Consider the following 72,089-nt stretch of genomic DNA (forward strand, 5'->3'; position numbering starts at 1 on the left):
TCTCCATGATCATCTTTAGAAATTTTTTCCACAAACCCACATCCTAAAACCATTGAAACATAAGATCCTTTTTGCCAAAATTGAAAAATAATTTGGTGAATTCGGAGAATACATACATACTTACATATTTACATAGTAGATGATTGCATGCTAACCCGGATGATCTGTAGCTTGACTTGAATGGTTTCCCACCACCATTTTTGGTCAAAAATTCCTCTAACATGGAGGAGTCTTCAGCTGCAGATAAGAGCTATTAATTTCTTTGTGAATTGAGAGATTCTAATGAGGAAAAATAAATAACAAACTTTTTAGGGATTTTTGGTGGTGGAGTTCTCATCTGTAGGTTGATTTGGAGAGAGGGAAGAAGAAAATAAGAAATAACAGAGAAAGACAGAGGAAAAATAGCTTAAACAAAAAAAAAAGATTATGATACAAAGAGATGAAAATACCCTTTGAAATATGATGGTTGGCAGTCTCCGGAGTTAATGGCTCCAGATACTTATGTTGGGTCGGGGTCAAAACCTCACGTACGAATGTGATGTTTTTTAAAATTGAGGTATTGAAGTTACTATTGAAAGGAACGTCGGCTACGGTTAGCATTTTTTTTCCCTACCCAAAAATAAAACATGCCAACTTCAACGCTGAAGCAACCCTCATTCTGACGCCGCTCCAATTGCCAGATTTGCCAGCCATCCACCGTCGCCGCTTCAGCCACTGACTGGCCATCGATCACCTCCGCGTTGATGTCCCCAGCTACCCCTAGCACCGATACACTCAATCTAGGCCACCAAGCTACAACAATCATGGTAGCTGATGCATGAGCACCACAGCCTGACAACACCAGTTGCCATCGATCATCTCTCGACCACCAATCCCATCGTACGATGCCGCTTGCAGGAATCAAGACCATGCCATCGCCAAGTCGAGCCGCATCCAACCCGCCTAAATACTGACAGCTTTCCTCCAAAATCCCAGATCCAAAATGCTTTGGGAATCCGCAATGAAAACCCACAGCATCAATAGCCCCGTCACCGAGACACCCTTCACCATCATGAGAGAGGAGTTTCCCTGCCCCAGCCGCCCATGTAGGCCTGATTGGAGATAAGGAAAGGCCCTCCACCTCTGCCGACCACAGCCTCTCAAGTGAGAGAGAAAAAGCCATAAATTGGGTTGTGGAGCCTTGAATAATCGTATCAGAGTCAAGTGCAAAAACCTTTGTTCGGTTGAGTTTTATTAAAACTCAAAAGGGTAAAACAATATGTATAAAATAATAAAAACTCTGTAATTTTTTTCTCTCTAGCGACTGCAGTCTTCTTCCAACCTAGGGTTTCATTCCCTTCATCTTAGTCTCGTCCGGCGGCTCCCGCGCAGAGCCGGGCCTTTGGTCTTGTCGAAATGCGGTGAGTGCAGTCGGGCGGGGAGTATTGAGTTTGTCAATGGAGTTGAGTGACTCTTGCAAGCTTGAGTTTCTCTGGGATCATCAGGATTGGGGTTTCCAGTGGAGGTCGGTGTTGGAATCTAGATTGTAGCTTTGAAGCTATGGAGGTCGCAGCACAGGTCCTATATGGCGGCGGCGTGAAGGAGGAGATCGACAGCTTGGGGTGCTGCAAATCCACATCTGGTGGGATTTGGGTTTGTGTTCGGTACGCCGGGTCTCGTTTGGACTTCTTGGAGCGTCATCGAGGTGGCAAAAAGATGGGGTATGCTTGGATGGGTGGTGGCGGTTGGGGCAGGGGTGGTGGTCGTGTTTGCAGCTGTGCAGCGTTTGCCCTAGCAGAGGAGGTGTTGTCTGGGCCTGAGATGGGCTGTTCCTTTTGGACCTTGGGCTGGCTTTTCTTTTGGGCTCAACTATTAGTTTATGGTTTATGTTTTTACTTTTCCAATAACTCCCTATTTTTGGGTAGATAGTGGGCTTCGGCCCAAGAAAGGCTGGCTAGGCTTAGTCAGCATAAGTCTGCACGATTATGGTTTCTTTTTACACCAAGTTAATGAATCTCCTGGAGTACCACAATTGAGTGCATTGACGAAGGGAGATCAAGATAGTTTTCTTAGTGTAAGCTGCGATTTGTAGTTGTGTAGGCACTTGAATATAAGTGAGCTTCATTGTACTAGTGGATGGTACCCGTATTCCCTTAACTGGTTGACCACTGATTTAGGGTACAAGCATATAAGGCTTATTTGTATGTGCCGTTCTGGCTTTGGGATTAAATGAAATCTCTATTACTCTGTCAAAAAAAAAATGTATAAAGTAATTAGCTATGTGTAAATAAAATTACTATTTTTTTTTGTTTTTTTTACAATTTCAAATTCTGATTTCCAGACTTTTGTTGGTTAAATAAATATAGGGTTAATGCTCATACACCCCAAATCTGGGAAAATACTTCTCATACACCCCAGTGTATTATTTTTGTTCCCTCTTACACAACTTTTTCTCACTTTCTTTCCTACCTACCCATCTTTTCAAAACTCCTACCATTAGTACCCTTTCATAGCAATTTTGGTCGAAATCTAGTTTGTCAGAGTCAGCATCTGCATATGTCTCTTTCATAAGTTTACTATACTATATATGTTGTTTTAGAAACGTGGTGGGCCCATCAGAGTTTGTTTCATTTGAATATATATATGAAGCTGACAGTCATCCTCTAATTCGAAAGGTAAACAGTACGATTTACTATTCATAATTTCAATTGTAGACAGACTTGAGTTAGTAGCTATATGCAAACATACTACTAAAGAACTGCAGAAAGAGAGAGAAAAACTGAGAAAATTAAAAACCTATCGGGACAACCTTGATAGAGAATCTCCCAATTACTGGGATATTATTTATAGACTACAGACTAGAATCTATAAAATAGAAGAAGAGATAGAAAATCTCCTATATGTTCTGGAAGAGGAACAAAAACCTCTGAATTATTTGAGCATTGGTTAGATCCGCACATCACTGGTATCAGAGCTTGTAAAAGGCTCAAAGGAGAACCCCTCCTTAATGGGGACAATGTCAGAATTGTTATTAGAGAAAATAAATTCTCTACTGAAATCTTCTGATGAGAAATATCAGAAGCTGTTACTAGAAGTGTCTAGATGTCAGTCGACTCTAGAAAAAATACCTGCTATAATCCACCAATTGGAAAGATTGGAAAACAAACTGGATTATATCAAAGATCTTCCAAAAACGGAAGAAGAAAAACTGACGAGTGTCAGCAGAAAAATCAAAGAACAGCAAAAAACGCTGGAATCTATACTGAAGGACAAGAAATTGCCTACAGTAAAAAAGAAGACTAATGTGTTCAAACCATTAGAAAAACCAGACACAAATCGTGTTCCTAGCATGATTTTTCTGGAACCATCTACTAGTCAGACTAGTATCCGGTATGAAAACCCGGAGAATACAGAAAAAAGAGAAATGAAGATGTTAAGCATCTTTGGAAAAAAGAAAGGAGTTCAACTCCTAAATTCTGAAGAATTTGAATACAATGAAATCGAGCATGAGGTAAAAAACTCCTCAATTCCAAAGCTAGATTTCAAACAGATCTACAGACGGGGAACATTTGACCTGATGGATAGCCATCATTTCAAAGTACTTGAATTCACAACCCCCTCAACAACAGGAGAAACAGATCTCTTGATGATCACCCCTGCTGAAGTTGCCAGAGCACAAGCAAAGCAGTACCAATTTATGCATATTGGAGCAGTCCAAGTCGGCATAAAACTGTTGGCAAGAGAAGGCATCAACTATTCAGTCCTATGTGTCTTGCAAGACAACAGATTGACAGACTTCCAAGCTAGTCTGTTGGGAACTCTAGAAGCATCACTATGCAACCAGGTAGCATATTTCAACTGCTTCCCCAACTTCTCAACCAGCTTGAAAGATGCAGCCCAATGTCTCAAACTGAGAGTCAAGACAGACGGGATCTCAATGAAAGAAGAAATGCAAGAATTGGCAATAGTATACAGAGTGTACTATAAACTGATGAGCACCACAGTAGAACCAAAGACAAGGATCTCCAACATCCCTGGTCTCACTACTGGATTTCTCACCAGCCAGAAGAACCATTCACAGCAGATTCATAAGGTTGCTTGGAATGAAGTGACTTTTCCTCTTGAATGGAAACTATCCGGTCCAAAAAGCTACCGGAAAGAGCAAAAGCAAAGATCTACGAGAGTAGAAGAACTGGAGAAATCAGCCTCAACTTCGACAATCACAGAAAAAGTGATGTCTGTCCTGAGAACATCAGGATAAACAGCAGTCTTCTGAGAAGAAGCTACAGCACCAGAAAAGCCGGTGTCAGTGGTACAAAACCCACTATTGAAGAGCCAATATCAGAAGAAGATCTGGAAGCTGATCTATGCAGACCAGTCCATATGCTCAGAGCTGAGAAGCTCTATGATCTATACAAAGAAGCTGAGAATTGTGAAAGTCCTGAACGATTAGAAAAACTAATCGAGGAGATGCAAGAATTCAAATGCAGAAAGACAAGAAAAGTCTTTCCTTACCAAGATGTTGAAATGGAAGAAGGAGGAAGCTCCAGAACTTTCATAAAAAAAGAAACAAGGGAAATGAAACTCCCAGTTCAGAAAGCCCCCACGGGTAAAAAAGGAGAAAGAAATTCTCAAAGATTCGTCCCCGAGGACAATCTGCCCAGAGTTCCTATCACCAACTATGGAATCTGGCTGAATCTAGACAAGAGTCTAGACAAAAGAAAAACCATTGACCAATGGGTGGACAGCCTGATGATGGCTTCTGCACTCACCCTTGGCAAATTTGAAGCACCAGATTTGCAGGTGTACTATGAAACTACTCTTACTGGAGTGGCAAAAAAGTACTATCTATCCTTCAAAGAAACTGCCAGAGGAAGAGACTGGCTTGAAGAGATAAAAAATTCAAAGTCTCCGTATGATTTTGCAGTACCCCTGTACGATCAGTTCTGTGGAGATCTCTCAAATCTGAGTGAGAAAGCCAAAGAAACGGCAAAGTCGAATATCTATGCGCTCAAGATCTATGACATGAGATATTTCGAAGAATACCTGAATGAATTTCAGGAATATTACTGTACAATTGGTGAACTAGAGAATACTGATCTAGTTAATCTGTTGCACAGAAAGCTCCCTGAACCATGGAGAACAGCTGTGAGAGAAAGCATAGCTGAGAAACCAATTGAAAGATTTTCAGTTGGAGGAATTGCCGACAGAATCCGGCAACTACTGAAGGAGCAATGCAAAGCCAATCTTAGAGCTAAGATGGCCAAGAAGCAACTCAAAGGAGTTGAAAACTTCTGTTATGGAATACTGGATATGCCCACAAACTGGGGATGCCATGACTCCAAATTCCACAGAAAAAAGAAAAAAGAAAAATATTACTCTAAAAAATTCAAAAAGAGTAATCAGAAGAAGAATTGGAGATTCAAGAAAAGCTCCAATTACAAGAAGCAACAGGATGAAGATCCAAAGAAGAAGTTCTTCAAGAAAAAGAAGAATACTCATCAGCAACCTAGCAAAAAAGCTTGCAGATGTTGGTTGTGTAAAGCTGAAGGGCACTATGCCAACGAATGCCCGGAAAAAGGCAACAGATCTACTAAAGCTCTCTTAGAAGAATATGAGCAAATAGTAGAGGTAGCAAATATGAAAGGCTACGAAATAGCCTATTCTGATGACGAAGACGCGGCAGGTTAGTCTACTCAGCCTGGTCTGAAGAAGAAGAAAGTTCATCAGAAGAGTCTGAGATTGATTATGAAGTAGAGTATTTCGAATCCAGACAAATGAATGTTTTGAAAGTCAAAAATTGGGAAGAAAGCAAGACAGAATCCTTCATGTCTTCTTATCAGGTGAACCCTGGTTCATTCGTTTGTGACTACTGCTTTTGTCACGAAAAGAATGGTCTCCCTATGTTCTGTGAAGAGTCTAAGAAGACTTATCACAAAGAATGTTTCATAGCTGAAGCAAGAAGAAAAACCAAGAATGGTCTTGTCAGCCAATGGGTTGAACAAGAATATGAAGAGTATTTCGCTGAGAAGAAGGCGAAAGAAGTTGAAACTCTGTTCCAGGAAACCATGGAACAAACAAAGAGAGTTGAAACGACGGTGTTCCAAGAAACAACCATGGAACCATCTTCCTCAGAAATAAAGGAAGAAATCATCGGTGAAGAAACAATCGATGAAGAAATTGAACTGGTTGAAATACCAGAAAATGAAGAACTGGTGAAACCACCAGAAAATGTTCATCTCTTAGAACGACAGGAGAATACTGACACATGGGATCTACTTGGCCAACCTTCCGGCAAGTTTGATTACAAGGTCAGATACGATCCTCCTTCCTGGTTCAATGATCCAGACAGCAAAGAGATAAGTCCTACAGATTGGGATGATGATGATAAATCACCCACTCAGGAAAATGTTCCAGAAGAATGCAAACCATTCATTCCTCAGGAACAAGCTCAAGAAAATGAGCTTCACCAATCGAAAGTCGTCTCTACAAGTAAGTACAGCAACTACATAGAGATCGGACTCAAGTTCCCTGATCACAGGAAATATCATCTACATGCTTTTGTAGATAATGGATCAGGTTTTACTGTTGCAAAGAGATTTGCAATTCCAGATGAACTCTGGAACGAAGACAAGAAAAAGTCAGCTACTGGTGTTACATTCGATGGAAGCCATCTCACCATGAAGAAAGTAGCAAAAAATGTTCATATCACCATTGGTGGCGGAACATTTATCATCCAGAATGTTTGGCAGTTTGAAGGCCAAGGATCTGATTTCTTGTTGGGAAATGATTTTATTCTCTAACAACGATTCATTCAGGATGAAGAAGCGATAGGCTTCAGGAAAGGAGAACGGGTGTTCTGGGCAGACCGCCTCACACTAGCATTCAGCGTAGTCGGTCCCGGTTTTACTACTCACTATCAGAGATCGCAACAGAATAGTGGTGATCTTACCCCCTACAAACCCAAATTTCAGCCCATACTCCAAATCAAACAACAAGAAGAACTGCTTGTTGAAGAATCTTCAGAAGAAGAAGAAGAAGCTAGTGAAAATGAAGAAGCTAGTTTCATCCATGAGCACAACCTCAAGCACTTTCAGAACAAGCTTGAGTCTCAGCAAATTCCCACTCTTGAGAAAATCAAGAAACTACTCGAACAGAATGTGGATACGAACCCGCAGAAGTTTTGGGAAAAAGACCCAGTGGTCTGTGAATTGAGATTGCATGACATGAACGCTATCTGGCATGTCAAAACTATTCCTCAGTACAAAGAGGAAGATAAAAAAGAATTCAGAAGTGATATTGAAGATCTCCTAAAAAAGAGATTGATTCAACCTTCCACTAGCCCTTATCATGCTCCAGCATTCTACGTGAGAAATCATGCAGAGAATCTACGAGGAAAAGCTAGAATGGTGATTGACTACAGAGATGTCAACAAGAAGACTGTCAAAGACGGATATCAGATCGCTCAAGTCAGAGTACTGATCAACCAGCTCAGAGGAGCCAAAGTCTTTTCGAAATTCGATGCAAAGTCGGGTTTCTGGCAAGTCAAGATGCATCCTGAGAGTGTGCCTCTCACTGCATTTGGAACACCACAAGGTCATTACGAGTGGCTGGTAATGCCTTTTGGTCTCAAGCAAGCTCCCTCAATATTCCAGAGAAAGATGGACAACATCTTCAAGCATGTAGCGGAGTTCTGCGTTGTCTACATAGATGACATCCTGGTCTTCTCCAAAAACAGAGAAGAACACATGAAGCACCTCCACGAGGTAACAAAGCTGATAGTTCAGCATGGAATTATCCTAGGTGAGAAGAAAATCTTCTTTATCCTTGATGAAGTTGATTTCCTAGGCATAAACATCAAGAATGGAGTCATAAAGCTCCAACCTCACATCCTTGAAAAGATCTGGAAGTTCCCAGACAAAATTCCTGATGCTAAGAGTCTAGAGAGATTCCTTGGTGTCATAAATTATGGGAGAGATTTCATCCCTAGAATCTCAGGGTTAACAGCAATGTTATCTCCCAAGACAAGTTCCAAAAGAAAATGGAACTTCACAGAAGATGATGAAAAGATCGTGAAGCAGATAAAAAATCTCTGCAAGAACCTCCCTCCTCTCCAACAACCAGAAGAGAATGATGAAATTATCCTCCAGACAGATGCGAGTGATAATTACTGGTCCGGTGTTGTCCTGGCGAGAGCGCCTGGAACTAACATTGAAAAGATCTGCAAATTTTGTAGTGGCAAGTTCAGCCCTGCAGAACTGAATTATCCCACAGGGGAAAAATAAATTTTAGCTGTCAAGAAAACGATTTTAAATTCTCCAGCTTATCTGGGAAAAACCTTTACTGTCCGCACCGATTGTACTAGAGTAAAGAATTTTAAAAATTTTAAACTTGACAAAGCTGCTGATAGAGGAAGATTAGCAAATTGGCAATTATTTCTTAACCAATATGATTATACAGTTGAATTAATTGCAGGTAACAAGAACTATCTTCCAGACGCATTGACCAGAGAATTGGCAATGTTCAGCCAAAGAGAAGACGACGAAGGTCGTAATCCCAGAAGCAGAAGGACTGGGAAAGAACAGGAACCTGAAGAGGATCCAAAAGAAACCAAGGAGAAAGTCCTTAAAAGGTTTCTGCTAAGCTCAAAAGGCTTGGCCTCAACTGATCAATCCCAGGGTAAAGGATTGGCTAGCCCGTCTCAAACGGCAGACGGTAAAGGCACATCAAGACCGTTGATGGCTGCTGCTTTGCCAAAAAGCAGACCAACTCCGAGTGGAGTTATAAATGTTTTTAATTATGAATTAAGAACTTTTGATACTCCTGTGTTCAGAACTGGCAGGAGACTAACTTATCACCAGAAGACAATCCTGGGTAATCTCTTATTTGCCTTTCAAGAAAGAAGCAGTGGATTAATGTTCCCAGCTCTGTTTGCATTAGCTGAAGAACTCTACGAGAATGGTAGACCACAAGGTGAAGAGCTTCATACACAGCAGAGTGCTGTAAGGAAAGAAAAACTATCCTTCCTTGAAAGTCCAGAAAGTGCTAAGGTCCCTATCATGGCACTCAATGAATCAGACTGGTATGAATTCCATAATCTGATAGGAAGGCACAATCCTGAAAACCTAGTTCCTCCAACCCTCTTTATTGTCTCAGGACCATATGTTGGAAGATACCTGGTAAATGTTCAGAGTGAACATCCTCAAGAACACAAGCTGTGGCTTGTTGAAAATGGTTTTGTCCATAATTTGTGGACTAAAACTAATGATGATCTAAGAGGCTTGCCGCCTATTATTGTCAACACGGTCAAGAACATCAGGAAAGACAACTGTATGCTTCGTCTGAAGTTCAGATCCACTCCTCCAGAATGGATTCAGAAGACAGATGGTGAAATTGAATATATTCCTCCATATCATTATGTGAGAATTATTCAAAAAAGATATCTTCAACCAGCCTGTGTAGCATACAACGGCCAACCAAATTCTAGTATCCCCTGGATGATGGCCATGGCTCTTGACTACATCAAAAAGATCATCTCTGAAGACAGCAACAACACATTCCTGGCAGCAGGAGAAAAGACAATTATCACTGCTTACGATCATCCTGACGTAATCAGCAGCGATATATTCCTATCTCTAACCAGAAAAGAGATAGACTCGACAATGGCATGCATGCGTTGGGTGGAAAAGCTTGAAAATGACAACCACTACAAGATGTATGTTGATACAGACGTCGAGGATAATGCAACAACAACTCGCATGGCCCAGACAGACAACAACTCCTTTGTCTTTGGCCACCATTCTGAAACGGACGAGAACATGTGAAGCTACAGGTGAAGAATCAGCACCAAAATAGCAACTGTAGAACTTTAGACTTTTCTAAAGCTACTTTTGCTTTTTCCTTTTCAAAAAGAAAAGGTTAAGTGAAAAACATTTCACTTTTTCCTTTTGCTTTTCCCTGACCAACCTCCACCAGCAGGAGCACTCAGAAAAGCAGGAGTCACGGAGTTGTTCTGTACATTTTGTATTTTGAATTCTAGTTTGAGTTCCGCTCCCTATATAAGGAGCTTTAGCTTCTCTTAGAAGGCATTCGAAGTTTAGATCAGAAAACTCCTCTGAAAAATAAAAGAGAATAGCAGTGTGCTTCCCTTCCTGTTTAGGTGTGAAGTAGTGTGCTTTCAGTACAAGTAAGTAGCTGGTCTCATTCTTATGGGTAGCTAAACAGCTTTTGCTGTTTACCTGAGAATGAGGCTCTGATTGTTTAAAAGTTTTATATGTATATTTGAATAAATAAATTCAGATGGATGTTCACCCACTTCTTTAAGTTATAAAATACTTATGTCATTATCTTTACATTTCGTAATCATCTTAATCATGCATAGATTACTATGTCTAAGTTTAACATTCGAATGCATGCATCTCATGGAAACTGAAGTTCTAAAACTTTACTGTTCAGCCAAAAGAATCAGTTTTAAAATGGAAAAAATTAGGACAAGCAGCAGTGATTCCGCCCTGTGAGTAGCCGTTTAGACAGGAAGTCGTTAGGCGAAATGTGGCATGTTGAAGGCTAGTCTTGTTTTTGTTTTGAAGTTTTTACTGTTCCTTTTTGTTGGATAGAACGGTAGAGGAATCTAAGGTCAACATAGGATACAAATGGTATTTGTTTGTTAAAACTATCCCTGTTAGTCTTTGTTTTTCATCTATAGTGAAATACCAAAGTGTTGGGCAGTTGGGAAAAATACCAAGGATTTTTGGGTATGCGGGAATTACCTCATAAATATATTAGACATGAAAATTAGACTGAATGGTTTCAAAAATGTTAGTAGTAAATCTTATTAAATATTGAATGTCCTGATGACTGTATTAAGTTAATACAGTTAAGAGATTTGCTGTATCTATTGTATGAACTTGCTTTGATACAATGGAGTGTAACACGTACAACCAAATGAAACGGCCGTCTATCAGGAAAACTAATCATCCAACACATTAATTATTTTGAAATCTTAACAAAGGTGCGCAATTTCAGCAAGTGATCCCACTGCCTACGGAAGACAGTAGTCTGATAAACTGCAAGTTTGGGGTCAGGACTTGAGTCAGCATCAACAATAAGGACAAGCTGATACAAGGTGGCATTCGAATACGGCGAATAATATTCATCCTTGTAGGTGCCTTTAGTCACCTTCCGAAAGAACAAGTCCGTCTTATATCGCTGGTTGTATTCGATAACTGCAAACTTTCCGATATCTGTCACAAGCGGGTCGCGGAGGTCTACAGGCTTCCACTCACCAGTCGGAGCAGAAGCGCCTGCGGCGAAGAGTGGATTAAGGAAGGTGAGGAGTGCGAGGAAGTAATGAGCACGCATCATGATCGATAATATTCCCGTGTTTGCTGCAGAAATCAATCTTGGTGCATGGTTTATAAGGCAAGCAATTAATGGGTTTGACTTTTGGGGGATACGCATTCTTGACAACCTGACGAAATTGGATTTAAAACAGAATATATGAAGAAAAGATTGAATCTTTTACCAATAAATGTGAAACATAAGCCCAGTAATTAAAAACAAGCTGTTTTTTATTTTATTATTATTATTATTTTGTTCATAATAACTGTTTAGATGATTTTTTTTTTGATAGGGAGTGAGATAGCAAGCCACCTCAGTTATATTAGCGAGTTAGTAACATACTCACCTAGTCAATATTTGAACTGAGGTCCACGAGAGTATCCTAGCAAAATCAGACTAATCTCCCGCCGCAGGCGCACGAACCCGAAGGCCCCTCAAACTTGCTGGCTACAAACTAGTGAGAGTTGTGACTCGAACTCTAGACATGGGGGTTCCTTCCATGCTAGGCAGCTCGACCAATCTTACCACACTAGGTGGTTACCATTTAGATGATTTTGCATTGCAACGTTGCTGCCTTTTATTTATTTTATTTTTTTTAAGAAGTAAAATCTATTAATATTAAAAAAAGTTACAATGTATTAGAATAATCAGTTATGGGCACAAGTACCATAAGTCTATAACACATATTCTTACTAAGATTTGTAATTACGTGTCCGTCACTGTAACATTTTAAGAAAATTTTGACCTATAAATATATGCGTGCTCACTATAACAAATATGGTGGCTTAATTGATAATATAAGTCGCAAAAGCATCTTTAGCAGACTCTCTATTTTGACTCTTAGCATATTTTGGAGAACATATTTAATTTTTTATCTATTTTAACAGCTGCACAAGACTCTTAAGTGGCTCTATATGATAATTTTTAGCTATTTCTCTCCTAAATATAGAGAGCGATATGAGGCTTTCTATAATTTAAAATATTCATTTTGAGTCATTTATGTAATTTATAAATACATTTAAACTATTTAATTTTTATTGAAGAATAATAAAAAATTAAAATTAGCTAAAATAGAGAGTAATGATGTAGACATATTTTGAAAATGCTAGCCAAAATGAATTTTTAGCTAGTTTGGCTAAAATTTGACTGAAAAATGACTAACATTGCTAAACATGGTCTAAAAAGGCACTCATATAAGTACGTAAGTTGTTATAACTTTTTTTTGTTTTTCCTTTTAGGGTTAATGCTCATACACCCCAAATCCGGGAAAATACTTCTCATACACCCCAGTGTATTATTTTTGTTCCCTCTTACACAACCTTCTTTCATTTTCTTTCCTACCTACCCATCTTTCAAAATCCCTACCATTAGTACCCTTTATCTCTTTCTCTAGCTTTTTCTTTTCGTCAGAGTCTGCATATGCATTTGTCTCTTTCAAGTTTTACTATCTATGTTGTTTTAGAAACGTGGTGGGCCCATCAGAGTTTGTTTTATTTGAATATATATATATATATATATATATATATGAAGTTGACAGTCATCCTCTAATTCGAAAGGTAAACAGTACAATTTACTATTCATAATTTCGATTGTAGACAGACTTGAACTGATTGCTATCTGCAAACACACTAGTAAAGCATTGCAAAAGGAAAGAGAAAAACTGAGAAAACTGAAAACCCATAGAGATAGCCTATGGACCCATGGAAATTATCCGGTCCAAAAAAGCTACCGGAAAGAGCAAAAGCGAAGATCTACGAGAGTAGTAGAACTGGAGAAATCAGCCTCAACTTCGATGATCACAGGAAAAGTGATGTCTGTCCTGAGAACATCAGGATAAACAACAGTCTTCTGAGAAGAAGCTACAACACCAGAGAAGCAGGTGTCAGTGGTACAAAACCCACTATTGAAGAGCCAATAACAGAAGAAGACTTGGAAGCTGATCTGAACAGACCAGTCCATATGCTCAGAGCTGAGAAGCTCTATGATCTTTATGAAGAAGCTGAGAATTGTGAAAGTCCTGAACGATTAGAAAAACTAATCGAAGAGATGAAAGAATTCAAATTCAGAAAGACGAGAAAAGTCTTTCCTTATCAAGATATTGAAATGGAAGATGGAGAGAGCTCCAGAACTTTCATAAAAAGAGAAAAAGGGGAAATAAAACTCCCAGTTCAGAAAGCCCCCACGGGTAAAAAAGGGGAAAGAAATTCCCAAAGGTTTGTCCCAGAGGACAATCTGCCAAGAGTTCCGATCACAAACTATGGCATTTGGTTGAATCTAGACAAGAGTCTAGACAAGAGAAAAACTCTTGACCAATGGGTAGATAGCCTGATGATGGCTTCTGCACTTACCCTTGGCAAATTTGAAGCACCAGATTTGCAGGTGTACTATGAAACTACTCTTACTAGAGTGGCAAAAAAGTACTACCTATCTTTCAAAGAAACAGCCAGAGGAAGAGAATGTCTTGAAGAAATCAAAAATTCAAAGTCTCCGTATGATTTTGCAGTACCCCTGTACGATCAGTTCTGTGGAGATCTTTCAAATCTGAGTGAAAAAGCCAAAGAAACGGCAAAGTTGAATATCTGTGCTCTCAAAATTTGTGACATGAGATATTTCGAAGAATACCTGAATGAGTTTCAGGAATACTACTGTACAATTGGTGAACTAGAGAATACTGATCTAGTTAATCTGTTGCACAGAAAGCTCCCTGAACTATGGAGAACAGCTGTGAGAGAAAGCATATCTGAGAAACCAATTAAAAGATTTTCAGTTGGAGGAATTGCCGATAGAATCCGGCAACTACTGAAGGAGCAATGCAAAGCCAATCTTAGAGCTAAGATGGCCAAGAAGCAACTCAAAGGAGTTGAAAATTTCTGTTATGGAATACTGGATATGCCCACAAACTGGGGATGCCATGAATCCAAGTTCCACAGAAAGAAGAAAAAAGAAAAATATTACTCTAAAAAATACAAAAAGAGTAATCAGAAGAAGAATTGGAAATTCAAGAGAAGTTCCAATTACAAGAAGCAACAGGATGAAGATCCAAAAAGGAAATTCTTCAAGAAAAAGAAGAATACTCATCAGCATAAACAACCTAGCAAGAAAGCTTGCAGATGTTGGTTGTGTAAAGCTGAAGGGCACTATGCCAATGAATGCCCGGAAAAGGGTAAAAGATCTACTAAAGCTCTTTTTGAAGAATATGAGCAAATAGTAAAGGTAGCAAACATGAAAGGCTACGAAATAGCCTATTCTGATGATGAAGATGATGACAGGTCAGTCTACTCTGCCTGGTCTGAAGAGGAAGAAACTTCATCAGAAGAGTCTGAGATAGATTCTGAAGTAGAGTACTTCGAATCCAGACAAATGAATGTTTTGAGAATCAAAAATTGGGAAGAAAGCAAGACAGAAGCTTTAATGTCTTCTTATAAGGTGAACCCTGGTACATTCGTTTGTGACTACTTCTTATGTCACGAAAAGAATGGTCTCCCAATGTTTTGTGAAGAGTCCAAGAAGACCTATCACAAAGAATGCTTCATAGCTGAAGCGAGAAGAAAAACCAAGAATGGTCTTGTCAGCCAATTGGTTGAGCAAGAATATGAAGAGTATTTCGCTGAGGAAAAAGCGAAAAAAGTTGAAACTCTGTTCCAGGAAACCATGGAACAAACAAAAGGAGTTGAAACTTTGTTCCAAGAAACAACCATGGAACCATCTTCCTCAGAAATAAAGGAAGAAATCATCGGTGAAGAAAGAATCGATGAAGATATTGAACTGGTTGAAATACCAGAAAATGAAGAAAAAGAAGAACTGGTGAAACCACCAGAAACTGTTCATCTCTTAGAACGACAGGAGATTACTGACACATGGGATCTACTTGGCCAACCATCCGGCAAGTTTGATTATAAAGTCAGATATGACCCTCCGTCATGGTTCAATGATCCAGAGATCAACGAGATAATTCCTACAGACTGGGATGATACAAAACCCTCTAGTTTTGATAAATCTCCCATTCAGGAAAATGTTCCAGAAGAATGTAAACCATTCATTCCTCAGGAACAAGCTCAAGAAAATGAGCTTCAACAATCGAAATTCGTCTCTACAAGTAGATACAGCAACTACATAGAGATTGGACTCAAGTTCCGTGATCACAGAAAATATCATCTACATGCCTTTGTAGATAATGGATCGGGATTTACTGTTGCAAAGAGATTTGCAATTCCAGATGAACTCTGGAATGAAGACAAGAAAAAGTGAGCTACTGGTGTTACATTTGATGGAAGCCATCTCACCATGAAGAAAGTAGCAAAAAATGTTCATATCACCATTTGTGGAGGAACATTTATCATCCAGAATGTTTGGCAATATGAAGGCCAAGGATCTGATTTCTTGTTGGGAAATGATTTTATTCTCCAACAACGATTCATTCAGGATGAAGAAGCGATAGGCTTCAGAAAAGGAGAACGGGTGTTCTGGGCAGACCGACTCACACAAGCAAAAAGTGTGGTAGGTCCCGGTTTTACTACTCAGTATCAGAGATCGCAACAGAATAGTGGTGATCTTACCCCCTATAAACCCAAATTTGAGCCCATACTCCAAATCAAGCAACAAGAAGAATTGCTTGTTGAAGAATCTTCTAAAGAAGAAGAAGAAGCAGAAGAAGGAACTAGTGAAGATGAAGAAGCTAGTTTCATCCATGAGCACAACCTCAAGCACTTTCAGAACAAGCTTGAGTCTCAGCAAATTCCCACTCTTGAAAAAATCAAGAAACTACTAGAGCAAAATGTGGATATAAATCCTCAGAAGTTTTGGGAAAAAGACCCAGTGGTCTGTGAATTGAGATTACATGACATGAACGCTATCTGCCATGTCAAAGCCATTCCTCAGTACAAAGAGGAAGATCAAAAAGAATTCAGAAGTGATATTGAAGATCTCCTGAAGAAGAGATTAATTCAACCTTCCACTAGCCCTCATCATGCTCCAGCATTCTACGTGAGAAATCATGCAGAGAAACTACGAGGAAAAGCTAGAATGGTGATTGACTACCGAGATGTCAACAAGAAGACTGTCAAAGAAAGTTATCAAATTGCTCAAGTACGAGTACTGATCAACCAGCTCAGAGGAGCCAAAGTCTTTTCGAAATTCGATGCAAAGTCGGGTTTCTGGTAGGTCAAGATGCATCCTGAGAGTATACCTCTCACTGCATTTGGAACACCACAAGGTCATTACGAGTGGCTGGTAATGCCTTTTGGTCTCAAGAAAGCTCCCTCAATCTTCCAAAGAAAGATGGACAACATCTTCAAGCATGTAGCGGAGTTCTGCGTCGTCTACATAGATGACATCCTGGTCTTCTCCAAAAACAGAGAAGAACACATGAAACACCTCCATGAGGTAGTAAAACTGATAGTTCAGCATGGAATTATCCTAGGTGAGAAGAAAATCTTCTTTATCCTTGATGAAGTTGATTTCCTAGGGATAAACATCAAGAATGGAGTCATAAAGCTCCAACCCCATATTCTTGAAAAGATCTGGAAGTTCCCAGATAAAATTCCTGATGCTAAGATTCTAGAGAGATTCCTTGGTGTCATAATTTATGGGTGAGATTTCATCCCTAAAATCTCAGGGTTAACAGCAATGTTATCTCCCAAGACAAGTTCCAAAAGAAAATGGAACTTCACAGAAGATGATGAAAAGATCGTGAAGCAGATAAAAAATCTCTGCAAAAACCTCCCTCCTCTTCAACAACCAGAAGAGAATGATGAAATTATCCTCCAGACAGATGCGAGTGATAATTACTGGTCCGGTGTTGTTCTGGCGAGAGCGCCTGGAACTAACATTGAAAAGATCTGCAAATTTTGTAGTGGCAAGTTCAGCCCTGCAGAACTAAATTATCCCACAGGGGAAAAAGAAATTTTAGCTGTCAAGAAAACGATTTTAAATTCTCCAGCTTATCTTGGAAAAACCTTTACTGTCCGCACCGATTGTGCTAGAGTAAAGAATTTTAAAATTTTTAAACTTGACAAAGCTGCTGATAGAGGAAGATTAGCAAACTGGTAATTATTTCTTAACCAATATGATTATACTGTTGAATTAATTGCAGGAAACAAGAACTATCTTCCAGACGCATTGACCAGAGAACTGGCGATGTTCAGCCAAAGAGAAGATGACGAAGGTCGTAATCCCAGAAGCAGAAGGACTGGGAAAGAACAGGAACCTGAAGAGGATCCTAAAGAAACCAAAGAAAAAATTATTAAAAGGTTTCTGCTAAGTCCAAAAGGCTTGGCCTCAACTGATCAATCCCAGGGTAAAGGATTGGCTAGCCCGTCTCAAACGGCAGACGGTAAAGGCACTTCAAGACCGTTGATGGCTGCTGCTTTGCCAAAAAGCAGACCAACTCCGAGTGGAGTTATAAATGTTTTTAATTATGAATTAAGAACTTTTGATACTCCTGTGTTCAGAACTGGCAGGATACTAGCTTATCACCAAAAGGCAATCCTGGATAATCTCTTATTTGCCTTTCAAGAAAGAAGCAGTGGTTTGATGTTCCCAGCTCTTTTCGCATTAGCTGAAGAACTCTACGAAAATGGTAAACCACAAGGTGAAGAGCTTCATACACAGCAGAGTGCTGTAAGAAAAGAAAAACTATCCTTCCTTGAAAGTCCAGAAAGTGCTAGGGTCCCTATCATGGCACTCAATGAATCAGACTGGCATGAATTCCATAGTCTGATAGGAAGGCACAATCCTGAAAACCTAGTTCCTCCAACTCTCTTCATCGTCGCAGGACCTTATGTTGGAAGATACCTGGTAAATGTTCAGAGTGAACATCCCCAAGAACACAAGCTTTGACTTGTTGAAAATGGTTTTGTCCATAATCTGTGGACTAAAACTAATGATGATCTAAGAGGCTTGCCGCCTATTATTGTCAATACAGTCAAGAACATCAGAAGAAAAGACTGTATGCTTCGTCTGAAGTTCAGATCCACTCCTCCAGAATGGATTTAGAAGACAAACGGTGAGGTTGAATATATTCCTCCATATCATTATGTGAGAATTATTCAAAGAAGATATCTTCAACCAGCCTGTGTAGCATACAATGGCCAACCAAATTCTAGCATCCCTTGGATGAAGGCCATGGCTCTTGACTACATCAAAAAGATCATCTCTGAAGATGTCAACAATACCTTCCTGGCAGCAGGAGAAAAGACAATCATCACTGCTTACGATCATCCTGACGTAGTCAGCAGTGACCTATTCCTATCTCTAACCAGAAAAGAGATAGACTCGACAATGGCATGCATGCGCTGGGTGGAAAAGCTGGAAAATGACAACCACCACAAGATGTATGTTGATACAGATGTCGAGGACAATGCAACAACAACTCGCATGGCCCAGGCAGACAACAACTCTTTTGTCTTTGGCCACCATTCTGAAACAGACGAGAACATGTGAAGCTACAGGTGAAGAATCAGCACCAAAATAGCAACTGTAGACTTTTAGACTTTTCTAAAGCTACTTTTGCTTTTTCCTTTTCAAAAAGAAAAGGGCAAGTGAAAAACATTTCACTTTTCACCTTTTGCATTTCCCTGGCCGACCTCCACCAGCAGGAGCACTCAGAAAAGCAGGAGTCACGGAGTTGTTCTGTACATTTTTGTATTTTGAATTCTAGTTTGAGTTCCGCTCCCTTTATAAGGAGCTTTAGCTTCTCTTAGAAGGCATTCGAAATTGGGATCAGAAAACCCCTCTGATAGTAAAAATATCAGAATAGCAGTGTGCTTCCCTTCCTGTCTAGGTGTGAAGTAGTGATCCTCCATTACAAGTAAGTATCTGGTCTCGTTCTTATGGATAACTAAGCAGCTTTTGCTGTTTTCCTGAGAATGAGGCTCTGATTGTTCAAAATCTGTATGTATATTTGAATAAATAAATTCAGATGGATGTTCACCCACTTCTTTAACATTATAGTCAGCATCATATTTCTATAAGCATAAATGTCATTATCTTTACATTTCGTGATCATCTTAGTCAGTCATGTTTTACTATTCAATGCATGCATCCCATGGAAATCCAAGGTTCTAAAGCTTTTTTGTTCATCTGAAAGAATCAGTTTTAAAAACAGAAAAAATTAGGACAAGCAGCAGTGATTCCGCCCTGTGAGTAGCCGCTCAGACAAGGAGTCGTTAGGCGAAATGTGGCATGTTGAAGGCTAGTCTTGTTTTTGTTTTTAATGTTTTAATTACTGTTCCTTTTGTTGAATAGAATTGTAGAAGAATCCAAAGGTCAACATAGGATACAAAAGGCATTTGTCTAGAAAAACCATCCCTGTTAGTACTTTTCTATCAACAACAGTGTCATACCAAAGTTTTGGGCAGTTGGGAAAAATACCAAGGCTTTTTGGGTATACGGGAAAAGACCCTTCCTTTTATTTGAAGAGGATCAAAGGAGTTCACTTCTACTCGCATGGTGATTCGAACCCAGGACCTCGATCCTAAATTTTTATAACTAGTTTTATGGTTTTTCGAAAATAGTTTTTCGAAAGATGACAATTAGCTTTTCAAAATATTATCATGAATGACAGTAACTTTTTTGGAGAAGGACAGTTATCATCTTCTAGATATCCACTACGCTCGTCCTTTCTTCCTATATGCTTTGAATATCGATGTACTGTCGATTGCCTGTTCCACCACTTCTCCGTTCTTTTCTAATACTGATCGTGAAGCACCTAGGTCGCTATGTTCGCATCCCCTGATTGATCATAATCGAAATGGTCTTGTACGATCTCATGTGCAGCCATATTCCATCATTAAGTTGGGTCTGAGCTAGGCACAAAAATATATATGTATTGAGACCAAAGCCTCCAGCCAGAGATTTTCCTCAACCTCTCCTGCTTCTTTCTCCAACTATAGCTCTGTTGACTGAGTCTCACGCGTTCCCCTCCAGCTTGATTCCCAATCACGCCCACTCTCTACTCCTCTGCCACCTCCTCTCTAGTGACCTATGAAATCCCTACTATGCCGATCTCATCGTCCTTTGCTGGGTTGTTTCCAAAAGGGCGGAGTTCGTGATCTCCAAAGTGGACATTGCATTGGCATGTTTATTAGGATCTCCCCCTTAGCACCATGTAAAGTGTTTTCAAGTGTTCTACCAACTACATAAAAATATTTTCAAGTGTTTTACCAACTATAAGTTCAAAACAGGCATTTAACATTTACTAAATGTGGTATATGCATTGCTAAAAAATAAGGATGAGGTTCAGTAACTAAATAGAGTCCTTGAGAGATGTGCAATAAATGAACCATATCCAACCACTAGTATTTGAGAGGTTTTTAGAGACTACATAGCCAATGCTTAAGTTGCGATGATGAATGAATTTTTTTTCTTCTTTTTTTTAAAAAAGAGGGTCAAAGGATTTCATTCATACACCCATGGTGACTCGAACCCAGGATCTTGATCTTAGATAGTGGGTACTCTAACCACTGAGATGATAAATGAATTGTTATCACTTAATCGCCTTACTTTAGATTCGAATTTGTAAAGTCTGTATTTTGATTGTAGAAACTAAAAAGAACAAGTGTGGAATTTTATATCTAAATTCTAACTTAATTTCATGTTGGAAGGAAAAATTCTTAAATTTTTTTTATCATTTAATATATTGTGATTTCCAGTTCTTTTGTTGGTTAAATAATAAATCAAACATAATTAGAAAACTTTAGATTAAATGCCACATTACTAAAAACAGTAGAGCCTTAGGATTTTAAGTGAGGCACGGAGGCGGAAATTTTCTTCCGAGTCTAATTTCTGGCACTGGTGAGCCTTCGTTGAGGGTAGTGAAAATGCTGGGTGCCAGTTCAGCGCTATGCAGTGGTGAAGATGATTGAAATGTCTTGCTGGGCTTGGTTTTAATCATAGATCTATAGTGCTCAGATTGAGGCGTGCGTTGAGGTCGCGTCAAGTCTAGATTATAGATTGAGTTTTGCAAATCGACTTTGGATATCTTGTTTGTTGCTTTTTCTCCGGTTGTTTCCTTGGTGCTAGACGTGATCATTGGTTTGCAAAACCAAATTGGTTTTGACTGGGAGCTAGTTTGAAGAGATGATGCTGTGCTGGAAGTAGAGATGTAGCCAAGAATTGAAAATGGGTTAGGCTAATTTTAGCTAGGAACGGATTCAGGATGTCAAGTTCGGATGGGCTAGAACAAAGCAAATTTTTTTCTTGTTAAAAGCATATAAATTTTAAAAAATGATTGAGTTTATTTTTAATACCTATGTGGTACACATTTTTATCGATTTACAATAATTGTACTAATTATAAATAAGTGAATTTAGAGAAATACATCTCATTTGCCATACTCAATCCTATCATGAAAAAGAATAGATAAAGCTAGAAATATTTTGATGTATAATTAGTAAGAATAAATAGACCTAGAAAACAAAAAGAAAATTAAAATAGTAAAAGAAGAAAGAAAGAAAAGGAAAAAAAAATGGAAGGAACCTATTCTATTGGTGATCGAGCCAATGAACTGAGCAGTGTTAAACCTAAGCTTTAACCAACTGGTCTGTGAGAAACTCATGTAAGTGTCATACATTTCATGGTATATAAACATTTGTGGAAAAAATTTGGGTTGGGCTGCAGCCCAAGTAGCCTTGTATGTGTATATGTCCCTGGTTGGAAGGGCCGACCGCTGGAAGTGGTAGCGACAAAATGGCAGAAGATGGTCTATGCTTCTACTAGGGTTGCTTATGTGTGGGTTTGGGCCTTTCGGCCGGGTCTCATGTATGGGCTATCTGGGCTGAATCCATGGGCTTCAAGGAGGATATCTTGCCGCCCTCACTTTTTACTTAGTGGATAGGGATGGTCGGGCCTAAAACTTGGACCTTCTTGGGCTTTTAGGTCGGTACATGGTTTTCAAATGCTTAGTTATTCGGATCAAGGGTTCTATTGGAGTTGGTAACTATGCTGAATGACGGGCACCTCAAGTGACTTATGGATGAGAAGATACTCCTTTTTGTTTGCTAGGAAGTGGTTTTTTATTGGTACCACAATTGCATGATTGGCTAATAGGAGGTAGCTGATGATTTTGCCCTAGAAAACATGGAGTTTGTTCTTTGTGCCATAAGTTCGCTGTTATAGCGAGCTCGAAACAAACTTGTAATGAATTTGCATTTACTTGATATATAGTGTTTTAGGGAATCGAAATTGGGAGAGAAATTGATGTGTAAGCATTGATAATAGGGGCATCTTTATATAGAGGATTACAAGAATAGAATCAGAGTCTTACAAGGAAACGTAATCATACAATTAATTGTATATCTACGAAGATATCTCCGAGAATATCTGTAAGACTAACCCTATTATAACTCAGATAAGTAACTAGAGTTTGGGCCAGACACACAATTATGATATACTTGAACAATTTAATGATTTTTGTCCTTTTCCTATTCAAGTACATGGTAGACTATAGCCATTTCCAATAGCTATTGAATCTAATGAAATCAATTCTGTTTTGAGCTAGCTACAGATTAACTGTATTGAGTTTGCATTTACTTGATAGAGTTCGAAATCCGTTTCGTATTCAAGTACATGGTAGACTCTAGCCCTTGCTAATGACTATTGAATCTAATGACAACAATTAAAAAAAAAATTCAAACATGAAAATTAAATTAAATGGTTTCACAATATTAGTAAATTTTTTTTTATTAAATATTCAATGTCCTCATGACTTTATTAAGAGAATTGCTATATACTATGTGTTTCTTGTGAGAATACGGGAACTAATTATGGTGCATGATGGAAAGAGAGTGACACAAGCATGTATAGTGGTTCATCTTGCCCTTGAGGCAAGGCTACGTCCACTTAGAGATTTCACTATGAGTGAGGCCAAGTAGCCTTTGTAGTATACAAGTGTGAAGATCATGGATCCCATCTTCTTCTAAGAAGGGGAGGACTTCCTTTTATAGCTAAAGGAAGTCCCATTCTATTTTACATTTCCAATGTGGGACACAATGCACATATTGCTTCTCTTGAAGCCTTTTGGAGAGCATGCAAGAGTGGCCTCCCGACTAGATACCGGCCGACCTCCACCATAGTGAGGTAGCTCGGGTGTCGGTCTACTGGAGGCATGTGGTAGGCGGGACTAACCATATAGAGGGGGCCACCTACGAGGTTGTTGCTTATGCTTGGTGGTATGTGATATAGGCGGTATGTACAAGTCCCCCAAGTCCCCGAGTAAGAGGCGGTTCTTGGTTGGAGAGTTTAAATATGATGCCACCAAGTATGAGTGACGACCCTGTTGAACGCCATACCCATACTAGTCCCCTAACTCCGTAAGGAAGAAGGGACTCATTTTTCGGGTCTTGTGAAGTTTCCATGACAGGTTGGTGCTATGGGACCCACCATCAAACTAGTACCTGCAATAAGATAAGAGTGTACAAAATAGCATGTTGATTGCACTAGCGCAATCTAAGTGACGTTTGAGTCAAATGCATCGAGGTACATAAATGTTTATATGAGATGCATGTTACACTTTGTGTGGATGCTTGTTATTGAGTGTTAATGCGACATATGAGTCTGAAATGTATGTGGTTATGATAGCATACAAAGCGCATATGATGCATAGATGTGTGATGAACATGATGACATATACATCATGATACGTATATGCTGTATGCATATGATGCACATGTGTTAGGACCGGGAGTGTTGTTACTCGCCGAGTCCCCTAAGTCACATAGTTAGTACTTAGGTTACGCTCGAGGATGCTCATGAGGCAGAACATAGAGCTCCGGTATCGAAGTAACTATTGGTCATACAAGCGAGACTATGCTGTGAGCATGATAGTCCCCCAAGTATAGGTTAAAGGAAGGAACTTTAACTTACGTAACCCGAACGTATAAGCAACAACTCTATTGTTTAGCGATCATGTGCGACGGGAGTGTAAGAGTTGAGTTCACTCATGTTGAGAGGGTGATAGGTAGTGTGAGTTTGTCCTATGGTCTTATTAATGGGATGTAAAAAGAATTTAATTGTTGCGATCAACAATAGGTGAAAAATTCAATATTTCCATTAATAGACCATAACACGAAACTCACACGTATCGTTAAGGCATGAGCGTGATGTTTGCAGATGCCCGGAAAGTATGAGAGCGAAGCTCATTGATATATAGTCTCGTTCGGGTACTACCTCCACTTGTGATAAGTGGTATGAATAAGTCCCCCAAGTGTATAGAACGCTCGGGATGTGAGAAGACTCAAAAGCAAGGGATTGGACCTTGGCTTAACCCCTGGGAGTACCTCACTTAGGGCGAGGATTTTAATGCAAGGGATTGGACCTTGGCTTAATGTAAGGGAGCAACCCTTTAGTTATCCCAGTGAGATACCTTGCTCGAGTAGAGGATTTATGAGGGCTTTGAGCCTCATTGACTCGATGGGGTCAAAATGGGGGCGTAAGCCTCGTTTACTCGGTGGGTAGAACGAGAGCTTGAGCCTTGTGTACCCGGTGGGGGTAGGTTGAGGGCTTGAGCCTCATGTACCCAGTTGGGTCACATAAGGGCTTGAGCCTTCTTAACCCCATGTGATTGAATGAGGGCCTGTAGGCCTCCTTTACCCGATAGCGTGGCCCCGGGTAGAATGAGAGATTGAGCCTTCTAACCCCGTTGGGGTACCTCACATGATTGAAGGAGTTTTATGCAAGGATTTGACCTTGGCTTACTCCTTGGGGGTATATCGCTAGGGACGAGGATTTTAAGTACCGCGTGTTACACGTGGTTTAGTGTCACACGTATATATGTAGTAATTTTAATTGAGGGACAATTAAATTAAGCATTAATACGTAGTCATAATATATATGATATCGAAATTATCAAATATCGTAGGCATGCTTAGATTATAGAAATCGTTATTTCAAGCATGTAAACCATTGCATTAGCTCAAATTTAAAAGTGTAAATGAGAATTTATCTTTTGCCGATTGCAGAAGTTGAAAATTGGGATTGACCCGAATACCAAATCATGTTGGAGTTGTCCAAGTATAACGCTCCATGTAATTGACAAATGATCGTCGATGGTTTGCTTGGCCTTGTACACACAAGAAGATGTCCGGTTTAGAGTGATTTTGCTTCTTCCAAAGGTAAAAGAAAATAAGTGAGTAGCAACTTCTATGATTTAATTGATGAATCATATATATCTTGCTTGTATGCTCTGATACAGTATGAGAGGCATTTTGACAATCTAAATCTATAGTATGAAGGATTAAATTGCCCATGTAATTACAGAAATGATTAATCTGACATGGGAAGATTAATATGAGAGTGCTTCAAAAAATTAATAGTCATGGTTGGTGCATGACGTAAATTGATCACAACTATTGCATGGCAATAGTAATCATGGGTAGGCATGGTAGGTAATTAACAATGTTCAAGTGATTTTGAAGAAGTAGAATATAAAAATAAAACAGACGTGCTTCTGTCATGTGTGGATAGAATGGCGAGACTACATATGAATAAAGTGGAACAGATGTGTTTTCTAAGTAGAGGCATGGTTGACACTTAACGTGTGTACCGGTCAGATAGTGGCCACGCATGAGGTTTGTGTCACATAATCATGCATAACACGTGCCCTGAAGGTGTTAATCATGCATGAATTATAGTCATATGTTCATGCAAGCATAGTGTTTGAATTGATCGCTGCATGTTATGGCCATACTGTGTCTGTTCATATTGCTAAAAGATGCCATATGTTTATGGATGTGTGAATTCAACTCTAATCAACTAGAATCTCGGTAATACTTGGCTAGTGAGCATGTAGTCGGTAATACTTGGCTAGTGAGCTTGTAGTGCTGGCAGCCGCTGGAGCTCATTTAGCTATGTGAATATAGTGCTGTTTGTGATGTGCATGGTTGCATGCATGCGACAGTTGTTGATATGAAACAACTGAGGTGTTTATCAGAGTATATTTGTGTGTGTCAAATATATCTAATGCTGCCAATAGTAACATATTCAATATGATATATAGAAAAGGAATTGAAGGAAGACTTAACTTCTCATCTTCAGGAAGTGGTTGACTTGCTGCTGCGAGACTTCCATTGGCATGAATGTGCCCGGGGAAGAGAGTGCAAGCTGCATCTTAGGTGACATCTGTTGGAGAGCCTTGGTCACTGAGTGATTATTAGATCGAGGTCAAGTGCTAGTTCGATTTTTCTTGTACGAGTTCTACCACTAAGAACAGACATCGGGCTTCATCAATTTCGAAAGCTACTGGATGCAACCGGTGAGCCTGCCGGGATTGCCGCTGGGAGGAAGAGTAATGCCACTGGAAGGTACTGCTGTGATGAGGTACCTGTAGCTGTTACGACTTCACCGAGAGCTGGGGAAGCTACCGGTGACAATCGGCTAAGATGGGTGTTAGGAGGGTGGGTGTCTTTCTCGGGTGCCGAGAGAGATTTTTTTTTTTTTTTTGGAATCGGTATCGGTGAGGCAGCAGGTACCCGTGGGGGTAGCTGGTACCGGTGATAGTTGACACGGTGGTCTGCTGGGACCGGTGAGGGCAGCAGGTACCGGTGATGGTTTTGTTACTGAGAAGTTGGGATTTTTCCTGGGTTTGAACCGAGGTGTGAAGATGATGCTGGTGAGGCTGTCATTTCTTAGGAGTTGGACAACCTGGGAGTTGAAACATGGGTGGGCTCCCGTACAGGAGTACCATGGTGATTGACATGCTTGGCCCAGTCGGGAGCTAACCGTGTCGGACCCGATAGCAAGAGTCGGTCGGGAACTAGTGGAGGGTGGTTTGCAGGTGAACCCGGGATCCGGAATTGCTGGTGCTGGGAGGTCAAAAGGTTTTTCTTCAGTGCTTGGAGAGCTTGAGCTAGTACCCGGACGAGAGTAAAACGGGAGCTCGTTGCCAACACCTTCAAGCAAAGATTCCGAGTCATCGAGACCTCTTGGATTAGTCACAGAGAAATTGCCGAGATTGTGGACTTGTGGCAGCGGAATCAAACTCTTGGCTAGTGTGCGTGAAGAGGCAGATGCGAGAAAAAAGGGTCCGGGTGCAGAGAGAGGATTTGAGGTGCCCAAATCAATCTGGGTACCTGTCTTGGTCTCTAATGTGAGAGAGTTCCCGGCGGCTGTGACTCGATCCACCAAAGTTGCTTCCGGGATGAGTTGAGCTAGGGAGTGGAGTTGAAAGTACTTGGAAGTGGGATGTGCACGTACTCGCTGACTCGTAGTACCAGCTGGCTCCTCGGAGGCTTGGGTGAGGTTGAGGGTGAGGGGTGTTCTGCATCTATCCATGTACCCGGTGACTCGTGGTACCTGTACATGACTCTTGCTCAAGATCGGAGGTTCATACTCATACCTAGGGACCCTCCTTCTAGCGCCAATGTTTCTGGTGAGAATACGGGAACTAAGTATGGAGCATGATGGAAAGAGAGTGACACAAGCATGTATAGTGGTTTACCTTGCCCTTGAGGCAAGGCTACGTCCACTTAGAGATTTCACTATGAGTGAGGCCAAGTAGCCTTTGTAGTATACAAGTGTGGGGATCATGGATCCCATCCTCTTTTAAGAAGGGGAAGACTTCCTTTTATAGCTAAAGAAAGTCCCATTCTATTTTACATTTTCGATCTGGGACATAATGCACATATTGCTTCTCTTGAAGCCTTTTGGAGAGCATGACAGAGTGGCCTCCCGACTAGATACCGTTCGACCTCCACCATAGCGAGGCAGCTCGGGTGTCGGTCTACTGGAGGAATGTCGTAGGGAAGACTAACCATGTAGCGGGGGCAACCTACGAGCACTACCACAAATATGGGCTAAAGATACCATTTAGCCCCCACGATTAGATTAATGGTGATAGCACCCAAAAAAGAACTCACCAATCTTGTTTTTTTTATCTGCGACTCACCAATAGTCTCATAAGTGTCATTGCAATTTAAAAAAAAAAATGAAGAAGGAAGATTTCAAAGTCACCAAACACAATTTTATTTAGATAAGTGGACTGACTACCAAAACAAGGGCAAAGCCCTGTCCTGAGAAACAAAAAAGAAAGCTGATATGAACTCGCTCTCCCCTTCTCCCTTCTCCCTTCTCATTCACCGGAAATTATGGTCTCCGACCGTCAGTTATTGTCACCGCTCAACCCATCTGCCGTGGTAACTAATGATCTACAAACTATACGCACGTGTTGGATCTCCCTTTACTCGATCAGCTATGATTGATAGTTCTGGATGTCGTCGTCGATTGGTAAGTCAATTTGCAAGTGGATCTAGTTATTTTTGCCTTTGCATGTTCGTTCTCTCTCAACTTGCCTTGGGTACAGTCTATTGTGGTGGCTCTCTATTCTATTGTTGTTGGAGTCAGCTTTTTTCATTCTCATCTATCAATCTACTTAGATTTAAATTGGGATTTTTCTAGGTTGGGTTTATTTTTTTCTCAAACTCATTGTTGTCTAATTTCATTTCAAATCTTAAACTCCTACGCTTTCTGCTCCGATTATTATCAGGATCGAAGAATAGGTTCACCAGTATTCTTCACTCTCTCTTAAAAAGTGGGTGTTTGTGTTGGGTTTTCTAAGAACATGAGAATTGCTACTGGGTCGTGAATAGGCAATTTCCATGCATGTTTCTATTCTTTATAGGTTGTTGGGTTTTTGGTTTAGACTCTCATAACTCTTATGAATTGCCAGAATTGGTATGGGTCTTTAGTTTCTTACTTTTTCGTTTTCCATCAGGGGAGCTGGTTCACTTTTAGTTTGTCATGTTTTTCCTCTTTTATTGACTCTGAAGCTATTTTAATTTATTCTATCTTTGTCTTTTATTAAGCTCTTGTCAATTTTTATGTTGATGGAGTGGTGGCTGTGGAGGAAGGCAATAGAGGTATGAACATATTCATGCCATTCTGGAACGATATCGTTTGCTGCTCTACCTGAAAAAGACACCAAATCTCTCAGCGCAGCCGTATTCTCTCCAGCAAGCTCTACTTTGACGTCCCGAGCTCCAAAGTAAAACCAGTGTCTACATTCGTTTGTGCTTTCAAGTTTACATTTTGGAATCTGAGAATTTCGCCAAATTTACATCTTGGCATTGAGAAGCTGTAAGTGATCGTAATTTAATCTTCTTCTTTTTGTTTCAATCGAATTTTTTGAATGGAATTGGTATTGACCTCAATACTGATATAAGCATCCGTTCGATTCAGCTAAATTTGGTCGGATATGTAGATTCTTGTCCATGGATGATGTTGTGGACAAGAATTGCATTGTAGAGCCAAGGGAAGTTGTAAAGGAAGATCTTGTGGTATATATTCATATGAATTTTGCTTTGTGATTTGTGTGTGGGTTCTTATGAGTAACTTGAAGCTAGATTTACTTACTATTGGTAACTTTGAGCATTTGCATACAGAAGCATACTTGAATAGTCTAAAGGAAAGTGCAAATGTGGCTATGATAATTAAGGTATTTAAATGGACTATGGCAATACATTCTTAGTCGTACTCATAACTTACAGCTTCAGGATAAGGATCAATGGTTTCTGATGATATTTGTTAGTTTCGAATTACGTTATGAAGATCATGACCTATTTGTTTCGTCTGCTTTGATTAAGGTACCTCATGTTGCCCTGTTTCCAAAGTGCCTTGTGCAGCAGAAAGTTCTCAGTCATCCATTTCACAACCAGGAAATTCGTCATCCATCTTGCATTTATTTTTTCTAGTGCTTTCTTCTACTAAAAAGGGAAGAAAAGAGAACAAGGATTTACTGTGATTGTATTATACTGCAGGTGGGGGAACCAACTTGGCTGCAAAGCTTGCAAAAGAGAGAGGATGGACCATCAATATGGGAGGACTAAATTTATCATTGTTGTGGGGGAAAAGGAGGTGGATTTTGTGCATATATCGATATTTCTCTTTGCATACATTTTGTGCAGGTGCGGTTAAACATACTCAAGGTACTAACTATTGCACATCAGATGAATAGATGCATTATAAGTTAAGTTTTGAATTTAGTACAAAAGCTAATTTTCACTCATTATCTGTATATGCAGGGTGATGATTATTAATCTTGATGCACATCAAGGAAATGGCCATGAAACAGATTTTGCCAATGACAATATGTTTACCTTTTTGTCCTCAGAACGTTGTTTGACTTGATCACCATCTCTTAATCTCTTACAAGTACTTAAATGCTATTTTTTTATAACATGTCAAGTCTATGTCCTAGATATGTACAACCCTGGAATATATCCATTTGTAAATTTTAAACCTCATCATCATGCAATGGGTATTCCCTAAGAAACTGCAGACTTTATTCCTTAATGCAATGGTGTGTGTTGAGATGCAAGTTGTTAATAGCTAAGTAGTTTGATTGCTGTTGGTAAGGACAGGCTTTTTTAGACATTGTGGTAGGGAGAAGGCAAACTTTCCCTACTGTCTCCTGTTATTGCCGTTTCACTACATATTTACTTGTTCTTTTTGATTGATCAACCTCAATCTATAGTGTTTCTTATTGAGGTTTTCAATTATGCTATTGGCCTCATCATCACTCATTTTCTTCCTTAATGGTCTCTTCTTTATGATTATGAAGCAAGGAGATTCATTGATCAGAGGGTTGAAGTAGCGGTGAGCCGGTGAGCCTTCATTATCCCATCATCATATCAGACTGTAGTTGCTTTATCCATGGCTTTCTGTAACATAATCCCTGTTTTTTTTTTTATAATTTAAACAGAGTGGCACTACAACAACCGAGTACTTGAGAAAGATGAAGCTCTTGAGGTATATACTTACAAGTCATGTGCTGCTGTTTTCTATTTGACAATCTTTAGCAATAGTTTTTCTTCTAGACACTCTGTAGCTGCGTAACTTATTTGATTAGAAGTACTTTCATGTGGACTCAAGAACCTGATATGAATGTTAGGTTGCTGCTCATAATTTTGCTCCTGAGTTGATGGTCTACAATACTGAAACTGATATTCTACATGGCGATCCTCTGGGCAGGTTGAAGGTAACATCTTTCTCTTGATCTTTTTCAGTCTTGGAGAATATCTCTTGCGGACATAGCTGTATGATCTATGAATTGCAAATGTGATCTATGTTTATGTTTCTTGCTTATGTAGTCATCCATGGAGGAGAAGAGGAAATTGCAGATATCATGCCTAGAATTAAGGCTGCCAATTTTCTTTTCCCACAAAGTGATTTGATATTTTGATAAGAATTATTGAGTTTGTATATTAATTTTAATTTTTTTTTGAATTTGAAATATTGCAGTCACCATTGCAATAAAAGTGTGTTTTTTGATGATGGGGCCCACAAATTGGAAGTCAATAAAAAAGTGATAATGCCTTTTTTAGTCTTTATCACGCCAGCAATGACAACCCTTCCTTAATTAGTGTCTAAGATGGTAACAATTGCCATTACACACCAATCATGGTTGTCTTTTACTTCAATCCACACCATTCACATTGGTGTTTATAGCTCAGTTTTGTTGGTTGTTGCTTATGCTTGGCGGTATGTGATATAGGCGGTATGTACACTATGTATCACTGTAGTTTCACCACGAAGCCTTGTTCTGTCTATTGTGAGGGAGAGAGTGGATATGTAATGGTATTTTTGGTATGAGTTTTATCAATGAAATTACCATTAATTAAAAAAAAAAAAAAACAGAGATTTTCTGTATATGTTCCAACTTAATTTGATATGATGGAAGGTGATCCAAGTGAAACATGCAGCCATCTATCACGAAAACTAATCATCCAACCGACGCATTAATTATTTTGAAATCTTAACAAAGGAGAGCAATTTCTTAAATCGATCCCAAGTCCTACGGAAGACGGTAGCCTGATATACTGCAAGTTTGGGGTTAGGAGTTTTGTCATAGCCTTGAACAGTAATGACAAGCTGATACAAGGTGGCATTCGAGTAAGACGAATATGCGACATCCTTGTAGGTGCCGTTAGTCACATTCTGAAAGAACAAATCCTTCTTATATTGATAGTTGTATTCGTAAACTGCAAACTTTCCGATATCTGTCACAAGCGGATCGTGGAGGTCTACAGGCTTCCACTGACCAGTCGGAGCAGAAGCACCTGCGGCGAAGAGAGGATAGAGGAGGGCGAGGAGTGCTAGGACGTAGTGAGCACGCATCATGATGATATGCAGAAATCAATCTTGGTGCATGGTTTATATTGCTGTGGTGGACGAAACCAGTAAGGCAAGCAATTAAACGGTTTGACTTTTGGTGAGATGCATTCCGAACAACGTACCTGACGAATTTGGTTCATTTTCCTTGACTTTCTGGGGTTATAAAAGTATATCTATGAAGAAAAGATTGAATCTTTTACTAATAAATGTGAAACATAAGCTGACTAATCAAAACCACGCTGCTTTTTTAATTTTATTTTTATAGAATAACCACGCGGATGATTTTGTTTCGCAACATTTGTTTTTTTTTTTTATCATGCGCAACATTTGTTGTTACTGTCTTTTTTTTCTCTCTATTTTTTCTGAAAAGGTAAAATCCATTAATATCTGAAAAGATTATAGTGCATTGGAATAATCAATCGTGGCTACAAGTCCACAACACCACGACACACATTCTTACTAAGATTTGTAATTACGAGTCTGCCACTATTAAGGACATCCATTAGCCAAACGAGCCAAACTCCTAACTAAATTTTAGGCCCAAAGCCGCAGACTTCAATAAAAGGTAACTAATCTCAAGTGTCATGATACAATGTTGTATAACTTTGTCCTTGTCCATACTACCAGTCCCATATTTCTAGCCAAAGTTGATTATGCGTACTTATACTTTATATCCTGATACATGGAGCTAGAACTAAAATCCTTTGCCACCCTGGACGGTGAGAACAAAAGAAATTAAGAAACAAATAAAGAAAGCACTACAAAAAAATCAGTCTTTCACGCTACACATTTGACGTGCGCCGTCAAAAAACTGTCATTTATGATGCACATCTCATGTGTGCTGTCGGAATGTGTTTATTTCGATCATTCACGGTGTGCATCTGATGTGTGCAGTAAATTTAGTCATTTATTAATGGCGTGCACAAATATGTGTGCCGTAAATGAGTTATTTTACTAGTTTTTTATGACATACTTTTCAAGCATGCCGTAAATGAGTAATGAGGTACTAATATTCTTTTTTTAATCAAAGTATATAATTTTTTTTATTGAAAAAACAAAAAATATATATATTTGATTTCAAAACCTCAACTCATTTACATTACGTTATGTTTTCTTTTCAAAGAAAACCTACTCTGAAAATTTCCAACACTCAAAGTTGATTTCGGAGCTCTCCGCCTCAACAAAGTCATCCACGACGGAGCTGCTCACTGCCTCAACAAAAAAACCACGCCCTCCGCATTGCAATTGATTTGCAGCTTAGGACAAATCGATCTGGAGCTCAACAAAAACCACCCTCGTTTCGTGCCATGGGGGTTCCGGTTTGCCTCCGGTAGAAGTATCCGTTCACCTCGTTTCTTTGAGCTCAGGACAAGTCTCTCTCTCTCTCTCTCTCTCTCTCTCGGTAATTTCGTCAAACACCTTTGCATCTTCGATTTCCTGCTTTCTTCTCACTTCCTGCATTTTGTTGATTCACATTTTCGTGTCTTAGCTCGTTTTGAATTTCCTATTGATTTTGCGGTTCGATTAGAGTTTGATTGTGTGGACTGATTGTGAGGGCCAAGAAATATTGGCTTCGTTTCTCAGGAAATAGCGAGTGACCTATGAATTTAACTTCTGGTGTTTTTCTTTCTATTCTAGAAAAGAAACGATAAGCTTCACAGCATTGAGCAAAATATAATTAGTTGGCTGTTTGTTCTTTTTGATTTGATTGGTATGCTGTTTATTCAGCTGGCTTTATTATTTTTGAGTTGATTGGTATGCTATTGATAGGAGCACAAAGTGTGACATTTTTAATATGTATTTTCCCTCATTTGGCTCAGTTATTCTCTTAAAATTACTAACTATAACATAGTTTCTGTTTTTAGGTCGGAAATGGAGAAAAGAGGCGAAAAAGAGCAGAAATGAGCGTAAATGAAGGATAAATAATTTTAGAAACTTTCCTCTTTCATTTTAGGAAATATTTCCCATTTCATTTTAGGGAACTTTCTTCCTTTGAACTTTCCTATTTCTGATTACTTGTTTTAAAGAGACTCCATCCCATTGACAACTCTTGAGTGATGAAATCAAGGAAACTTGAAGGATAAGAAGATTTGCATAAATCAGGAGGAATTTAAGGAGTTTTCATTCACACAAATTCTTCTTATTATGGGGAGATAAAAGGGGAGTTTTTATTTAATATTTATCCTAATTATCTTATTTCCTATTGATTATAACTCTAATTAAATTCTGATTTTTCTTGATTATAGGAGTTCATTATGGCACACCATTGGAAGAAGAAATTAGTGCAATTCAAATGAGAGGAATAAAGGATGTATCTAGTCACTATTCAAGGGAAAGAGAATGAGCTTTGCATGATTAACTCTAGACATATCCAAGAAATATACCATCAGTCATTAAAGGGAAAAGAGATCAGAAAATTCAAGACTCTGTCAAGAGAAAATCAAGGAAATTTGGAGGAGAAATCACATCTAGATGAATAACCATGATTGCATCACAAGAGAGGAGGATCCCTCTATAAATAGTAGCCATTCTTTACACCAAGACAATCACTTCTTGGCCTATCACTTCCTAACCAAAAAACTATTTCACAACTCTACCCAATTCACTCCTCAAACCTCCATCACCTACAAGACTGTGACCACCATCCTTCCATCAATCTACGACCATAGCAGAGACAAGTTCATCACTTTGTTGCCAAGCCACTAAGGAAAACGGTTCAAAGTGTAACTATGACTCTACTTATAATTTTTGTTTCAGTTTTATGTGTAAAGACTTGTGAATTATTTTGTGATTTACTAGTTTGGATTTGCGAGTTGTGTAATTGGAGACATGAATTTTTTAGAATACTTTTATTAATACTTTTGAGATTTTAAGTTTATTATTGAGTTAATTTCGAGAATTCTTTGATGATGCATGTTACAATCTTGTGCCATTTTACGTGCTTAGGTAATTTTCAGAGTTAGGTTAATAAGTTTGCATGCTAGAATAACGCTAAGTGTTCTTGTGTATTTGCTTAATTTACTAAGAGTGATTGTTATTTGTTAAGGCGCTAAGTTAAATAAATAGTAATTAGTTCTAAAGACTGGTAAAAATCATGTTTCAATGGTTAAACGATTTTAGAAATTACGTGTTAAGTTCTATGTGTAATGGTTAATTTGCATGTGTGAGTTGATTCGAGGGTTAGATAATACTACCAATTAAGAAAATTATGCTAAGTGTTTTAAAAAATTAGTAGTATTGGGCTTGGTAAGGACTTTTCCAATCCAAGCCCACATTAGAACGAATTAGATAAATGGATTGATCCCCTAAGGCTTTTCATTTGGGCTCTTATCTAGTCATTTAAGATGGGCACGTTTTTGTAGCATGTTGAAATGGATTTTCTGTTTTTACACAGTAATTCTCGAGTGGTAGTGGTCTAGGTTACGGAAGTCGATCATTGTAGATAGTTTTATTTGTTTTCTTTTTATTTTAAGTAGATTAGGAACCAAATTTCAAAACCCCCAATTTTATTCTTTTATTTGTTAATTGACCTTTTTGTGTAGGTGTACCCTACAATCCTCGGACTGAACGATCCCTGCTTATCCTATATTGACAACTACATTTTGCAGGGTTAAATTGTGAGGCTATTTCAGCCGCATTAGCTGTGTATTCAGCTGGTATTTGGATATTGAGAGTAGGATTGATGGGCCGTGTGAGTTTAATGCAAAGGCATATAACTGTTTGCTTATTGATACAAATCCCTCATTGACACAGTTCACGGTTGTAACTATTGCCTGACCAACTTTATGTATTTCTAAAACACAAACGCTAGTCAACCTTGTCAAGTTTATAGACCTGTTGATGTTTCTGGACAACATTTTGTCATACACCACTCATTTTTAAAACTTGAAGCTATTTATATCAAGGGCTAAATACGAATGACTACCCTGTGGTATAGGTCTAAAATCAATTTAGTCCCTGAACATTCAATTTCATCAAAAACACCCATGCATTATGAATTATCATCCAATAGGTCCTTCCGTCAAATGGAGTCGTTAAACTGTTGACTTGGCATGCCAAGTCAACTTTGGTGGGACCAACGTGAAAGGTAAAATACCACAATTAACCCTGGCTCTCTTTAAACCCAGCTTTCACCGAAAACCCCTGTTATGCGGCTTTCTTTCTTAACACAGTCCCAAATAAATAAATAAATTTGAGAAACCCAGAAACCTAACTCTGTTGCTTTGAAGTTTCGTGTCCACCTTCTAAAATGCTAAAACAGTAATATAAACTCCATGTATTCATACTTCCAGTACCAGACAATCCATAGTCACATTTTTCTTGGGTTTTAACAACCTTCATCTAATTCCAAGAGAACTTGTTTGATTGTAGATCATCTCTATCTTGTCTTGACAAACTGGGCTCTTGAAGCCTTCTTCTCCATCTTTTCCATCTTCTTACGAGTCTTTTCATCTATGCTTCCTTCTAATCCTCCTGACATAAATCCATGCCGTATATGCTACAATGAAGAAGGGGATGAAGGTGGATGAAATTCATGAGCTGAGTTTCATCGACAGAATTAGATACCATTGTGGAGATTACTTGATAAAGCTCATAGAGCTGAAGATCGGCATCTCACCGTGAATCTTATTAAACCCAAGATTCAGAAAGCTCAAATTCGGGTTCACCCGAAACGGAAAAGACCCGGTCATCGAATTTCCTTCAACATCAACGACCTCTAGGTTCTCCATGCCCCAAATTTCAACAGGAATTTCACCATCAAAACCATTAAAGGGCAAAGACAACACCTTTAGCTCAGTGAGCTTCCCAATCACAGAAGGGAACTTCCCTACCAACCTCCCTCTACCACCCACACAACTCTTCCTAATTCCCAATCCCTAAAACGGAAACTGACCAAAATCAATGCATGGAAAGGAGCTCGATTTCTATTTACCTCAGCCGCCGCCAGTAATGTTGAGCGAAATGACATGAAAATTCCTGTTGCACAAGACTCCAGACCACGAGCAGTGACTGGAATTGAACGAGCCCCAGCTCGAGAGAAACCCCTCCGAGTCCAAGACTGAGCCTTTGAGCTGAAGCAGCACCGATGAGTCCGTCTCCGCCGAAACGACGCCTCTCGTGGTTTCTCAATTTTTTTGTTTGTTTTGGGACTGTGTTAAGAAGAAAGCCTCATAAACAGGGGTTTTGGGTGAAAGATGGGTTTAAAGAGAGCCAGGGTTAATTTTGATATTTTACCTTTCATGTGGGTCCTACCAGAGTTGACTTGGCATGCCAAGTCAGCTGTTTAACGACTCCATTTGACAAAAGCAAGATGGAAGGACCTATTGGATGATAATTCATAATGCAGGGGTGTTTTTGATGAAATTGAATGTTCAGGGACTGAATTGATTTTAGACCTATACCACAGGGTAGTAATTCGTATTTAGCCCTTATATCAATTTCGTTCATAGTAGGAATGCTGGATAGTTGAAAGTTTCATAAGATGATGTCTTTGCTAAACCACTTCTGAAAAGTATAACCTTAAGTCCATATTGTTCAGACTTTAGAGAATTTCCTAGTCAGTCTAAGGAACCATAGAAGTTAATTCTCAAGCTAAGAGCTGTTTGACGAATGAGGTCAGGACTCAGGATACAAGTAATGTTGATATGTACAGGTTGCAATAGTTCTTGAGCTATAATATAGACTCACATTTGTTCTCTCAGTCATAGACAAGCCATCATGGAAAAAGAAAGGACCAAATATGAGTGGTTAAATTTAAAAATCCTAAATTCTAATTGAATGTAAAGGACATAAACTATAGATACTAAGTGAAAATATATTTTATTTTTTTCTTTTGTCTAGAAACACTGTTATCTATAAACAAGGAGCAAGGAAGTTCGTTGATAATGTCCAAACGAGTATGGGGAATCCATAAAGGATTCGCTGTCCTTGTAACAATTGTATAAGTTTCAAACACCACAACTTTAATGTAGTATATGACCACTTGATCTACTATGGGATAGATCCTTTCTATAGTAGGTGGACATGGCATGGGGATGAGCCAACATTACCGGATGAAAATGTTGAAATGCTTGAAACATATAGAATGTTTCAAGATGCACTTTTTGAAGATAATGATGCAATTTCTGAAGAAAATGATGTTAGGCACTTGGTTCTGACCCGCAAGGACTAGTTAGAGGGTTTGGGTTTGGTGCAATCCCTTCAAAAGTGGATGGTCAGACACATGTTGCTAGTAATGTCACTATGCTAGAGAACGCTCTTGTTGCTCAAACACAACAGGTGGACCGATTGACAGAGCTAGTGCAAGGCCTCGTTGCCCAGCTAGACAAAGGAGAGAATATCAATGTATATCTTCAGCATTAAGTTACTGTTTTCAGCTTTCAGTTTTGTTCATGCTATTTATCTCATTGAATTGGTCAAATAATAATTGTTTTGCTTGCTATTATTTAAGGAAAACACAAGTGTGCAACATTATGCTAATAATTGGATTGCACAGAGAAAATGAAAAGAGAATATGAACTGTTCTGGTGATATAGCACAAAGCAAGCAGAACGATGCAAGTGTTATAAGTTCTAATAGGGAGAGGGCAGTAGGGAGAAAATCAAAGAAAATACTTACGAAAAGGAGCCACATTGGGGAAATGGTAGACCGAAAAAGAGCCAAAAGACAAATGCAGCGGAAAAAGTGTACTTTCTAAATTGGTTTGCTAAAGAAGAAGAAGTCATTGCTACTATTGTCAAAAGATCCAGAAGCTTTGGTGCATCATGTTCCTCTAGGCCATGATTGTTGGAAAATTTCAGTGCACGAAGTTTTTCATGATATAGCTTTGTATCGACCGACAAGTGAGTTCAATAAGCTTGATGCATCTAGAGGAAGTGTAATCGCATGGCCTGTCAAATATATCAAGGTGAATTCGGTTGTCAATTGAGGTACATTAATACTCTCTAGTAATAATCCCAGCTGTGCTCAATTTTCATTTTTTTTTTTTGGCTTCGTGTTCTATTTTCTTGCTGGGAAATGAAAAAGAAAATATGAGGAGTTGATTGGCAATAAGAACATGGGTTTATTTTTGATTGAAAATTGTTGTTTATTTATGCCTGAAAATATAGTATGAGATGTTGTTATTCTCTATTTGAATGAATCTAATAGCCTTTAGTAAAGGTCGAACTTAATGACCCAAAGAGACTGATGCTTTGGAATTTCCAGTAGTTTAGCATCATTAGCATGGCTCTAGATGGTCTTACAAAATAGCTAGTGTAGCAGACTAGGTTCAAGGGTTCATTTGCCATGCTAGAAGGCGCATTTTGATGTTCCAGGGATCATGAAATTAATCCATTGTTATAAATCTTGCATCCCAAATTAAGATGAGAATGTGAAGTTGTTGTAGAGCTGCCCTTTTAAGTTGTTGGAAGAAATTTCTTGTTGAAAAGTAGGTTAAGATTATATGAGATCTTACTTCATAATAATGTCTCAATTTCAAAGACTTTTTGAAGTTCATAGATTTTTGGTTGCCCTTTTTACCTTCTAAGAGTAAACCATATGAATTCAGGCACCATTTAGTTTTGTCTTAAGATTTCCTTTGTTTGTCTTGTTTTTCTACGATTTCTTTCCTATAAATATTAAATGGTGTGTTATCCATTTAATACAGATTTGGTTGGATTGCAGTTTTCATTGTTGGCTAATAAGTAATTGTTGATGGATTCTTGACTGGTTGGATGATGTGAGGGATGCTCTCTATATAAGTTTAATTGTTACATATGTTTGCACCCAGGCGAAAAGATTGATGAAATTGACCAAGATGTTCACCAAATGCTCTCTATTATGTTTAATTGTTTTTTATTTGTGGTTGAATTGCCTTGTCAAGTTTCTTTTGCTACTTAAACTATTTGGCTATTATATGGCTTTGATAGCATTGAGTGTTACTTGGTAGCTTGCTTATCGATGGTACTCATGTATGTTTGTTGGCATTCTCAAATGATTAAGCATTTTTTTTGCTTGGTTCTTTTGCCTATGTGTGTAGGTTGGTTCTGTAGAAAATGATCCAGGTGGTGGAAGTGATGTTGAAACATCAGGACCTGTACATCCTCAAACCTTGAGACTGTGATCGAGCTGAACATTACAGAGCAAGGATGATATAGCTAGCATGTTTTATATTTGAATATTAGTTTAATTATACTATGATTTTATAATATGAAGTTGTTTAATTGACATAATTTACAACATGAATGCTTTCGTTTATTATCCTTGAATGAAGGGGTTTAATTAAAACATTGTCTATTAGAAGTGTGAATGAGGACATCTTTTAAGACACGCAAAAGGGTCTCTTACAAAACGCAAAATAGTCTTTTATGACACACAAAATGGTTTTTTACGACACGCAAAAATGTCTCTTTATGATGCATAAAATGGTCTTTTGCGACACGCAAAATAGTCTTTTATGGCACACAATCAAAGTTGTAAAACATCTTTCACGGCACACAAAAGAGTGTTTTACGACATACAAAAAATATTTTTTACAGCACACAAAATGTGTGCCACAAGGGAAATTTGTCTTTTACGACACGCTTCTTTGTGCTGTGAAGTTGTCTTTTACAACAGTTTTGCTGTAGTGAAGAAGAGCTAATTCATTTTACCTCGTTGAACTTTATGCCTAAAATCGTCTGTGCCCCTGAACTTTTAATTTAATCATATATGCCCGTATACTCTCTAATATGATCAGCATAATCATTAGTAAACTAATTCCTTAATTTCTTCATAAATTAGTGACACTGCATGCCACTTAGGGTCAATTTTAAGCCTTGATCATGTAAATAGTGTGTTTCTTGCATGATTAAAGGCTAAAAACTAGTTTGAATAGACAACAATATATGGATAAATTGATAGATTAGTGAAGGATTAGGCATAATTGATCAAATTGGAGTGTACAAGGGCACATGCGATCAAATTAGAAGTTTGGGGGCATAACTAATTTTAAGTGTAAAGTTCAGGGTGGTAAAATGATTAGGGCCTGGATAATACTTTGTAATATCTTTTCGTTTTTTAATTGACATAGACCCAAGTCCTGTATTAAAATAAAATGAGGATGATGCGTCGTGAATGGTCGGGATAGCTCAGCTGGTAGAGCAGAGGATTGAAAATCCTCGTGTCACCAGTTCAAATCTGGTTCCTGGCACATGAGTAATTTGTATGGGTATATATTCTACAAATTAATTGATATGGGTCGACACACATTATCAGTATTCTAGTTATAGATCATGATACATACTTATCCATCTAAGAGTCGGAGCTATACCCCATACTAATTTAATTAAGTTTTATGTATATAAAACGGGCAAAAGAAACGATGGGTATTGTGTATTAAAGTATACAAAGGAAACAAACTCCATTTTGTTTCCTCTTACTTTTTTTTATTTGTTCGCGTGACCACCAGTAAAAAAATGTTACTATAGCTCAAGAAAGAAATACTCTCTCTCTCTCTACTCCAAAGCAGTTAATACTCTTGCATATTCATAAAGTGCAAAGCCTGTATAATAAGAGGTCAATTAAAATAAAATAAAAAGAAGAAGAAGAAAGAAGAATTTGATGAAAATTCGTTGTTGTTAGGATTTTAAAGATGCTGTAGTTGTAGGTGTTTGAAGTAGAAGATGAGTTTTACTTTTTAAAATATTTTCCTTATTCTCCATTTCATGTCCATATATATATATATATATATATATATTTTTTTTTTCAAAGTTGGAAAAAATCCCAAAAATCTAAATATACCCTCATCGCTCCAAGAAAGTCGGAGCAGAAAACCTAGAGTAAACAACCCGTTCTCGTTTCGAATGCTCCGTCTAGCGGCGCGTCCTTGGGACGTCGTCGTCGGACTGGCAACTTGGTTTCGTGTGTCCACCAGCGACGGACAGCGGTATTGGGGCCGGCGTAAGAGGATTGGATCGACTATGTCGTGTATGGTGACGGTACAGCTAATAGAGGTGCACCTCTTTGACCATCTTTGATATGCTCATGGATGGTGAAGGCGAGTAGGGTTCGAGAGGAAGAGGGTTCCAAATGTTTGGGGGGAATGATCTCGGGTGCCAAGACGGGCTAGTGTTGCGTTTTTCCCTTGTGTGGGGTGTTGGATGTCTGATGGAGGTCGAGGTGATCGATCTAATCAAGGTCCTGGTTTCTGTTTGAGATCGGGATCCAGGGTGATATGGCTAGCCAAGTCAGTGGATGGCAGTGGTTCTGTGATGAGACATGATGTGGTGGTGGCTGTGATGAAGTTCTGGCAACATTGGTGGTGTGCCTCCGTGCGCGGCAAAGTTGCTAGGTCTAAGGGCTTTGGGGCCTGCCTTAGGCTGCTGGGCCTTCTCTGGTGGGCTGCTTTTTTATATAACATAAAGTACTTTACCTTTTATTTATGTTGTTTTGTTATTTTAATTAGACTTGGCTTTATGCTGGAAATAAGTCTCTACCGCATTGCGGTAGGGCAACGTTGGCTATGTCCTAGACTACACACCTTGTGTGTCTTGTTTGTGCTAGTTAGGCGACGAGTTCCTTGCTTTGCCAAATGGTCGCAACCTCCTAGTGTTAGGATGAAATTAAGTGTCACCGGATGTGTTTTCCGGTGGCAACATAATGTGAAAGCTGATCTTATTAGTATATTATGGCTTCGAGTAAACATTTACTTTCCGGTATGTCACCACCTTTGTAAAGCGAATGGAGTAGCCAAAAGTGCACTATTCGCTAATTGGTGCAGGATAGAATACATATTCTTAGTTGAGACTCTCGTTATTATCTCGAGATGTTCTTCTTATGCTTATTGTAATTTGGGATTTAGGTACTATGTCTCTCCAATGTATTCTGAAGTTTCATTAATGATCAAGGCTTAAGGGCAGCTTGGCTCTCTTTCAAAAAATTCACTACTACAAAAACTGCATCACACAACGGTGGAAATCTGTTGTGTGATGTGCACCATGTCTGTCGTCTATCTCGATGTTGTGTGATGAGTACACTCACACAACGGTGAAACACCGTTATCTGAATATCATAGACATAACGCATTGCTTATAACCGTTGCACCAGTTCTGCGCATGCCAATGCCAGAAATTGGATGCAGCGCATTTTCGATGGTGATCAGACAACAGAATTAAGTACACGCTGTTGTTGGTTAACTTCTCACACAACAGAAACATAACACTCAGACAACAGTAGTAAGTACCCACTGTTGTTGGTTAACTTATCACACAACAGAAAAATATGGCGACTGTTGTTGGTTGTTCCTTCACACAACAGGTATCATAAGTAATTGTTGTCTGTGTGAGGCTCAGTGTTGAATTCTTCACAAGTCATACAACATCTTATTTCTATACCGTTATGTGATTTAACATTGGACAACGGATATGTATTCGTTCTGTTGTGTGAGTTTTAATTGGACAACAGATATGTATTCGTTCTGTTGTGTGATTTTTAATGAGACAACAAAATTTGGTTGGTACCGTTGTGTGATTAAAATTGATTTGTTGTGTGATTAACGATATATACGTATTCATACAACGTAATGTTATTGACTGTTGTCTGATTATTTTCAATTCTTTACCTGAAATATTTCCACAAAAATAATGCACAATATATATGATTTACGCATTCAAATACTCTAATTCAACAATCTAATGTACCAAAAGAGGTAGCATTCATATATATATATATATCCATCCATTCCATAAAACCACATAAGGCATTGTAGCTAATTACATTGAAAGAAAGCAAAAGCTGATACAACATGTAAGTTCCAAAAACATGCACATATGCTGCATGTGAATATATGTATCAGCATATATATATAACTGAACAAACTGCCCTCGATCTCCTTCAACCAATTACTTGATGGCTCCTACATATATGACTTGACGACAAATTTTGCCCACTCATTCCGGATTACATCAATGTCCTCTTGGCTATACATGTAGTTGCTTCTCCTCTCCCACTGAAACAGTTTTAAGTTAACAACCCAACATTACCATACAGATCATTCAAACAAATAGAGAATATCAACTTTAGTAACACAAGTATATATATATATATATATATATACAGCTCATTCCTAGCGCGTACCTTACGAACAAACGATAGATCCTTATCTTCAATTATATCTCGCATGTATCTCATCACGAAGTAGCCACACTCCGTAGAGCTAGGTTGGGGAGGAATACCCTAAGCAAGGCAGATACATTTAACAACAAAAGAACATAATCAAAATCTGCAATAGTTTAAAAGGTAATTCAATTCCAACCTAGCTCAAACATACTTACCGCTAAATTCTTCCACAAAACTGAACTCCTGCCTTTCTTGCCTTTGTGTGCATTATACATAGCAATGGCACTAAAGAAAAAAACAAGCACATTATCACTTGCACACATGATTTTTCCCAACACCATGCAAACAGTGATGTATATATTGGTTCAAGTATAAATAAATTTTGGAGACTATAAACATGAATTTGAAATAAGCAGGTACTATATATATATGGAGACTAGCTATGACTTACGTATCAACAATTGATCTCCATTCTCCAGTGGGTAACCGCCTCTTCAACGGATCCATGAAATAGACAGTGTTTTCCTCCGGATTCACAACAGTAAGCATCCAATGATTACTACATATAATGAAATAATCAGATTTCTGTTCTCCACCCATGTTTATCAATACTTACACACAAATGCAAAGTTTTACGTATATAACAAAGAACCTTAATGAATCACTTACTCTGCGTTATAAGGCAGCAAGAAAATCTGGTTTGGTTTTGCCGTTAAAAGCCTATCCTTGATATGCTGGGACTGGGCATGACCATCCCCGTACCGGATTGCACCGATCATTGAAGGGTCAACAAAAGCAACCATATCCAGCATTTTATATCGAGTCAATAAATCAAGAAGGTACCTAACATTCCAATATATCAAGTTTGAATTCAGCAACAAGAAATTCACATCTATACATGTAAGGAAATAGCGTATATTACAAAGAATATAAACATCAGTTTCTATTTACCTCTGGTATACCACTATGCAGTTTCCAGTAACTTCCCTCATGCTAGCAATTCTTTCAACATCTGATCCTAGTATAAATGTCTTTCGTTGATACCCAAATACTTCAGACTCCATTTCGAACGTGATAGCACGCCCATCTTTAAATGCCTCTTCACCCCAATTGCAAAGTATCTTCAATGGAGCTGGCAAGGAAGGTGCTAAAGACTTTAAGCTAATTAGTACCTTAGCATTTTCGTCTTCTTCCAGTACCAATTTTTTTCTCTTCCTCTTCTCAGCTTTCTCCTTTGGAATTTCATTGCTTGGTTTATCTGCAAGCCACCTCACAATCTCGGGGATGTCACAACCTGGTTCACTGAGTTGACCAGCAACTTGCATAATTAGCAACATAACAGTTAATGTCTTATAATTAGCAATTTATATGAGGTAATGTAAAAACAAAAAAAAAGGGTGATTTAAGGTAAAGCTGATTGAACTACTGAAAACATTTACCCTGTCTTTCAACCAATCAGCAAATGTTTTGTTTTGCTTGTCCGTAAGCCACTTTTTATTATTTCCGAATCTTGGAAACTCATTCTTCAAATATTCCATGTGTTCACTGCAACAACGAACAAACAGGGTATAGTTAGTGAATATAGCGTCCACTTTACTTAAAATTTTAACATAAATCATAATATTAGATAGAGGGGCAGTAAATTACCTAAAGTAGCTTCTGATTTCATCTGTGTTTTGAAGCACACAGAGATGAGCTTGGTCAAACAACTTGCCATATACACTAACAACCGTAGCTCCTGAGGTCGGCTTGTCTTCTCTGTTTGGGGCAGCTGGGATGCCAACAGTATTATCATTGAAAAAAGTTTCTGCTATAAATTCAACCGCCTCTTCCGCAATGTAACACTCGGCAATACAACCTTCCGGCCGATTTCTATTGCGAACATATCCTTTACACACCTTCATATACCTCTCGAATGGATACATCCATCGAAAGAAAACTGGTCCACATAACTCCACCTCTCTAACTAGGTGGACCGTTAGATGAACCATTATGTCAAAAAAGGATGGGGGAAAGTACTTTTCCAGCTCACACAATGTTTCAACAAGATCGCTTTGGATTTTTGGCAGCCTTGACACATCGATAGTCTTGCTGCAGATTTCGTTGAAAAACAGGCATAACCTGATCACAGCAATTCTCACCGGCTTTTCAAGCACACCTCGGATGGCAATAGGGAGGAGTTGCTGCATTAAAGCATGACAATCATGGGATTTAAGTCCACTAAGCCTTAAATCATCCATGGAAACCAGATTTGATATGTTGGAAGAATAGTCTTCAGGAACCTTCATATTAAAAAAAGACCCACACATACATCTTTTTTCATCTAGAGTTAAGTTCCAGCTTGCCAATGGCAAGCGGTGTTTTTTGGGACCTTCAAAATTAGGCTGCAGTCCTAATCTAATACCCAGTTCCGCTAAATCCAACCGAGTTTTCACCCCATCCTTTGTTTTTCCAGGAATATTTAGCAAGGTCCCTATTAGGCTATCACATACATTTTTTTCGATATGCATCACATCAAGGCAGTGCCGAACCGGTAGAAATTTCCAATATTCAAGTTCAAAAAATATAGACTTTTTCTTCCAACAAGGCCTATTTTCATCCTCGGCACCCTTATACGGAGGTTGAGGATATTTCTTCCCAAAAGGCCACTTCAAAACTTCCTCCTCTACCCTACACAATACCTCTTCACCAGTCAAAGGCACAGGAGGAGGTGAATGCTCAGGGAAGTTGTTGAAGGTAGCCTTTTGCTTTCGATACGGATGGTTTCTGCCCAAAAATCTTCGATGCCCAATGTAGGCCATTTTCCCTCCATTAACTAGCCTTGTAGGTTCGGTTTTTTCAAGGCAAATAGGGCATGCATTATACCCCTTAACAATACTCCCAGAAAGGTTACCATAAGCTGGAAAATCATTTATTGTCCAAAATAGTAAACCCCTAAGAGTAAAGTATTCACTTTGTCTTGCATCATAAACTCCCCTAACTCCTTCCCACAACATTTTTAAGTCATCTATTAGAGGTTCCAAGTAGACATCGATGTCATTTCCTGGTTGTTTTGGCCCCGATATCAATAATGTTAACATCATATGTTTCCTCTTCATTATTAACCATGGAGGCAGATTGTAGGTCACAAGAATTACCGGCCAACAACTGTACTTGCTACTTAATGAACTATGGGGATTGAACCCATCAGATGACAATGCAAGTCTAAGGTTTCTAGGGTCAGAACCAAAGTCCGGCCATTTTTCATCTACTAACTTCCACGAAGCAGCATCTGCCGGATGACGCATCAAGCCATCATGTTTTCTATCAGTAGCATGCCAAGTTAAACTCTTACATGTTTCACTTGATTGAAACATTTTTTTGAACCTAGGAATAGGGGGAAAGTACCATAATACCTTTGCAGGCACACCGTCCCTCTCTTTCGAGTTTTTACCTATTTTCCACCTTGAAAGACCACATCTAGGGCATTTAGTTTCATCAACATACTCTTTTCTATACAGAATACAATCATTTGGGCAAGCATGAATTTTTGTGTAATCCATTCCTAGAGCACTCAAGGTCTTCTTTGCGTCATACACAGAGGCAGGTATCTCATTGCCTACTGGAAGAAACTCTGCAAAGGCAATCAACCAATCAGAGTAAGCGATATCACTCATACCATGCTTGGCTTTCAAGTTGTAAAGTCTTACAAGGACATTCAGCTTTGTGTGCCTATCACAACCCGGGTATAACGGTTTATTGGCATCATCAACAAACTGTCTAAACTCGTTACACTCATTTGAAAGCCCTTCATCCTCATCATCTTCCAACTCCACGTCACTACCTAATTCTACTTCATATTCTGCCCCCTCATTACACTGCACAGAATCAGATTGATCTGAATCTGTTTCCATGCTATTGGTATCTTCATCTGTTCCTGAATCCACGACAGCCTCCCCATGATCAGTCCATTTATCATAACTCTCATCAATTCCATTTACAAATAAATGGTCCCTAATTACCGAAATCGAAAAATATTCTACATTTCCACACTTCGTGCAAGGACAGCTAATGTGATTTGGGTCTCTAGCATTATCCAAGGCAAACTTACAGAATTGAATCACCCCTAACTTATAATCACGAGATCTCCTATCTGCAACTATCCATGTTCTATCCATCTTTACTACGCACAAACAAAAAAGCAAACATGAAGACAAGCTTAATCAATGCTATATCAAGAAAACACAAAAGCAAATTGTACCTATTATAAGCCTTGTACTAGAACTAGTTTTACTCATACCTTCCAGAACAGTTCCTATTATAATTAACAAGTGATTCGCAACAATTATACAATATTACATGACTTAACTATGTTTGAACAGGCCAACACACTGCACAATTACAAAAGTAAGAAAGAGATGCAGACAAAATTATTTCACATTTAACAATACACTTAGAATTAATGATCATACTATATCATAGTAATGAAACTAGAAGCACAACATGTTAAAGCAACTGTAACAACAGATGATTAAGACAAGCTATATACAACAATAGTCCAATAAATTTAAACCAAACAAATCAATCAAAAACATTGATGTTCACCTGCAGCAATAGTCAACACCTTCTCTAATAGTCCGAAACACCCTCCAATTAAGAAATCCCTGTGACAGAAAGACATTCATTATATAGGAGTGCATGTACCTTCAAACCCTTAAAGCTATCAAGCTGAAAGACAAACAAACACCATGACTCAAAGTTTCTATCTCTAAAACAAAAAGGAAAACAGAAAGGAAAACAAAAAAGCAAAGTACAAAATTGTAAAACCTTAAATCTGTAGCAAGTACCAAGCATTAGTAACTAGCAATATTTGGTCTTTGAAATGAATATACTTCCACAAGTACAGTAGGCCAAAACATTTTCATATTCATGAATGGAGAAGTTATGATGTTTAAAACAATAACCATGAAATACATAGAGACAATTCATGAAGCACTTATCAGGGCACACAAGCCATAACATACATAGAAAGTACTGTAGCAGATGACGAACAATTATAGGAATCAAAGCCATTAAGAAAACCAGACACTTGATTCAGACTTCAGAGCATGAACAAAATAGTCCAGAGGAAAAGGAATTTTACACAAAAGTTTCGAATGTTGACAACATTGCCAAACCACATGTTGCATAAACACTGGGTACAGAAAAAAGATTTATCAGTTGAAGAATGAAAAGAAGGTTTTGAAATTGATGGATGCCATTCAGTAACACCATTATATAAACAGCACTATCTTCTTTCTATCATACAAATTAATCCCCCAACATAACCCCAAATCAAGCAAGCAATATAAGTAGTTAAGATTTTAAGCCCAAGAACTATAATTAAACATTTAAACTACAATTTGTATAAAGGACAAGCCTTTAAAATTTCGTATGGGAAGCAAGCATGTATAATTGGAATACTATATCCAACCATTATTACAATTTTTCACGGATCTATCACAAGTTTAATAATTTACTATGAAGTTGACAAATATTCATCAACAAATATCTTGTAATTAAGAACTGCATTGTCAGAATTTCATTTTCTAACTCTTTCCTGATCTTAACTCCAATCCGAAGAGATCTCCCAATAACACAATTTCAGTACTTTCTAAAATGGTCAACGTGTCCTACAGTATTACAACACAATTAGCTTTACTAATCAAGCCTTGGGCTTATTCCAGTCCAAATAAGTCTACAGCATAAATTCAGTGCCTAATCCAACAAAGCATATTCAATACCGGTACCTTTCAAAGATTATAACTTTCAATACCAAATTTAAATCCATATAATGAAACCAATAACTAATAGTCTTCACGATAGATAATCAATATCATTCACCACTAAAAGCACATCAAAGATCTTCGTAAGAACAACACACCTTTATTCTTTGGTAGACGTAAGCAAACTGTTATAATAACACAAAATAAAAAACCCAGAAATGGAAAACAATATCAAGCAGCTAAAAAGAACCTCAAAAGACATGCTTTCATGCTCTCAGTCACAAGCTTGTCAACTGGAATCCATGGCTACTATTGCTCTTTAGCAATTTGCGGTATAGATCAATTAAGGTTTGGTACAGACTCAACTTCTGTATTAATCTTTTGAGATTCCACAGTCAGATAAGAAAAGCACTCATCATAATCGACCTCATCATAATCAAATGGGCTTCAAAGGTTTTCAGGATATGAGAAAGTGTGCATCTACATCACTGAAATCAACAATTTGCGGTACCCGGTTGTACAAATTACAAAACCCATAATTCAAATGAAAGAAACACAAGCTACTGAAGCTAGCAGCCAACAAAATCAGATAATACAAGCAGATTATCAAGAATACTAACACCTAAGTTAGAGAATCGATCAAATTAGAGATTATATATCCTTCCCAAAGCTGGTCTATAGCGAAAGCACAACTGGAAACGAAGTGATTGCTACTACCCAGGTCAAAGTTTAGTTCCCCATTTCCATCATTTAAAACGTTGCTATAACAATATTGTTGTAATGTACCTGATATTCAAATTGATATCCGAGATCAATATAAACTATATCAAGATACTCGTTGGCTACAACAATCATTTAAAACAGTATCAAGATATTCAATTCTGAAAGTTGCACAGGATATGCAATATAATATAATCACCTTAAATTGATACTACATTGATCGAGTGAAATAGATCCACATGCCTAACTTCAGCAATGACCCTCATTCGACTGATGATCATACCTGTAGCGTGTTAACGTAGTAAGCAGTGATTGACAGTCGGCAAGACCTGCAACAATTTTGAAAATCTCTCTTTCATCAGAAAAAGAACATAGTTCCTACAGAAGCAAAATTTAAGCAAATGAGCCAAGCCTTTGGGATTATATATTAGAAATCTGGTAATTTATATGAGGCTGTTCTCCAAACTATATATATGCATTAGAGGAAAGCAAACGAAGTGATACTTAATTTGACAGAATCCTTAAGGCAGATAATAGAAGTCAAATGCCAAAACAGAAACCAATATGCAACTGATTATAACCAAATTACAGCAAAATATTCAACTGATTAACTAAAACACCAATCATTCTCAGCAACCACAGTGAATTTCAAGTCTGAACCAACGCTTTAATCAATACTAACCAAAACCCAAAATCACAAATCACACAATGAACTATTTTCCATTAGAAATAGAACTACAGTAACTCACAAATGATCAAAAGAAAGCCAGTTTCCACTACCAACATCCAAACCCACATCAAGGCAGATAGAATAATCACCAAAACCCAATTGACACCTCCAATTGAAAACATCAAACTGACTGAAAAGCATCGAGAATTCAACTTTAAGCAATTAAATGCCAAAAAAAAAAAAAAAAAACGATGTGCGTATGTGCCAAAAGAGTAAGAGAGCCATTCATCTTCGTGGGTTAGCTCAATTAATAAAGAGAGCCATTCATCTTCGTGGGTTCCTTATTCAAATGTCATATTTCGTGGGTTAGCTCAATTCAATGTTGTAGAAGACTAGAATTCAAACAAACCTTGAATCGTGGAGCAAAACAACAATAGCTGAAATTGCATCAAAGAACTAAACCTATCACTCCTTCATAAACAAAAGTTGGAACATGCCAGAACACCAAGATAGTTTACGGTACCCGGTTGTACAAATTACAAAACCCATAATTCAAATGAAAGAAACACAAGCTACTGAAGCTAGCAGCCAACAAAATCAGATAATACAAGCATATTATCAAGAATACTAACACCTAAGTTAGAGAATCGATCAAATTAGAGATTATATATCCTTCCCAAAACTCAACCATCAAATAATACAAGCAGAAATGAAAGCCCAAGGTGGAGATCAAACCTGGAGATCGATCAGCGATGCAGGAAGCACAGAGAGCGATCGAATCGCGATCGGGGTCTTGGCGCCTAGTCGGGCTGAGGTTGAATTGCGATCGGGACAGAGTGAAGGACTGCCGGACTGGGAGGCGGAATGAGATAGAGAGGAGTCGATAGAGTTAGGGACTGGGAGAGATGAGGGACTGGGAGAGAGGCGGAGTAGATTTTTAGGGTTTTCGAAACATATACAGAATGACAGGGGAAAGAGTGATTGAGAGTGATAGAGTGATAGAGTGATAGTGATCGAGAGGGGAAAGAGTGATTGAGAGTGAGAGTTCTGATAGTGGCCGGGTTCTTTTTTTCTTTCTCTCGACAGTTTGCTCGGTAGGTTTGGTTGGTGAGAATATTTGCTGGGTTTGGTAACAGATAATGTCATAGATATTTGCTTTGCTTGGCTGGTGAGAATAAATTTGTCATAGAAGAATTAAGTTCATCACACAACAGATAATGAAACAACTGTCGTACAAGAGTATATAATGTCAAAGTAGAGAGGGAAATTTGGCTGCCTAGCTAGCTCGGTTTGGAGGGAGCAATTCAAATAGATTTGAGCCTTCACACAACAGAATGTCTACATTCTGTTGTACCATTTGTTATATCATTCACTTGATATACCTAGTAGAAGGTGCCAACTTTTTACAACATTGGCGCCTAGTCGAAATTTGGAGCAAAATTTGGCGCCCAGCTCTAATCATACAACAGAAATAGCAATACTGTTGTATCTTGCAATATTCACACAACAGAACATGCATAATTGTGTTGTGTGATTAAATTGGTGGGTGGGAATTTTGAGCTCAGTGATGGCGGGACATATGCCGCTAAATTTTGTATCATTCAGATAACGGAACATGCATAATTGTGTTGTGTGATAGAACTCTGAAGAAAAAGTTCTTAATTTAGTAGTATTCCCACAACAGAACTTCATTAATAGCGTTGTAGGATGGAATTCACGTTATCAGACAACAGTCAATTTTTAATCTCTTGTCTGATAGGTGTTGTGTGATGCATATTTTGTAGTAGTGATTAGTTTTTCAAAAAATTAATACTAGAACAAAATACACTTGATGAGTGTGAATAATTGCTTAAATACATGTGGAAAAACTTTCTTCAAAAGAAGTGGGGAGTTATTACAAATAATGGAAAGTTTTGTCATGAGTGAAATGCACATAGTGGGTAAGTGAGAAGTTTCCTGCAAAGAATGAAAGAAGTGAAATATTATTTTCTTATCTTTTTTAATTTTAATTTTGTTATTTACCTTCTTATCCCTTAATTATTAAATATAATTTTAAATTAATATATGATGTAAGGATCTATATGTGATTTCACACGCATTTGGTATAACAAAGCCACTTCTCTTAATAATAGTATAAATTATGTTGTGTGAAATGAGTAAATTGTAGGGTGATGACTACCGTGCCATAACAAAAAGCATGAAGAGCAAATCTTATTTTCAAAAATAGTCTTATTGTATTCCCATTTTCTTTATTTTTTTGAAATAAAAAATCAAACCCCATTTTCTTTAGGGTGTTGCTATTTGTACGCAGCAAAGTTCTTAGTGCACCCAGCAACACAATTTTTATTTTTAATTTTCCATTTTTACCCCTTATTTAAAAAAAAAATTTGCACCCCGCCGCCGTGTGTCTGCCTCTTCCTCCCCATATTTCTCATTGGCTTGCCGTTGTCACACTCTCAATTTTAGAGTTTCAAAACCTTCTTCATATTGAATGGAGGGAGAATGTTCTTTTATCTTCTTCAAGACCTCGTACAGAGGTTTTTGCTTTTGGTGCTACTGCTTCTTCTTCTTTTTTAGGTGAAACTGGTTCTTTGTATAAAATTTTACTTATTTCGTTGTTAATTCATTAGTTTGGACATACAAATTATACATACATGTAATTGTTTATCAGTTAGAAAAATAATCAATAACAATATATATATGAAACTATGAAAGTAAAAATGAGAGGTGAGAGATAGAAGAGGGTCAATCCAAGTTGCTGGCTTTAAAACTTAGATTGCTTTTCTGATCTAGATTGTCTCCAAGATAATAGAAAAAGAGAAAACCAAAAAGAAGAAGAGAATATATAGAAAGAAGAAGAATAAGAAATGATGGAAGAGGAACAAAGGTGTCAGGGTGCAGGTGAAATTTTTTTCGATGGAGAGTGCAGGTGCACTTACTGGAAAATTGGGTGCAGTTATTATTATTGTTTGTTTTATTTTCTATTTTTAGTTTATTAAAATAAAGGGTACTATGGGAAATACGAAGTAAAAATTATGTTGCTGGGTGTAAAAAGATTTTTGCTGGGTACATTTAGAAAAACTCTTTTCTTTATTAGAATAGAACGTAACAGAACTAAATTAAAGCAACAGATTAACTTGACATATATCCCACACCGAAACCAATCATCCAATACATTAGTTTGAAATTTGTTCAAAAGAGAGCAATTTGTTAACCGGACTCCGACGTGTATGGACGACATTAGCCACATAAACTGGGCTGTGGTTGAGAGTTGAGTGATTATATCTAACAGTAACGACGAGCCAATACTGTTAGGACCTCCTTGTAGGCGCCTTTAGTAACATTCTGAATGACCAAGTCCTTCTTGTTACTAAGGTTGTACTTGGAAACTGCAAACTTTGCATTGTCTATAATAAGAGGGGCGCTGATGTCCTCTACAGGCTTCCATCCATTACCAGGACCAGTTAGAAAAGTGGCGCCATTTTGCTCTGTTCCTGCCACGAGGAGAGGAAAGAGGACGGCGAGGGGTGCAAGGAAGTAGTGAGCACGCAACATGATGATTAATACTTCGAATTCTTACTAGTGATTGTTCAGGTGTTGATGAAGAGATCGATAGGTGCATGGTTTATAAAGCTGCATGTGTTGGACGAAGGCAATTAGGCAAGTAATTAAATGGTTTGAGCATGTACGTAATCAGTACAGGCTTACAGCGTATTAGGAAAAGGAACATGTATGGAGTGTAATTTTTTTTTTTGGGTACATATTTATAGCTGGAATTCAAAGGTCAAACTTTATGACGTATCAAGTATTTTTAGACAAAAAGAAAGAGACAAAATTGGACACGTGAAATATACATTTAGGTATTGCTATAGACACGTGAAACATGTACAAACTTACCGTGACTAGTGCATTTAGACAAACCGACATGTTGTCTTTATATAAGGATTGTTTTACGGTAAAGGGGGTTCTATTCAGACCTCTAAATTTGCTATTTGAGCCTCCTTCATTTTTTACACAATTTTAAAATGAATTTTACCCCTCTACAAATATATAAAAAATAATAATTAAAAAAATCTGCATCTACATCGTAGGAGCTGCAGCTCCATTCTTACATCTTGCAGTTCTCTCTCCAATTCTATCTATATCTACAAAATTTAGAAAATTAAAGTTCAAACTTTGAAATAACTACTCCATCTTATTTATTTGAAATCACCATCTAATCAAATATAAAGAAGAGGAAGAAACACGTTTTGATCAAAATTGGAAAACAGAAAAAAAAACATGTATCATATGATCTAAGCAGTAGACATCTCTCTTTCTCTCCAACTCTCTATTGTAATCCTCTCTCAATTCTTATAATACCCCAAAAATTAGTTATTAATTTCTCGAAATTTCCTGGAATTAATAAAGTGTTTGTTAGTACGATTTCGTGGTTCGAGGATAGAGCGAAATTGTTTCGGACGATTAATTATTTGAAATACACGTTTTATGGGGTTACGGAGTTTGACTTTTTATACGTTTATATTATGTGAGAACTTCATTCACGAAAGTTATAGAGCGTGTCGATACGAGTTCGTGGACATGCAGAACACAAGAATCGGAGTTCGTATGATGAAGTTATGAGCTTTGGAAAAACTTTCTTTTTTTGATAAAAGGAGGAAACTTTTCAAAAATTGCAGAAAAGCCTAGATTTCAAAATTTGGAAACCCGAGCTTTTCTCTCTCGACCGGAAATAACCTTGACCTCGCCTACAAGTTTGCAGAAGACATCGAAGAGAGATACGAGCCGTGGAGGACGCTGCAAGGCCGAGAAGTCGGCGGCTGAGCTGTAAATCGCCTTGGTCAGAGTTGAAGATTCCGGCCACCATAGGTGGAATTTCTTGAGGGGTTTTGTTGCCCAGAGGCTGGGGAAGGATTCTCCCAAGGTGGCTTACAACAATTCAACCTGTGGAGCTCAAATTTGGAAGATTGGGAAACTAGGGTTCTTCTGGTTTCAAACCTTGCGACGTAAATTCGATCAATTGACTCATAATTTGACTTTATGCTTGTTATGAAAGTTGTAATTGGAGTTAAGGTGAAGATCTTTTGTGTTGGAAGTTTTGTCTAATTTTGACTTTGGGTGGGCGGCAGCGCCGCCACTGTGGTGGTGGTTTCCGACTACTTCTGGCCACCCTAGGAACAATTTATGTTCCTCTTTTTAATCTATACATTGATACGATCATTTCAATATATAGTTTGTAATTTTTGGAAATCGTATGAGCAAGTTATGAATTTTCAAAGTTTTAGGGTTTTCTGTTCGATCGATTTTCGATCTGTGAGAATTCGGCCGTCCATTGACTTGTAATTTTGATAGATTGATCGTATAAGTATTCTGGAGACCGCGGGTGATCTTGGATGAAGTTTCGCCTCGATTGGCATTACTTTCGAGATTTTAGGGCAAATGGGGGTTCGACACTTAATTGTTTTCGATTCGTCTACTAAATTGTGCCGTACATTCCTTAGGTGATTGACGGAGGCTAGTCAATACCTTATCCTTGCTATAAGAGAAGATGTAGTAAGATTTTGAGGTGAGTAAATCTCACGTGGTTGATTTACGAACCAAGTTATTTAATGTCAGAATTGATTGATAATTGTAAATCGTTTCTGAAAATAAAGATTTGTTTGAAATAATATGAACTTGATCGACTATGGTTCATAGGGCTATGGCTCACAGGTAAAAAAATGAATTTAAGTATAAAATGAATTTCTTGGTTTTAATACGTATGAGCTATAATTGTTATTAGTGGTCATTCCTACGTGAATGACTACGTACAAATATATATATATATATATATATATATGTGTGTGTGTGTGTGTGTGTGTGTGTGTGGAATATATATATATATATATATATATATATATTGGATGGTGTGACAGTGGTGAAGTAATGATTGAGAGTTGATTGAATTATTATTTCGAGCATTTACTCTTTACGGGAATACAATATATCATGTAAGTGTTGATTTTATTGTGTTGAAGAGTATTTTGAGTTGATTGTGACATTCTGAGTCAAGTGGACTTTTTGAATGTTTCGGTCTAGGAATATTTTATCACATTGTTGATCGAGGAAAAATATTTGATGCTTGAACCTTGGCCAAGGTGATAGGCAACGATTCAGTTAAAGCTCTAGTCTGTCTGCCAATGCACTGCTTGGGGGATAACTTTGTGTTATCATGCTCTTGAGTGCAATGTACTGCTTGGGGGATAACTGTGAGTTATCGTGCTCTTGAGTACAATATACTGCTTGAGGGATAATTTGTGTTATCGTGCTCATGAGTATATATTTATAAAAGAGAGTTTTGGTTGTCCTCTCTTTTGTCGTCCATGTGGGACTTTGATTTCGAATGAATTGTGGGGTTGATTTTGGTTACTGTAATTATTCTTGAGTTGAGTAATTTGAAATGGAATTAAAAGGGTGATTTCCTGGCTTTAGAGTGAGTGGGTGATCTCCTGAACTAATTTGCTAGGCAGGGATTACCGGTTTTTATTTAGAATGATTGGTTTTGTCACGGTTGTGACCTATGTGTTCCTTAAAAAGAAAAGGATTTTATTGTTGGAATTAATCATTGTGTTGATTGTTGTCCTCGAGTCGGAAAGGCGTGTTTGAGGTTATTTATGTTTACTCATACCAGCTTGCAAAAGCTTATCGGGTTTGTTGTTTCAACCCGATGCACTATTCCATGGTATAGGGTTTATTGTGCAGGTCGGAGTAACAGTCCTCAAAGCTGAGGGTTGGTTGCTGTTGTAGCTTGGACGTTGAAGTGTATGTTAGTTTTATTCTTCCGCTGTGTAGTGAGTGTGTTTACTTATTGAATTATTGATCAATTTAATTTGTAAACTCTTTGTACATTAATATGTGACTCTAAAGAACGAGTCCGTAGTTGATGTTGGTGAGCTCGGTTTATTTTATCGCTTAATTTAAATGAAGAAATTTCTATGTGCTTTCTTGTGCTTGTTAAGTTTCGCGTTTCGGATTTGAATTTATTTATTCAAAATTTGGAGCTTGACAATTCTCCTTTCCCTCTTCCTCACTATTCCTTCATGTCTTTCTTCTCATTCCCTCTCTCTCTCTCTTCTCGTACCCATCACCTAATTGGTTGGCACTGGCTCCAGGAGCTTGAGACGTCTTCATTATTTCATGTCAAGTTTATTATCAAATTCTATAAATTATAGATTAGATGATATTTGAAATCTTTGAATTTAAATTTATGCAATTTCAGTGTCAATATATCTTTGAAATCAGAAACAAAAATAGGGTCAAGACTTACTTTCACTAACTTTTCTCTCAACCCAAAAAGGATTGACCAAGATTCATCAAACCTAGTTGGGCAATCAAGAATTATAAGGTTCTTTAAATTGCTCCAATGGAAATCCAACTTCAACTGCATCAAGTAATGCCAAATTGTTTGAAGAACACAAAATGGGGTTTGAAATTGAGAGTTCAAATTAGTCGATCGTAATTATCAAAAACAGAGAAAACGTTAATCTTAAAAGATTTTTTTTTTGTGCTCCCAGTTGATCATGAAAGCTAACTGGAGTTTCGAGGTGCAATTTTTTTTTCTTTTATTATTGGAACATCGCATATATAACAGAGGTGTAAATAGATAAAAATAGGGGTAAATCATGAAGTTCAGTAGCAAAAAAAAAATGATGAGAGGTCCAAATAGTAAATTGAGATGTCTGAATAGATTCATCCTACGGTAAAACCTCGATAAATGAATATTTGAAAAATTAATAAGTTTGATTAAATAATAAATTTCTTCCGTCTCCACTTGGGACCATGTATATTACTAAAAATCTTGCTAAATGCATAAGATATTAGTTTGGGAGTTTCTATTCATACCTCCAAATTTGGCATTTGGACCTCCATATTTAATAGACCTCCAACTTACTTTTACAAATAACCAATTTGCTATCTACACCTCTCTAATTTTCCTATAATACCCATTGTCTAATAAAATCAATAAAAGACTTTATTTTTTTTTTAGATTCTATTCATACTTTCAAAAATCAGTAGTTGGATCTCCTTCAGTTTTTGAAGATTTGGAATTGCAGCGATTTTTTTTTTTTGGAAGTTCATCCTCCATATACGAGTAACAGAGGTGCTAGAACTTTTTCAATGAATTGTCGACTCTTGGTTAGCGTAGGCAACAATACCATGTTTGTTCTTCATCTCGTACAAATATGTTTTTCAAGTATTATTTTCATTGCATTTAGGTGTCATTGTCCCTAAACTGATTCTCTCCTACTTGTTTCCATAGCAGCTTGAAATGAACATGAACATGCATGGTCTTTTTGTTTTAGATATGTATGGGATAGTGGAGGAAATTACAATAATCATCCATGAGTCTAGTGCATTCTCCATAGATTTATATCAGAGGGTTGAATTTTTCATCATATCTATAGGATAGTTCCACATAAAATTGCTCTGCACTGATGATGTGCAGGAAGATCTTGTGGACAACTACCCATTGCTTCATTTGTCATATAAACGTGCTGGAGTATTGTTTTTTGTCGCTACACATTCACATGTTTGATTGCTTTCAGAATGAGTAGGGCTTCATCAACTGAGGTGTCTTTGTATTTCCCATTTTCTCTCCTTTTATTATTATTTTTTTTTAATAGTGTAATGATAGATCTTGTAAATTGTCAGCTATGTGAGCAGGGAAGTCTATAACTTTAAGAAGGCAAAATCAAATTCAGAAAATTTTGACTTCAACGTTAAATAACATTTGGCGATATATATTTTAGGGTTTACATTGGAAGAGAAAATTTTTCCCAAGTTAAAGACTATTACAGTTCGTAGAGATAAGAAGAGATTTTTTTCCCCTTATTTGTGTCTTTATTGGTAATTTGACATGAGTTGACAAAGTCAACTATTACTTGGAAAAAGTGAGAGGTCCAAATACCAATTTTGGAGGTATGAATAGAAGCTCCCTATTAGTTTTTCTAGACATCATTAAGTAATAATTTTTTTTTTTGAGTAAAAGAGAATTTTTATTGCAAAAAACTAAGCAATATGGTTACAATCATAACTGAGAACATCTCCCAGTATGTCAGGGGCATTTCGTTTCCATTCTACATGATTCATAGATTCATAAGCTTCACTAGCGTGCCTATGAGCTGCTACATTCGCAGTTCTAGGAGTATGAACAATCAAAACTCCTACCATACCTTGCATGCACCCTCGAATATCATCAATGATGTTTTCATGCTCCAAATTATGATACTCATGGTCATGAATCTCCTTTACAGCAACTTGACAGTTCATCGCAATACTACAGTTGTTAACTTGTAGCTTATGCAGTAGCTGCAACCCAAATTTGACAGCCAGCAACTCAACTTATTTTGCAGAAGCAACCAAATTGACATGGTACGCAAAGGCAGCAATAAAGAGACCATCGGAGTCTCGGAGAACGCCCCCTGTACCTCCCATGTTGTATTTTGGCAGAAAAGCTCCATCGACATTTAGCTTGAAACGTCCAAGTTCCGGTGGACTCCAGTGCTTTTGTGTTTGTACTGCCGTAGGTGTAGTAGGAGGTTGATTGGCCTTCTGGTAGTCAAAATACCAGGCCATTGTACCACACACAATGCTGGGAGCAGTTTGAGCCTTACTTGACCAGAGTATCATTCCGATTTTTCCAAATACCCCATAACATCATGAGTACCTTTTGAAAGACATCAGGTTGTAGGGTCACTGCTTGCTCAAGCATCCACTCTTTGAAATTAAAAGCTGGAGAGATGAAAGCATGTAAATGGAAAGGAGCACCTGCAAGGATCTCTTTGGCAATAGGGCATGCACAAAACACATGCGCGACATCTTCAAAAGGATGGGAACAGGAGATACATTTCAGCTCCCCTTGATATCCTTTGGAGGAAAGATTTCCCTGAGTAGGCAGGAGGTTTTGACAAGCTCTCCAAACACAATTCAGAACTTTACCGGGTATTTTTTCCTTCCAAAGCCTCTGCCACAAGAGTTTGTAAGGATCTCCACATGAGATGGAATAGGGCAGAAATCATAACAAACGTTCGAGCACACCAATATGTAGATTTAACAGAATATTGTCCTCTCCTTTCCGGTTTCCAAATTAACCGGTCATCACAGCTCCTCGATCTCAAAGGAATGCATAAAATCTTGTCAGCAACCTCAATGGGAAACAACGAGGAGATCGTTGAGGGAATCCAGGTGCGAGTAGTACTATTAAATAAATCAACCACTTTCTCAAACATACAATCAGCAGGCTTATGGATTAAATAGCTAGGACAAGCTGGGATCCAGCTATCATTCAGATATTGACCTGAGAGCCATCACCAATATTCCAATGTACACCAGCAGCAAGGACCGGTCTACTATTAAGAATGCTACGCCAAGAGAAGGAGGGGTGATCACCAAAATCCGCTTCCCAAAACGAGCAGTGAGGATAGTATCTAACCTTATAAAGTTGTGCAGTGAGGGATTGAGGGTTTTTAAGAAGTCTCCAGCCTTGCTTTGCCAACATGGCTAGATTGTAAGCATAGAGATTTTTAAAGCCAAGTCCTCCCTCCTGTTTGGTTAAACAAAGCTTGTCCCAGATCTCCAATGTATTTTCTTCTTGTTGTCATCATCTCCCCAAAAGAAACCAGCACAAAGTTGGTGAATATCGTCACATAGAGCTTTTGGCAATAAATAGCAATTCATTGCATATAGTGGCATAGTTTGGGCAACAGCCTTAATTAAAACTTCCTTACCTGCAGAGCTTAAAAGCTTTGATTTCCAGTTGATAAGTTTCTGGGACAACTTCTTCTTGATATAAGAAAAGATGGCTGTTTTGGACTTGCCAACTCTCATTGGTAAACCCAAATACCGATCATGCTCATCCACACATTTGACCTGGAGAATAGAAGCTAATTGATGTTGCATGTAGGATGCACATTCCTACTAAAAACAACGCTACTTTTTTGGTAATTGATTCTCTGTCCAGAAGCCATTTCATAGATATTGAGCGTTGACATTCCCTTACAGTTGCAGTTCCAAAAAAGAAACTATCATCCGCAAAGAACAGATGATGAAGTGTAGGAGCCCCCGGAGCCATCTTCAAACCTTGAATAGCATGTGCTTCCATAGATGCATTGATGAGACTCGTGAGTCCTTCAGCACAAAGGATGAAAAGATATGGAGATAAAGGGTCTCCCTGTCGAATGCCTCTAGTAGGGTTTATGATTTCAGTTGGTTGACCATTAAGAAGGATGAAGTATTGCACGGATTCAACATTTATCATGACAATGTCTACCCAATGAGGATCGAAGCCTAACTTGAGCAACATAGCTTTTAAGAAGCTCCATTCTAACCTGTCATATGCTTTAGAGATATCTACCTTCAAAGAAAAGAAACCATCTTCCTGTCTTCGCAAATTGTGCATAAAATGTGCAACTTCATTAGCAACAAGTGTGTTATCCGAGATCAACCTACCCGGTACATATGCACTCTACAAAGGGGAGATGATGGTAGGCAGCAGTTTCTTCAGTTTATTGGCAACAACCTTGGACGCAATTCTGTAAACGACATTACACAAGGAAATAGGTCGGAAATGGCTAGCCTCCTTGTGCTCTTTTATCTTCGAAATGAGACACAAGTGAGTGAGATTGGACTGCTCAAAACTCTCCCCTGTTTCAAGAAAATGTCTAACAGTAAGACAGACATCAACCCCAACCACATGCCAAAATTTCTGAAAGAAGAAAAGAGTCATACCAACAGGTCCGAGACTTTTAGATGGATGCATTTGGAACACAGCCGTTTTAATCTCATCATCTATATATGGTGCTACTAGCTCAGCGTTCATCTCAGCTGAGACTTTACAGTCCACCACATCAAGAATAACCTGTACAGCCTCCTGATTAGTAGTTTCCGAAGTGAAGACCTGTTTAAAATGTTGTAAAGTTATGTGATGGATGTCGGTTGGATCAGTGCACCACACTCCCTTAGCATTGTTAATGCCTTTTATTCGATTAGACTCTTTCCTGTGAAAGAAAGCCGAGTTTCTATCCCCTTCCTTAAGCCGCAAGGCTTTCGATCGTTGGCGCCAGTACGTTTCCTGCTGAGCTAGAAGGGAACTAAGCTGAGAACGTAGGCTTTTCTGCTCTTCAAACTGCTCCGGAGAGAATGGTAGTTGCATTAAATCTTGCAGCTTTTCCTGAATCACACGGATTTCAACTTTTTGAGCATCAAAAACAGTTTGATGCCAGTGCAACAGATCATGCCCCGTCTTTTGGTTCTTCATGCCAACTTGCAGCATACCATTCCCTGCAAGAGGCAGAACCCATCCTTGTTTAATGATCGAGTTGCATTCCAAGTGTCCCTACCACATTTCCTCAAACCTGAATTAGCGTGGAGTTCTCCACTGCATTCTTCTCTCAGCATTCACTTCAATCAACAGTGGGGAATGATCAGATTCAATTGGCGGCAATGTTAAAACCCTCGACCAAGGATACCAAGCAAGCCATTGTGGAGATTGAAAGCAGCGATCTAGTCTTTCCTTGGTATATCTATCAGACCAGGTAAATCTGCCTCCAACAAATCTCATATCATGCAGGTCACAAGCCATCATAGTTTGCCTAAATAACATCATAGGTACCATAGCTCTGGGGATTCCTCCCGATTTGTCATCATTGGTTAAGATCTCATTAAAATCTCCTGCCATGAGCCACGACAGAGAACATGGTTGTGCAGCCAACGTGCGAATAAGATCCTAGGTTCGATGCCTTTGATTACGCTGTGCAAAACCATAGATACTAGTGAATCGCCAGATTTCTTGCGACCCAAGTTGGCCCACCTCTACATCAATATCATGCGGTCCATACGTTTTCAATCGCACTGGAGTCTCCGCTCTCCAGAGTAGTGCCACGCCCTTAGAGTCATCCTCACATGGATATGCAATACAGCTGGTAAAACCTAAGTTTGATCGAATTGAGTCCATCAAACCCGGTTGTGCTAGGGTTTCGGAGAGAAATATAAAGCTAGGGTTTCTCGCTTGGACCATGTTAATAAGTGCACGCTAGGTTTCATGGTTGACAATACCTCAACAATTCCACACTAGAATGTTGATCTGCAGCATCGTTGCAAAGAGATGGCGGCCGTTATCCGGCGGCTTAAGGGCGGTCTACGGTTTGACCGCTTAGCAGTTCTAATTACGAGGAATATTGTTTTGTGATATCATTAAGTAATAAATTTTTTTTTTTTTTTTGAGGGGAATGGAAGACTGACCGAGTGAGGTCGTATGATTGACCGAGTAATAATTGATTAAATGAATGAATGAAATATTGCAAAAGATATTAATGATTGATGAAATACATAAAATAAGTATATATATATATATATATATATATATATATATATATATAGATCCTATCCAGAGCGGAGCTCCGCTTTGAAAATTAATTTGTGAAGTTCGAGTTTTGGGTCACTTTTCGGTCGCATTTCCACATCTCGACCGTTCAGTTTTTAGGTACTAGTGTATAGATCATCTCTGCAAATTTTCAGCCAAAGTGATGATCGTTCAGGTTTCTAACTCGCTTAAACCAAGGGACGGACTGAATCTGTCAACCTGAACCGTACTAGTTTTAAGGAAGTTATCAATGCCTTAACGATCATCATTTTGGCTGAAAATTTGCAGAGATGATCTATACACTAGTACCTAAATACTGAACGGTCGGGATGTGGATATGCGACCGAAAAGTGACCAAAAACTTGAACTTCACACGTTAATTTCAAAGCGGAGCTCCGCTCTAGATAGGATCTGTATATATATATATATATATATATATATATATAGTATATATATATATATATATATATATAGTATATAATCTTCAAAACATATTAATCAAGTAACTTTTTACAATTTCTATTTTCTCAATTTAACTATTTCTCAAAGTATCATTTTATAGTCATTTGGTTTTTCCTTGTGTCTTAACTGAATTGAACTTCATCCTTAATTTATTGCAATGCATGGATCAGATTTGTTATATTATTTTTCATTTTGTAGCAAGCAATCATTCAAAGTTATCAATGCTTGAAATGTCTCTCTCAAAAATTATTTGGTATAACATAATTGTCATATGGCTCTTGATTATCTTTGGTAGACAACATAATCAAATTAGACTATGTTATATAATTCAATTAGTCATACAAAATTCGATTAAGAATATCATAGAACTCTCTCTAAAGTAATAAATATTCATTTATCCATAATATAATAACTCTTCTAAAGTAATATTTTTTGCAATCCCAATATTATTCATTTATAAAGATTTTACTGTACGTGGATTAAATACCAAAATGTTATTAAACTTTACGTGTTTTTATTTTCAATTAATTGAAAATAAAAGCACTCAAAATTTAATAATATTCCTAGCTTCATTCGTTCATCAAGATAGAGAATTAGAACTCTCTCAGTTGGAACTTCAAATTCATATCAATATTTTGAGTTTCCACATATTACATATGAGATAATCTTGCTAAAATAACCTTAACATATGTATTTATGAGATTAACTAGTCAAAAACCATATTAGTCACGAGTAATGGCACGTGAACCATTTTTTCCGATAACACCTGCATGTCATCTTACGTGGCAACTGATGTAATAGAAAGACTAACCTATCATAGAATTTCATTAAATAATGTGGTTGTACCACATTAGATGTCACGTAAAGTAGAATGCAGGTGATATCTAAAAAAGTAATTCACGTAACATTATTAATTAGCCACTCCAGCAATGGTGGTGTGACTGGTGTCTAAGAGGATCTTCCTCGGTTTCTGTGGGAAGATTTTATTGCTCTTGTCGCATAGGTAAATGATGGAGATTAGCAACTACCAACACTATTCGATTAATAAATGAAGTTCCATTATTTCTAATGCTTCTGGAGAACGACAAGGATATATATGATATAGTGATCCCAGACGAGCCACAAGCTAGCGCTAGCTTGACCCTCACATAGCAAATTGTTTTGAAAAAAACCAGAGAAATACAATCAATATCCTAGATCCCATACTTAGGTCTTAAAGCCTCTCAAACACCGAAGACAAGTTAGTTAATATCCAATATCTGGAATTGCAAACTCAATGATATGAGATTTAAGGATTTACAAAAGTACAAGCAACATGTGATTACACGCATTTATATATGTGTAATTATATCTAAAACACTATAATTAAGCTATTCCTCATGTCAATTATTATGTAATTAATCCATTATTTATTTATTTTGTAGTAAATAAGCGGAGTTGTGGATTATGAGAGAAATTGATCCAAAATTGGAGCAAATTGGAGTTTCCGAGAAAATGACGAAATAGTCAATGCGGGTCAACATGGTCAACGCCATTCAAGGGAGTGGAATCCAATTATCTCCGATAATATTTGCGGAAGTGCATTGAGAAGAGAGAAGAAGAAAGCAAAACGAAGGAAGAAGAAAAGGAAAAAAACAAGAAAAAGAGAAAAGAAAAAGAAAAAAAAAAAAGACTTTGCTGACGTCATGATGACGTCAGCATCAGAATACTAATCTCCCCCCCCCCCCCACACCCCCACGTGCAGCCATTCCTCCTCTTTTCTTTTCCCTTTTCTTTTCTTTTCTCTTCTCTTCTCTTCCCTCTCTTCCTCTCATAAGCTGACACGTCGCTCAGCTTATCTTTCTTCCTTCTCCCTCACGCCCAGGCCACACATCTCTCTGCAATTGGCATTTCCTCTTCTCCTCTTTAACGCCGAACCACCACACCACAATCCATTCTCTCCATTTATTTTTTTTTCTCTTCTTTTCACTCACACCCATCTATTCTAATCCTCATCAATTTGAAGGAGCTTCAAAAGGAAAAACACTTCAAGCATAAAGAGTTTAATCACCACTTGGGTAAAAGGGAGAGATTATAATTTCAAGGCTTGTTATGTTTGCTTTTTAGCATTTGTAACTTGTCTTGGTTGTTTTTCCCTCTTCTATACCTTTTCCTCTTTTGCTTGTATGAAATTGATGGAATTGATGATGTATATATTTATGGGTAGTAAGTAGAAATTTTGTTGGGGGTTAGGGTTGTGAAGCCCTAACTCATCTTGTATAAATATTGATGCTTTAATTTTAATAAATGCAATTTCCATTGTGTATGCTTTAAATCCGAATTTATTGGTCCTTAGAACCATGTTTCTAGGCTTTGTCACCCTTTGAAATTATGTTGTGGGCAATTGTGATGAGTAGATTGATAAATTGACAACTTATTGGTCTTGTGGCATCTACGATTTAAGTGTGGTAACCATTAGCTAGCTTAATTGTAGCTAAGCTTGCTTGGGTCTCTATTATCTTGCACTCTAGGCCTCTAATTTTAGATATTGCGGCCTTAACCGGCGTAATGCCTAAATTAGAGAGTTGATTGTGGCCCTAACCGGCATAATCGATACACCGAAAGGATAATTGGTTTAGTAGCCTTGACCGGTACTAAATACGGGACTTAACATATATAGGAAATGCATGCATTTATGAAATTGGCACCGATATTTACAAGATAGTTAGTGTGAATCACCCGACACTCCCATATTCCCATTAATTTGAAAACCCAAATTTAATTTTCTAGTTCGTTAATTAGTTGTTTAGTTTACTTTTCGGTTGCATTTAATTTAGTTGATTCCCAATTCAAAACCCCCTACAAATTTCGACTCATTTGTGCATATCCACCACTAGGCTCTTAGTTTTGATTAGGCTTTGGTGAAAACCAAAACCGAGCATTGCTAAGGCTTGGTGCCTTAGATTAGCCTTTTTATTCACTTTATTTTTATTTTGTTTGCTTAGTGACTTTAGTTCCGACCACCCAAGGATTATGGGTTAGCCACTAATCCCCGTGGTACGATAAACTTTGGGCATAATATTTCCCTATTTCGACAATGATACGTACGCTTGCGTAAATTTGTATCAAGTCAACATGTCAACAAATATTGATCCAACGTTTTTGCTAATCATTGTTTCTTTAGTTGTCTAGTATATGATGTTCTTGATTGAGAGGTTTTGCCAACTTTTATCTAATTGTTCAAGTAAAACCCTAATTTGTGTTTGGCCCAAACTCTAGGTTAATTGACCTAAGGGTAATAGGGTTTAATTAGAAGAATCTAGAGATTATGTTTCCTTGTATGATTCAGACTCTATGCCTTGTAATCTTGTATATAAAGAGGCCCCTATTATCAATGATAATACACAACAATTCTCTCTAAAATATCGTTTCCCTAAAACACATTATCAGCACGAAGCACTAACCCTAAAACCCTAAATATCGTAGCCTTCAAAACCTCGCAGCATCCCCGCAGTGGCCCCCACGTAGCAACTTATCGCTAACCCTACCTGGTTAGCCTCGCTGCCCCTGCAACGACCGCGAACACACGCCTGCACTCATACTCGCGACCTCGCGACATCCCCGCAGCATCCTCGCAGCCTTGGGACATCTCTGCAGCATCCTCGCGTCCTTGCGACCTCGCGGCATCTCCGCAGCATCCTCGCGGCATCTCCACAGCATCCTCGCGACATCTTCGTAGCATCCTGGCGACATCTTCGTAGCATCCTGGCGACATCTCTGCAGTATCCTTGCTCCCTCGTGACCTCACGGTATCTCAGCAGCATCCTCGAGACCTCGCGAATCTGCGACCCCGCGACCTCAACTCTGCATACCCGCGCCCTTGCGACCCTGCGACCTCGCAACTCCTCGACTCCCGCGGCCACGCTACAATCCTACAAGTCTGCTCACTTGCACTAGGACTGAAGCTCGTCTCCAAATCCTACGACAAGGACCAAATACATTCTGCAATCCTAAGAGGTAAACTTTTCTAAAAGTTCCCGTTTTTTGAAGTTTTTATTCTTTTCTCTTCTTCTTCTCAGAGACTTGCAACCTCCCTTCTTCTACCCCCGTTTCTTCTTCATAGGGGAGACCAAATAGCCGAACTGTGGGGGTTCGTGCTCACTCCAAACTTAGAGCTTGTAGAGTCCTCCAAACTTAGAGTTTGTTAAGAAGAAAAACGATCGACCACATATGTCATTGTTTCGATCTAATCCAAAACCCCTCTTGGAATCGGATTTTCTTGGAAACGACTACGCTCATAAATTTTATATGTTTTCGTGGTAGCCTTTTACGCTCCGAAACTAACCTTAATTTCTTGTTCTGTTTCAGGATGAGTAACCTGAATAAATTGGACTTTCTCCATTAGAAACAACTGGCTCTGGATATCACAGGTGGGTTCGTGATGTCTGTCAGCATCTCAAGGCCGATGGAATCCTAGATACGATTCTCGAGCCTAGCCAGGACATACTAACTATTGAGCAAGCTCAAGCTTTGGAAGCAAATAGAGCAGCCTTAAAGGCAAATAAGGTGAAAGCCATCATCCTAATGACCCATCATATGGATGATTCGCTCCAGTACGAGATTATGAATGAAAAAGACCCCAGAAGGCTGTGGGTCTCACTCGAAGAAAGATTTGGCAACGTCCGTGACTCCATGCTTCCTGACCTATAAGTGAGATGACATAGCTTCCGCTTCTGTGATTTCAAGTCAGTTCTTCACTACAACTCGAAAGCACTACGCATTAAATCCTTAATGGAATTCTGTGGTAAAGAAATCACAAATGCGATGTTGATTAAGAAGACTCTCTCTACCTTCCCCGTCTCTGCATTGATGGTTGCTAAGAACTATTGAATCGAGGTTACTGCAAGACGGATCACAAGGTTTCATGATCTCATTGGAGCTATGAATTTCACTGAAAAGCATGACAACATCCTTGTGAAGAACTATAATTCGAGATCCGTGGAAACAGAGCATATTCCGGAATCCAATTATAGTTGCGCCCCAAAGAGAGGGCGCCAAGAGCGAAACCCTAATCTTAGGGATACATTTGGACGTTTTGATCCATATAATCGCTCTATTTAGGAAGGTAACAGCCAAAATAGGCGAACACGGAACCGAAGAGGTCAACGTGGAAAGAGAGAGGGAGGCAACGCCTTTGGCCATGTTGGTGGCGCTACCAACACTAAGAGCCATCTAAATGATGCTTTCAAAGCACCTCAATCAATGGAGTTTGAGCAAAGAGATGTATGTTCTCGATGTGGAGTGTCTGATCATTGGGAACACATTTCTAGAGCTCGTGAAGAAATTGTCACCGCCTACAAAACATATTGTGAAGAAAGAGAAGCTCACTATGCGGAATAAGAAGATCAAGAAGATGATCTAGAGTGAAGGGTTGAAGACTACAAATCTGGCTAGGATCAATAGATCGCCAATTCCGTTTAAGTCTTTATTTTTCCAAGAGATGTAATAGGCAATTGCCATATATTTTTGTAGTAAATGCCAATGGTTTAGTTTTTCTTCAAAGTAGGCTCACCCAAAGTAAGTGTGATGTATAGGAAGGTTATGAGATTAGTGGCACTTAAGCGAGCCTTGCTTTACCGACATCTCTCTACTCACCTGGTCACATTTATTTTGGAATTACAGAAAGAAGTTAGACGACTACCATTAGTTTACATTAGCTAGCATTTTGGATTAGGTTTTCTTTGGTCAAAGAGACAATGATGTAACTCCGTTGGCTTATGAATAAAATTTCGAGTTCTTCTCATAATGACTCAATCTTGATTATGAGCATATTACTTTTATGACTACGATGGCTGGGTCATCAATATTAATTCAAGGACATGGAATAGCCCAAGTTCCCCTTACCAAATGGCACCTTGATTACTGTCGTAAAAACTCTCTACGCTCCTTGGGAAAATATCACCTATGAATTGCCAACGGATTCCATGCGAAAATGCATGTAGAGAACGGAAATGAGTTCCTTTGTAATACCTCTAATGATTACGAACAAAGGCTCATCTTAGAGAAGTTTATGTGTCTCTCTAGTGGACATTATGTTACTATTCGAGCTATTAAATCCAATAAAGTTATGAGAGAAGATCTCTTAGATTTAGACACATATTGGATTTGTCACGACAGGATATGTCATCCTGGTCATAATATGATGATCCTTCTACTAAAGACATCACATGGACATCATTTCTCTTGAGCGAAACAAAGCATGAATCAAAAGTTGATTCCTGGACTAAGTGTGACAGCCACCGCTGCCTCTGGCGTTGCCGCAGTCCACCACCAGTCTAGGGCTGGCGCAGTCCCTATCCATGACGCCATGGATTGCTCCCATCATCGGGATGGCGCCCTAGGTGATACTGCAATCACCAACTTTGCTTCAAATAGCGTTTCAGATGCTCAGGCTCAACCACAATCCTCATTGGTTGCTTCCAAAGCCTCTCGCTCGTTTTACAAAGCCGGTTCCTTAGGAAAATTAGGACTGAGACCGTCCTATACAAAGGATATGAAAATACTCATTCTATTCTTACATAGAATCCTTGGGGATTCTGTGGACTAGTTCAACCAA

At 38.3% G+C, this 72,089-nt stretch overlaps 4 protein-coding genes, 1 non-coding gene and 1 pseudogene across 5 annotated transcripts; 2 read left to right on the forward strand and 4 right to left on the reverse strand.

Annotated features, from left to right (window-relative positions):
* Positions 1-10,968: 10,968 nt before the first annotated feature.
* On the reverse strand, positions 10,969-11,343 carry LOC121051290. The gene has a single exon (XM_040513491.1). The coding sequence runs from the start codon at positions 11,341-11,343 to the stop codon at positions 10,969-10,971; it is 375 nt and encodes a 124-aa protein (XP_040369425.1).
* Positions 11,344-29,135: 17,792 nt separating this feature from the next.
* On the forward strand, positions 29,136-31,481 carry LOC112184624 (annotated as a pseudogene).
* A 568-nt stretch (positions 31,482-32,049) lies between these two features.
* On the reverse strand, positions 32,050-32,424 carry LOC112184625 (cysteine proteinase inhibitor 5-like). The gene has a single exon (XM_024322876.1). It carries the CDS (start codon positions 32,422-32,424, stop codon positions 32,050-32,052), a length of 375 nt encoding a protein of 124 aa, XP_024178644.1.
* Positions 32,425-41,520: 9,096 nt separating this feature from the next.
* On the forward strand, positions 41,521-41,593 carry TRNAF-GAA. Its single transcript has one exon. It is a non-coding gene; the product is annotated as a tRNA-Phe (tRNA).
* Positions 41,594-44,175: 2,582 nt separating this feature from the next.
* On the reverse strand, positions 44,176-45,521 carry LOC112185725. Its single transcript, XM_024324023.2, has 6 exons — positions 45,451-45,521; positions 45,169-45,342; positions 44,951-45,058; positions 44,715-44,784; positions 44,518-44,616; positions 44,176-44,389 (listed from the first exon to the last, which is right to left on the reverse strand). Exons 1-6 carry the CDS (start codon positions 45,489-45,491, stop codon positions 44,297-44,299), a joined length of 585 nt encoding a protein of 194 aa, XP_024179791.2. The 5' UTR covers positions 45,492-45,521; the 3' UTR covers positions 44,176-44,296.
* A 248-nt stretch (positions 45,522-45,769) lies between these two features.
* On the reverse strand, positions 45,770-48,656 carry LOC112184626. Its single transcript, XM_024322877.1, has 3 exons — positions 46,147-48,656; positions 45,939-46,044; positions 45,770-45,817 (listed from the first exon to the last, which is right to left on the reverse strand). Exons 1-3 carry the CDS (start codon positions 48,654-48,656, stop codon positions 45,770-45,772), a joined length of 2,664 nt encoding a protein of 887 aa, XP_024178645.1.
* Between the last annotated feature and the right edge of the window lie 23,433 nt (positions 48,657-72,089).

This window comes from Rosa chinensis, chromosome 2 (assembly GCF_002994745.2).
Source record: "Rosa chinensis cultivar Old Blush chromosome 2, RchiOBHm-V2, whole genome shotgun sequence".
Lineage (NCBI taxonomy): Eukaryota > Viridiplantae > Streptophyta > Magnoliopsida > Rosales > Rosaceae > Rosa > Rosa chinensis.

Bases quoted from the DNA above. Each gene is read 5' to 3' on its own strand.
- LOC121051290 (XM_040513491.1), bottom strand. From the start codon at position 11,343: ATGATGCGTGCTCATTACTTCCTCGCACTCCTCACCTTCCTTAATCCA.
- LOC112184625 (XM_024322876.1), bottom strand. From the start codon at position 32,424: ATGCGTGCTCACTACGTCCTAGCACTCCTCGCCCTCCTCTATCCTCTC.
- LOC112185725 (XM_024324023.2), bottom strand. From the start codon at position 45,491: ATGAGGGAAGTTACTGGAAACTGCATAGTGGTATACCAGAG. The intron at 45,343-45,450 runs GTAAATAGAAAC...TTGGAATGTTAG, and splicing joins TGCATAGTGGTATACCAGAG to GTACCTTCTTGATTTATTGA. The intron at 44,785-44,950 runs GTAAGTCATAGC...TTTTTTCTTTAG, and splicing joins TGGAGATCAATTGTTGATAC to TGCCATTGCTATGTATAATG.
- LOC112184626 (XM_024322877.1), bottom strand. From the start codon at position 48,656: ATGGATAGAACATGGATAGTTGCAGATAGGAGATCTCGTGATTATAAG. The intron at 46,045-46,146 runs GTAATTTACTGC...TCGTTGTTGCAG, and splicing joins GAAATCAGAAGCTACTTTAG to TGAACACATGGAATATTTGA. The intron at 45,818-45,938 runs GTAAATGTTTTC...TAATTATGCAAG, and splicing joins CTGATTGGTTGAAAGACAGG to TTGCTGGTCAACTCAGTGAA.